Source organism: Myodes glareolus, chromosome 1 (assembly GCF_982192425.1).
Source record: "Myodes glareolus chromosome 1, mMyoGla1.1, whole genome shotgun sequence".
Classification (NCBI taxonomy): Eukaryota; Metazoa; Chordata; class Mammalia; order Rodentia; family Cricetidae; genus Myodes; species Myodes glareolus.
The window spans coordinates 55,956,684-56,025,926 of record NC_142026.1 but is presented as its reverse complement, the minus strand read 5'-3'; the positions used below and the strand labels follow the sequence as shown (position 1 = coordinate 56,025,926).

General features: G+C 50.2%; 4 protein-coding genes, 1 long non-coding RNA gene, 2 other non-coding genes and 1 pseudogene across 8 annotated transcripts in view; 3 read left to right on the top strand and 5 right to left on the bottom strand.

The window, feature by feature from the left end:
• Positions 1-1,457, top strand: part of Alkbh6 (alkB homolog 6, nucleotide demethylase) — a 5,495-nt gene extending 4,038 nt beyond the window's left edge. Inside the window, exon 7 of the mRNA XM_048438559.3 lies at positions 1,064-1,457. Coding sequence (XP_048294516.3) covers positions 1,064-1,327 — 264 coding nt within the window. The 3' untranslated portion in view covers positions 1,328-1,457. The remainder of the gene's footprint in view (positions 1-1,063) is intronic.
• LOC125403289 (uncharacterized) lies at positions 1,454-5,116 on the bottom strand. The gene is made up of 2 exons (XR_007232895.3): positions 4,978-5,116; positions 1,454-2,218 (listed from the first exon to the last, which is right to left on the bottom strand). It is a non-coding gene; the product is annotated as an uncharacterized LOC125403289 (long non-coding RNA).
• Positions 2,106-6,090, top strand: Syne4 (spectrin repeat containing nuclear envelope family member 4). Of its 2 annotated transcripts, none has more exons than XM_087906733.1 (8): positions 2,106-2,237; positions 2,411-2,549; positions 3,399-3,542; positions 3,744-3,929; positions 4,004-4,252; positions 5,062-5,136; positions 5,732-5,790; positions 5,870-6,090. In XM_087906733.1, exons 1-8 carry the CDS (start codon positions 2,116-2,118, stop codon positions 6,045-6,047), a joined length of 1,152 nt encoding a protein of 383 aa, XP_087762859.1. In that variant the 5' UTR covers positions 2,106-2,115; the 3' UTR covers positions 6,048-6,090. The 2 variants fall into 2 exon arrangements, with proteins under 2 accessions (XP_087762859.1, XP_087762857.1); XM_087906731.1 differs by having other exon boundaries at positions 3,735-3,929.
• A 2,833-nt stretch (positions 6,091-8,923) lies between these two features.
• Sdhaf1 (succinate dehydrogenase complex assembly factor 1) lies at positions 8,924-9,937 on the bottom strand. The gene has a single exon (XM_048438524.3). It carries the CDS (start codon positions 9,870-9,872, stop codon positions 9,516-9,518), a length of 357 nt encoding a protein of 118 aa, XP_048294481.1. The 5' UTR covers positions 9,873-9,937; the 3' UTR covers positions 8,924-9,515.
• Positions 9,938-24,426: 14,489 nt separating this feature from the next.
• On the top strand, positions 24,427-24,825 carry LOC125404885 (ubiquitin-conjugating enzyme E2 C pseudogene; annotated as a pseudogene).
• A 10,718-nt stretch (positions 24,826-35,543) lies between these two features.
• LOC125405226 (U1 spliceosomal RNA) lies at positions 35,544-35,707 on the bottom strand. The gene has a single exon (XR_007233507.3). It is a non-coding gene; the product is annotated as a U1 spliceosomal RNA (small nuclear RNA).
• A 9,934-nt stretch (positions 35,708-45,641) lies between these two features.
• On the bottom strand, positions 45,642-53,364 carry Lrfn3 (leucine rich repeat and fibronectin type III domain containing 3). Its single transcript, XM_048438510.3, has 3 exons — positions 52,293-53,364; positions 49,764-51,194; positions 45,642-46,267 (listed from the first exon to the last, which is right to left on the bottom strand). The coding sequence occupies exons 2-3, from the start codon at positions 51,176-51,178 to the stop codon at positions 45,802-45,804; spliced, it is 1,881 nt and encodes a 626-aa protein (XP_048294467.2). The 5' UTR covers positions 51,179-51,194; positions 52,293-53,364; the 3' UTR covers positions 45,642-45,801.
• LOC125405230 (U2 spliceosomal RNA) lies at positions 46,973-47,161 on the bottom strand. Its single transcript, XR_007233508.2, has one exon. It is a non-coding gene; the product is annotated as a U2 spliceosomal RNA (small nuclear RNA).
• Positions 53,365-69,243: the final 15,879 nt, after the last annotated feature.

Sequence of the window (69,243 nt, the reverse complement as noted above, 5' to 3'; positions counted from 1 at the left end):
GTATCCCTACTTTCTGGGTATCTCCCAGAGAGCCAGCCCACCCATACCCAACCAGTTGACCTGTGTGACGCTCTAGCTGCCACAATGATCACAGATCCCTACTACTTCTCTGAGGTGTTACATGACTGGTGATATTGACGACTGAGACACACCCACAAACCGTTTGATCTCAACAGAGTGTTCCAACAAACTCTTTAAAAATTATTACTATTTATTTTTGAGGCAAGGTTTATGTAGTCCAGGATGGCCTCACAATTGCCAACTTCCTGCCCCCACCCTCCCAAGTGCTGGGGTTACAGGCCTGTGCCCCCATGCTTGGCTCCAGTATGCTGTATAGTACGTGCAAGGCACCTCAACACTGGTGTCTTGCTACTCTGGTCATATGCTCTGTGACTCCCAGACTCTCCTCAATTCTTTATCACATGGCTGTGTTGGGCACACCTAACAACCCAATCTGACTTGTAGCCCTTAAATCAAGCATTCTTGATACCCCAGTGTTCGTAGAATCCTCGCCTGAACACCTGGGACTGATATTTCTCAGCCCCCCTCCCTGCATTTCCCTCTTTTCACCCCTCCCACTCAGACAGGCCTCCTGCAATGCCATTCCTGACTAAAACCTCTCCTAGCTCAAAATGCTTCCCCATGCTCCAGTACACCTCGGGCTACCAGGTCTTTAACATCCCAGTCCTGACCACGCCCTTTAACCTCTACCAGAGCCTGGCCCCAGCAGTGCACTCCCAGCTAACCTCTGCATGGATCCCTGGGAGTGCCCATTTCTGTCCCAGTCTCTGCGATGCCCGCTGAAGTTCTCAAGGTGTAGTGACCCTTGATGTCTTCATCAGCAGCGTAGGCCCCGCCTCCTCCCCAAGGACTAGACACACATAAATACAGGGCTTCCTTCCCCCATAGCCTTGTCCCCAGAACCTGTAGATTGCCACTCCTCAGCCACCAAAGCTTTCACCCACCCTGGGGCCTTGCTGGCCCTTTGTCCCCTGACCAACTGTTGACTCCTGCTGACTTTTTAAACTCGGGATATCTACTGACCATCAACCGGCTTCCGCAGCCCCGGCCGCCTCCACAGCCCATCACCTCGCTGCTGGTGGAACCGCGCAGCCTGCTGGTGCTCCGGGGCACTGCTTACACTCACCTGCTCCACGGCATCGCAGCCACCCTTGTGGATGAGCTGGATGCTGCCTCGCTGCCGCCAAATGCAGCCGCGTGCCAATCCGCGCTGCCCGGAGCCCACTTGGTACGCGGCACCCGCGTCTCCCTGACCATTCGCCGTGTGCCCCGCGTGTTGCGCGCCAGCCTCTTGCTGAGCAAGTGACTGCTCAAGTCCTGCCCGTTCTGTTACTTTGGAACCCTAGGGTAGAGGTGGCCGTCCAGGGTTATTTATTTCCCAGTAACTGTGGAAACCGTGGAGAGGACGCCGTTCCAAATAAACCGAAAATACTTTTCTTGTTTTGGATTTTTTTACTAGGTGGGAACAGATGCTGTGGTTTCCTTCCTCCCCGCCCCCTCTCCAATACGGGGATAGAACCCAGAGCTTCTTGGATGCTAGACAAATGTTGTTTATATATAGTGTATATATAGTTTAGTGCTGCACAGCTAATCTATAACCCTAGCAACAATTTCCTTTTTTAGTTTTGAGACAGGGTTTCCACAAGTTGCCCAGGCTGGCTTTGAACATGAGACTCTCTAGCCTGAAATGACAGACAGGCTTGAGTTACCAGGTGCTTAGACAAAGGGATGGGCCCCAGTGGTCAGATACATGGGTCCCTGAAGGTGACAAGATGCTGGGATAGAGGGGATGGGTGGAGTTTTCTGTGTCAAAGGGATGGCGGCAGTGTGTGTGTGTGTGTGTGTGTGTGTGTGTGTGTGTGTGTGGTTATTTGGGAAGGTTAGGTTCTCCTGATGGGGAGGAAGGAGTTAAGTATCTCTGTACCTCAGCAGGGCATCAGGTTTCTTGGGTCCAGGTTCCTGCTGGAAGGGGTGGAGCCAGGCCGGCCCCTGGGCCTCTCAGTAGCCTCCGGCTTGGAAATCTCCTGCTGAGGAAGAAGCATGGGGGCCTGGCCGAGAAAGAGACGCTGACTGACTGGCCCCGAGTCCACAGCGATGGCTCTGTCCCCAACTCTTGGTCATGGACTCTCCTCAGAGCCCCTCAGTCATCCCCTGGGTGCTCCTAGGGAGCTGGACGTTGCTGTATGTACCATCATACCTGCAGAGGAGACAAACAGGTGGGGATTGGGGCTTGCTATCTGGCTCCAAGGGAGGGGGCAGTGGAAAGGGCCACGTGCGACCATGTGTAAGGACATGTGTAAGGACATGGTGGAAACTGGGAATGGGGTTTGGGTGGAAGATAAGGTACAGTGGCTCATACGGGGGCCACATCAGCATTCCTTATCTTTAGGTCAGACCAGGCCCAGGTCTCCTTGGGTCCTCCTGAACACGTCATAGGTGAACTGAAGGACACTGAGCCTGCCAGCAGCGCCCGAAGACTATCCCTGGCCTCTTCCCGTGAGCATCAAGATGGGGGCAAGAGCCGTGAGGTGAGCTGGCCACAGCCTTTGGGCCGGTCCCACTTCCTCCGGTCCCTAGAATATGCCTCTTGCTCTAGGAACAAATGATTCTGAGGAGGTGTTGGGTGTCAGTGGGGGAAGGGACGCTGTAAGGATATTTGTTTGCCAATCAGCACAGAAGTACTGCAAATATTTTTAAATTTTTGTGTATTTATTGTGTGTGCATAAATGTGGACAGGTGCACATGCCTGTGGAGCCCAGAGGGGCAATGCCGCTTGTCACTCTCCACCATGTTTCTGAGACAGGGTCTTCCACTGAACCTGGAGCTCACTGATTTGGCCAGGTTGGCTGGCCAGTGAGCCACAGGGACCTGCCGGCCTCCACCTCTCCAGCACTGGTGGTGAACGGTGCCACATGCTCGGTTCTTTGTGTTCTGGGAATCCAAACTCGAGTCACCACAGACAACACTATTCACTGAGCCAGCTTCCCCCACCTCCTGATTTGAGACAGGCTTTCACTGTGTAGCTCAGGCTGGCCTTGAACCTTCAGTTCTCTTGCCTGAGAGAGTTGGGATTTTAAATATGTATCTCCATTTCCAAACTGGACATCATAATTTCATTAATGGCCTTAGCATAGCCTCATTCTGCTCCATTACCCCTCCCAGTTTAGACCCATATGAAGAGGTTTCTAAAAGGCTCGAGAGCCTGAAGATCTTGACTTAGTTGTCTCCAACCTTGGGGTGAAAGGCTGCCCAGTGGGAGCAGTCCCCGGGGTTGCTCTGGAGATGGGCAGTGCTCCAGAAAAGCGCCTACAGAGCAGCAGCCTGGATGGGAGAGGGTAGTGTCGCGCTGGCCCTGACTTGGCCCCTGAAATCCCCAGCATGCTGTCTCTGGCCTGGAAGTACTAGAAACTGAGCAGGACAGCCTCCATCTTTGTCTGTTGGGATTGAGCTTCCAGCTACAGGACCTGGAACAAGGCCTGGGATCTTGGACACTGGCCCACAGCAGGATTGTCCAGCTACAGGTGGGCAGGGGAAGGCCAGGATATGGGAGAGCAGGCAGAGTCCTAGGCATGGGTGCAAGCTTCCCGGGGTGGAACGTGGGGTTAGTACATATTCTGCCTTCTGCATAGGGCATGGAGGGGGAGATAACTCTAGGTTTGGGGGGGGCCTGGTATCACTGTCAACGTGTGAGAGTGTCTAACGGTCTGTCTCAGGCCCTACAGGCAGAGCTACGAGGGGCAGCCGAGCGTGTGGATGCATTACTGGCATTTGGTGAGGGGTTGGCAGAGAGGAGTGAGCCCAGGGCCTGGGCATCTCTGGAGCGGGTCCTGAGGGCCCTGGGAACCCACCGAGATACCATCTTTCAACGACTCTGGCAGCTACAGGCCCAGCTGATCAGCTACAGCCTGGTAGGGTCTGCCCTGGTAGCCCCCAGCCCAGGCCCTAATTCCCCAACTCCCATGACATCTATCCTCTGCTCCAGGTGCTTGAGAAGGCCAACCTCCTGGACCAGGACTTGGAAGTTGAGGGAGACTCTGACGGGCCAACACCTGGTGGAATCTGGGGGCCCTGGGCACCTAGTACCTACCCGACTCCTGCAGAGTTGGAATGGGACCCAGCAGGGGATGTTGGGGGTCTTGGGCCCTCAGGGAAAAAGATATCTCGGATACCAGGAGTTCCCTGTGAGCTGTGTGGTTACAGGGGACCCCAGGGCAGCGGACAGGGCCTTGAGGTGAGATCTGCCCCCACAAAGGCCCCCCTACTTGGCTGGCCACCATAGGGCACCTCTGCACTTTTTAGTGTGGCCGTCTCTTTCAAGGAAGACTTGGTTCTGTCTCCCCCTCTAAGCCTCTCTGTCTCTCTTCTTTTAGACAATTCACGTTAGGTAGCACAGGCTGGCTTTGAACTCACAATCCTCATGTCTTAGTCTGTTAAGTGCTGGGATTATAGGCATGCACTGGCATGCCCACCTATCTATGTCCACCATAAACATCACCATGATTCTCGTGCTCTGTTTCTCCTTCCTCTTAACCTTTGTCCTGTTGTTCTGCTCTTCCCTGTGCCGCAGACACAATCCTGCCTCTCCGAACACATCAGCCTCACTCCCACCTAAGCCCTGGATGCATGCCCAGATCACCTCTCCCCTCTCAGTCCAGCCTCCTCATGTGTCACCTCTCCAGAGAGCTGATGTGACCCAACTTAGCATTTCCAGTCATTATTTCCTGATACTCCTTACCGCAGCTTGATATGATACTTCACTTGTTAATTTGGGTAGAATGTTCATCTCCCCAGGGACCAGGATGTTGCCCATTTCCATCCTTACCATGTCTCCTAGAACTGTGCCTAGTGTGTAACAGACACTCATTAAATATTTGTTGACTGAATAAACAAGTAGTTTCTCTCTTCTTGGTTTCCTGGGCTCCGCCCCTCTGATTTCCCCATGAGAGCTGTGTGTACCTGCATAATTTCGTCTCCTTCCAGACCCTTCTGTAAACCATGCTTCCAGTCTTCCAAGATCCACGAGCCTTTCTCTTCCCACAGGACCTGCTCACGTTGGGGCTCGGCCACCGGAAACATTTAGCAGCTCACCACCGAAGGCGTCTTCGGAAGCCTCAGGTGAGCCAGGAGCGGTAGAGGATGTTGATGGCAAGTAAAAGAGATCCAACCCGTCTTGACTGCTACACACGTCACCAATTCAGGACCTAGAATGTTATCAGGGCTCAATCTCTGTCTTTTGGCCTCCTCTCCAGCCCCAGTCGCTACAGTCCCTTCTCTCTGCTTTACTAACCTACCCTTATGACCCCTGACCTACTAGCAGTGGCCAAAGTCCCAGGCCTGACTTCACCTGGCCAGCTTGGGTCACAGGCTGCACCCTGGAACTATTCAGAGTGCTCTGATTGGCCAGGTCTGAGTCACATGCCCCATCATGGATGAGGGGAGAGTGGAAGTCAGTTTAACATGACTCTGAAGGCCTGAGTGTAGAGGCACCCACACACCCACACACCATCCCAGCAATGTTATCAGGAAAAGAGCAGTGGATACACGAAGGACAGGTATGGACAGACACTCACCACACTTTAAATTCATGTGCAGTTCAAGAGTACCAGGAAAGGAAAATAAAGCTAGCCCTGTAGGTCTAGAGTAAAGAGAAGATGTCCCCACGTTAAGTGTTACTGCCATTCATTCTGCTGCTGGCTCCTGTCTACCTCAGGACAAGAAGAGACAAGCATCTCCCAGTCCACCGGATGTGATGCTGGAGGTTGATCCTGGGTGAGAATGGGGCAGGGATGTGGGCAAGAGGGGTCATGATGGCAGCCCACCCTTCTCAATAATCTGTATCTCTTCTCAGGGTCCCTGCTTCTGCTTCCAGGCGACCCCTGACGCTCTTCTTTCTCCTTCTCTTCTTCCTTCTGGTGGGTGTCACGTTGTTGCTGCCCTTGTCAGGGGTCCCCTGCTGTTCTCATGCCCGACTGGCCAGGACACCCTACCTGGTGCTCAGCTATGTCAATGGTCTCCCTCCAATCTGAGTCCATGGCCCAGACATGTGTATTAAATGGTTACTTTTCCAAAGATGTCTGAAAACATTGAGTGCTTTGAGAACTTGGAAACAGACAAGACAACCTGGATATGTTTCGATGGCCTCTTCTACACTCCTGTATCTGAGAGTAGAACACAGAACTGAAGGATCGTACCTTAATTGAGGTTTCCCAGGTTGTAATGCAATATTAAAGCCCAAGTTGTTGGTTCCAGAGCTGAGAAGAGGAAGAGTGGGTGGAGAAGGAGGATGCGGTCCAGGAAAGGGAAGAAGCTGGCGGCTGCTATTGGTACCCAGAGTACCGAATGGCTGGGGACCCTGGGAAACCGTGGGGAGCACACTCGAACTTGTTCCAGGCTTCCACACCTCCCTGGAGAGGTCTCTTCCTGGGGAGGCAGACTCCCTAATATGTCCTGTCTGCCTATCCTTCCTGTGAACACCCGTCTCTGGGGGCTGGGAGAAAAAGAATAACGCAGATGGCACCTGCCATCGGAAGTTAGAGGCAGGTGCGAGGCTGAGGCAGGTGCTGTGGGTGAGCAGCCAACACCCGTGTGGTCTCACATTCATTCTGGGGATGTGCCCATATTCTACAGGGAGGGGTGCAGGCTGAGTTATCACTTGCTCAAAATTGTGAGACACCCTCTTTTCTGGGAGATATTTTTCCCTGGTAGGGTCTTACCGCACAGGCCAGGGCAGTTTTGAACCCCCAGTTTTCCTCAACCGCCAGAGGACTGAGATTATAGATGTACGCCATCAGGCCTAGTTAATATTTCTGTTCTGTATTGCTGGGAATGAAACCCAGGGCCTGGCACATGCCGGGCAAGTACTCCACCATTGAGCCACACCTTTAGTACAGATTCCTGAGGTCTTGAGGCTAGTATAGTCTCAAGCCTAAGGTACAGGGGAAGAGTTGGGAACAGACGGAAACACAAGAACGAGGCAGAGTCCTGTGCTGGCCCCAGATGTACACTGAGCACAGCCCCTCCTCCCTGTGCTGGCCCCAGATGTGCACTGAGCACAGTCCCTCCTCCCTGTGCTGCCCCAGATGTGCACTGAGCACAGCCCCTCCTCCCTGTGCTGGCCCCAGATGTGCACTGAGCACAGCCCCTCCTCCCTGACTGCCCCAGATGTACAAGGCTCCTCTCTGTGTGGGTTTCCAAGCTGCACACAGAACATAGACCTTGAATTCCCACAACCCTGACAAGGCCCACTGTAGCTAGGGGCAAACAGAAATCAGGGCTGAGGCCACACAGGAGCAAATGACTAAAGCCAAGTCTGCCCTGACTTTAATGGAACTGGGAATTTAGTTGTGTGGATAACTGAGAAATTCATGACTTCTGGCATAACCAAATCCCAAATGATGTCTCCATCTCTGCACCCGCCCCCATCTCTGCACCCGCCCCCACTTCGTTCATAACCTAGTAGCCATATTGTCCCATCAATTTAGCAGCCAATAGCGTCCCTCTCCCTTTAAACTTCCACACAAAGTCCCAAGCAGGGCTCCTCTGGCTTATACCTCATGTTCCACCTTCACCGGGGGTCACAGTCAGTTCTTCTGGGACCATGGAGGCTAAAAAGGAAGTTTGTCTTTAAAGAAAATTGAAATGAATACTGGAAATACACAAAAGGGTATTTTGTGTAACGGTCTGGGAAGCGGTGGCTTCTAGGAGACTCTAAGCGTGAGAGTGTAAACCAGTAGCTAAGGAATGCATCAGCGTATCTGTCCTTATGGGCTGTCTTTCTGAATACATTATCTATTGATTTATGTGTATGCACACATGCATGTGGACATCAAAGGGCAGATTGCCATAGTTAGTCCTCACCTTTTACTGTGTGGTCCCTTGGATTTGAACTCAGTTCGTCAGGCTTGGCACCAAACTCCTTTATCCACTGAACTATCTCTCTGGCCCTGTTTTCTTTTCCTTCCTTCCTTCCTTTTTGGTTTATTGAGACAGGGTTTCTCTGTGTAACAGTCCTGGCTGTCCTGGAACTTGCTTGTAGACCAAGTTGGTCTCGAACTCACTAAGACCTACCTGCCTCCCAAGTGCTGGGATTAAAGGCGTGCACCACCACCGCCTAGTTCTCTCTCTCTCTCTCTCTCTTTATTTTGAGACAAGGTGTCTCTATGTAGCTCATGGCACCAAGGGCAGATGAAGCTCAGTGGTTAGAGCACTTATTTAGCAAGCATAAGTCCCCAGCTAGGTTCATGCTTAAAACCACAAAGCAAACACACCAGCCTGTGTTGTGGCAGAACATGCCTGTGGTCCTAGCGTTCTGGGGGTACATCATCGCTTACATGGCCAGACTGAGATATGTCAATCTATGTCTCAAAAACTAAACCAATCAAGATCATCTTGATAAACAAAACTGAGGCTGAGAGACGAACAGGTAACTAAAACCTCATGGTGAGGGGTAGCAAAATTGAGGTAGCAGCCATATGTAAATAGAGTAATAGTCTCTTTTTCTAACACACAGCAAGTCTCAGCTGGGGCTCCATATTCCTCCCTTTTGTTCCCACTTGCCTCACGACCCTTGGCATGGCAGTACAGGCTTGTTCTTCCAGAGTTTAGAGGCAGAGGCAGAAGGAACTCAATGCTGATACCAGTCTAGGCTACGTCATAGCAAGACCGTGTCTCAAAAGAAACAGCAGCAACAACAAAACCCAAAAACCTCTAAGGATAGAATATTTTTTCCCGGTTTTTCAAGACAGGGTTTCTCTATGTAGCTTTAGAGTGAGCCTGTCCTGGAACTCGTTCTGTAGACCAGGCTAGCCTCGAACTCACAGAGATCTGCCTGCCTCTGCCTCCCATTAATCCCACTAAAGGCGTGCACCACCACCGCTCAGCAGGACAGAAAATCTTAAGAAAATTGTCAAGAAAGTAAGCACACCTCACATTTATTTTCTTTCTACAAGAATCCTGAGGAAGACAAACAGGAGTAGAGATTGCCTCTTAGAACCGCCCAGGAGGGATTCTCCAGGAGCCTTTGGCTGATCAGCTGTGATGAGCTACTGTCAACCCTCTCTTACAATTCTGGGTTGGCACAATGAATGGGACAACGGTTTCCACGACGGTCTGCCAGTTTCTCACGGTTCATGAGGGTATTTATTAAACTTGCTCAGTTAAAAGTCTGCTTTTCTCCGTGAGCAAAGAGCAAAGGGCAGGCCCTCAAGAGTGCCTGGTGGGTGTGTTCTCAGAAGTCAAGAGAGGTGTCTAGGCTCCTATTCGTCCGTGGGGAAGAGGAAGTGCGTTTGTGCTCTCTTTGACTTTGGGTTAGTGCATCACAGCATACATGGTGCAGCCTACCGGCGCCACAGCATGCCTGGAACCTTCTTGGTGAGGGAAATGTCGAATCTTTCACCATGCATCAAGAAAGTTCGGCTGTCTCTCAAGACATACTTTCCATCAGATGAGGTCTCGGTCTTCCCTAAACTATCCGGAGGGACCTTTCTCTGGATCGGTCACCGTCCATCGGATCTCGTCTCCTGTGCCCCTGCGCCTTCACAAGGACTCTTTGGGCCATCGCTATCCTTCCGCGTGGTCCCTGGGGTTGCCGTGTCGCCGGGTTCCTCTGTCGGGCCCCGCGGGCGCACGAAGGTACCCATGGCCGTGGCGTGGCCGGAACGCAGCAGCTGTAGCTGGCGCCGTCCCCGGCGGTACAGATACTCGATACGCAGCACGTCGGAGCGCGGAAGGCTGGCGTGCTGCCGGAACTCGGCTCGCACCCGTGCCTCGGCGCCCGGTTTCCCCCGCCCGGCGCGCAGCAGCTCTCGGTACAGGCTCAGAACTTGCCTCTGCAGCCGGCTGGGCCGGCTCATGACCGCTGGGTCGCAGGCAACTGCAGCAAGCCCGCCCGAAGCACCGCCCCGACACTAACGGGCAAGGCAACAAACCGCCAGAGGTCCTGCCTCCTGTGTTCCGGTGTTGCCGCATCCGATTGGTTGGTGCAGCACTACGTCGCGGCGGCTTTAGTTGAGAGGAGGGTGTGCTGAGTCGCTGCTGCGCTGGTCCGCTCTTAAAGGAATTGGTGTCATTGAGAATTCTGGAGAATTGAGGGACAGGGAAGAGGAAGGCTCCAAACTATTAGACTCTGGCTGAGGGTTGGAGGAGACAGTCAGTCCTGAGTCCAGGCGGGGGGGAAATGGAGAGCGAAGGGTTGGAATCTATGGGTCACCAAAGGCCTAAAGGACAAGCTGGGTTTTGTTGTTGTTGTTGTTATTGTTTTAAGATTTATTATTATTGGGACTGGAGAGATGGCTTAGTGGTTAAGAGCATTGACTGCTCTTCCAGTAGTCCCTGAGTTCAATTCCCAACAACCACATGGTGGCTCACAGCCATCTATAATGTAGACCTGGCGCCCCCTTCTGGCATGTGGGCACACAAGGAAGGAATGATGTACACATACTAAATAAATAAATAAATCTTAAAAAAAAAAGATTTATTATTATTTTAGGAGCTGGAAAATGTATTTGCTGACGACATGACCGCTCCATGGTATGGCTAAGGGGAAGATTTTTGTCGTATATATGAAAGAGAGGACAGTCAGAGGCATCTAGTAGAGTCCAGAGCAGAGAGAGAAAGTAGCCTGGACCTGGCCAGGCTGTCTGGGAGAGATGGGGATAGAGAATAGAGAAAACACGGTGAGAGAAGCAGGAGCAGAGCAGAGAGAACACTGAAAATAGCTGGGTTATAAGGAGAATGTGTAGCTGAAGCTGGGGGAGTTTGGGGTAGGGGAGAAGGGGAGAAGGGCTGGGATGCTAGGATGGGCTTTGAAATGGGTCACAGGTGCTTGTGACACTGAGGAAGCCAGCATGGACTTTGATTTGCTGGGAAGTGCCACAGGTAGCCATAGTCCCTTCTGCCAGATCTAAGGGAAGTGGCTCTTTGGTAGATGACAACAAGTTTCATACGTTCTTGAGGAACTTAGTGGCTTTTGTCTAACTGGCAGAATTTGGGGAAAGGAATTTCTTTATACCTGACAGACTGGAACTGGGTATGGAGACTAGACTGCCCTGGAACTCCAAAGATCTGTGTGCCTCTGCCTTTCCAGTGCTGGGATTAAAGGTGTGCACAGCCACAAGAGCCTTGTAGGTGTGTGTTTGTGTTCCTCTGGAAATGGGGTTACAGATGGTAGTGAACCAACATGTAGGTGTTGGGAATGGAACCCACCCAAGCCCTGTGAAAGAGCTGCCAGTGCTCTTAACTACTTAGCCATGTCTCCCTCATGTGTGTATGTGAACCCAAGGACAGGCTGGTGTCTTGGAGGCCAAAGGATAGGGTCAGAGCCCATGAAACTGGGGCTACAGGCCATTGTGAATCTTGTGGGTGTTGAGTGTAAGAAAAATTAGGCAGAGAGGCAGACAGACTTCATTTCAACAGGCTGAGACTGCTTTATTGGGACAGCAAGGGGCCCCAACATTTCCATGGGATGAAGGCTGAGTGCATTTAGTGGGGCTGGAGGACACGTGTATACATACATACATACATACATACATACATACATACATACATAGGGAGTTACAGTGTTTTTTTAATAGGGGCTGGGGGACACGTGTATATATACATACACACATACATAGGAAGATTCAATTCTTAATGACCTGAAGCTATTACCCAATGCTGAGACTTGAACTCAGGTCTTCTGGAAAAGCAGCAAGTCCTTTTTACCTGCTAAGCCATCTCTCCATTTTCCTTCCTTTGTTCAAAGGCATGGTCTTGCTGTGTAGCAACAATGGGGAAGACCTTATTAGCTGCTGGGCTGACCTGACAGCCTTCAGGCTCCCAGGCTGTGAGGGGTCCACCTAATTACACTGGGATGGGGGAGGATAGTGGACCCTGTCCCCTTGGGAGTAAATGAGGGACCCTAGACAAGCCCAAAGCCCTCTGCCCAGTGCACTGCTGTGTCTCTGCTCATGTAGGTGAGCAAAGTCACTGGGCCCTAGTCCTCATTTCCATTTTATATGTTCCTAAAAGAAGCTTTGGAGTGTGTGTGTGTGTGTGTGTGTGTGTGTGTGTGTACGCAATAATCTGCCACACCTCTCTTTTATATGTCTTAATAATAACCTGTTTTGCTGGGCAGTGGTAGCACACACCTTTAATTCCAGCACTTGGGAGGCAGAGGCAGGCAAATCTCTGTGAGTTCGAGGCCAGCCTGGTCTACAAGAGCTAAGTCCAGGATGGCTAGGGCTACACAGAGAAACCCTGTCTCGAGAAATAAAAAAAAAATCCTGTTTTATATTTTTCTATCTATCTTGTTTACTGAACACTTACTTTATGCCAGCACAACTCTATATACTTTAATAGCTTTTGTTTTAAGCTTTTTTCCTTTTTTTTTTTTGAGACAGGGTGTCTCTATGTAACAGTCCTAGCTGTCCTGAAATTTGCTTTGTAGACCAGGCTGACCTGAACTCACAGAGATCCACCTGCCTCTGCCTTCCTAGTGCTGGGACTGAAGGCACACCTTCACCCTGGCTATACTTTAATGTCTAATTTTGTGTTTTCTATTATTCATACTGTAAATGGCCAGAGAGGAATCTTGGGTGGTAGAGTTCTTGTCTCGTGTGTATGAAGCCCTGGGCTTGATCCTCTACATTAAATAAAACCAGTTGTGGTGGTATACAACTGTTATTTCAGTTTGGATACATAGCAAGATTCTACTTAAAACCAACAGAAAGCTTCTGAGGTTGCCAGCGTGTCAACTTTGTGGCAGAGTGGCTCTGCCAGTGCAGACAGGTCTGTCTTCTGACGCTCCTCTTGCTGGGGCCATAGCTTTATTTTCAGGATCCTCTGGGTTTTAAACTCCTTTGCTTTTATTTTCCTGTGAACTCAAGGCCATAAAACCGGAAACAAACTATTCCCCCTGCCACAGCTCCATCCTTTCTGACCCTGCTCTCTGGGGTTTCCTCAGTGATACAGGTAATTACAAAGACAGACAAAGACAGATTCAAGGAGATACTTTTTTGAGGCTGGAGAGATGGCCCAGTGGTTAAGAGTATAGGGAATTCAAAGCCCATGGTTGCTGGGATTATAACCATGGGGGGGGGGTGGGTAGGGGTGGGACTGGAGGGATAGATCAGAAGTTAAGAGCACTGGGTGTTCTTCCAGAGGTCCTGAGTTCAATTCCCAGCAACTACAAGGTGACTCACAACCCTCTGTAATGAGATCTGGTACTCCCTTCTGGCCTGCAGGCTACATGCAAGCAGAACATTGTATACATGATAAATTAAAAGAAATAAAAAAGAGATAATTTCTCTCTGCTTATAGATGTGGACACATTCCCCAAGACCTGTCCCATCGGTCAACCAATGTGATTGATTTAGAGATAAGAAAATGGCTTTGGATCAGCCCTGAGACTTTTGCTCAAACTAACGAGAAATAAGTGCTGGCTCCCCACCAGGACAGCCAAGCTCTAGGAACTTGGAGTGGTGCCTCCACCTCTGCCCACAGACCCAACAATGGTGTGAGAATTAAGATATAGTTTTCAAATATCCACCATTCATTTCTTCACTCAAATTACGATATTTGGGGGCTGGAGAGATGGCTCAGTGGTTAAGAGCATTGCCTGCTCTTCCAAAGGTCCTGAGTTCAATTCTCGGCAACCACAGGGTGGCTCACAACCATCTGTAATAAGGTCTGGTGCCCTCTTCTGGCCTGCAGACATACACACAGACAGAATATTGTATACATAATAAATAAATATTTAAAAAAAGAGAGAAGAAAAAAACTACAATATCTGGCTGTCCACCTGATTGCTCAGCTAAGGATTTATCTTCTATCTTCTTCATAGCCAGATGATAGAGTTCTACAGTGTTGGCATCTGAGAAATACAAGGAAACAGTATGTGCCATTTCAGGGTTGTGTGCTTGAAAGAGGCCCAATCCCGTTGTCTGTCTCCCTGCCCCTTTCACAGTGCACAAATGTGGAAGTGGTGAGGATCCGGTTATGACCCTGCCACTTGGGTGGCAGAGCCAAACACACATTAGGATGTTCTCAGCTGTTTTGCTCCTGACCCCAAGCAGAAGTGGGTAGCAGATCAGGCGGGTCGGCCTCACGTTGGACGCCAGATACAGCTAGATGTTTTTTCCATCCTGCTGGTCCCCCGGACCAATTTTTTTCTGCCTGCCTATTCCCAAAGCTGCTTAGAAATAACCACCCTGAGGGTTATTATCAGTTATAATTGTTTGGTCAATGTCATAGGCTTCTTATTGGCTAGCTCTAACTATTAAATTAATCCATTTCTATTAATCTGTGTATTGCCACGAGGCTATGACTTACCAGCATGACATGTTGCTCCTTCAACAGCTGCATGGCGTCTCCTTGACACCACCTACTATCTATCTGTGTTCAAATTTTCTACCTGGCTTTACTCTCCTAGGCCATTGCCCAAAATAGCTTTATTCATCAACCAATAAAAGCAACACCTATGCAGAAGGATGTGAGATACCACATCATTAGAAAGCTCATTCGGGCATGGTGGTACATGCCTGTGATCCCACCACTTGAGAGGTGAAGACAGGAAGATATAGCGAGTTCAAAGCCAGCCAGGGCTGTCCAAGACCCTGTCTTGAGAGAAGGAAGACTGGAGAGATGACTTAGTCGTTATGAGCACTTTGAATAGGAATGACCCCCATAGGCACACAGATTTGAATGCTTGATCATCCAGAGTGGCACTGGTAGGAGATGTGGCCTTGTTGGAGGAAGTATGTCACTGGGGATGGGATTTGAGATCTCAAATGCTTACGCCAGGCCCAGGGGCTCACTCTCGCTTCCTGCTGCCTGCCAATCCAGATGTAGAACTCTCAGCTCCTTCTCCAGCACCATGTCTGCCTGTATGCTTCTATCGTGACAATAATGGACTATAAGCCAGCCTCAATGAAATGTTTTCCTTTATAAAAGGAAGCTTGCTGTGGTGATGGTGTCTCTTCACAGCAAGAAAACCTGAACAAAGACAGAAGTTCCTAGTGCCCATGTAGGGTGACTCACAACTGTTGTAGCTCAAGATCCAGAGGATATGATGCCACCTTCTAGCCTCGGTGGGCACTGTCACACGTCACACACATATGGATGTTTTGCCTGCATGTGTATCCACACTAAATGTGTGTGCAATGCCAGTGGAGGCCAGAAGAGGATATCAGGTCCCCTTGGAAGAGTTATGGCTGGTTGTGAACCAGGATGTGGGGCAGGAAACCAAAATCCAGTTCCTTTGCAAGAGCATCAAAAGTATTAACTACTGAGCCATTGTTCCAGCCCACCTAGAGTTAATGAGTGGATTTTTTTTTACATTTATTTAGCTGGTGATACATGCATACCGTGGTGCCAGTGTGAAGGTTGAGTTAAGGACAACTGGGGGAGTCTGTTCTCTCTACACATGGGTCCTATGGATTGAGCTCAGGCTGTAAGGCTTGTCTTTACCCCTGAGCTAACTTACCTGTCTCCAAATGAGTCTTGAATGACACATTTCCTTCCACAGTATATGCCGGGTGATAATACAAATACCAACCACTCTGTTTTTCCTTTTTCAGTGCTGGGGATGAAATCTAGGACTTCGTTAGGATTACTAACAAAGGAATCCTAGGACTGGTTAGGATTACTATTGCCGAGATGAAGCACCATGACCAAAAGTAACTTGGGGAGGAAAGAGTTTACTTGACTTATGTATCCTGAATCACAATCCATGGAGGGAAGTCAAGGCAGTAGCTCAAACAGGGCAGGAACCTGCAGGCAGAAGTTGATGCAGAGGCCATGGAGGGTGCTGCTTACTGGCTTGTTCTCCATAGCTTGCTCAGCCTGCTCTCTTTTTCTTTCTTTCTTCCTTTATTTGTTTGTTTGTTTGTTTTTTGAGATTGTGTTTCACTACGCAGCCTTGGCTGTCCTGGAACTCATTCTGTAGATCAGGCTGACCTTGAACTCAGAGATCTGCCTGCCACTGCCTCCCTGAGTGCTGGGATTAAAGGCTTGCAACACTATGCCTGACTTCAGCCTGCTTTCTTGCAGCACCCAGGACCACCAGCCCAGGGGTGGCACCACCCACAAAGAGCTGGGCGCTCCTCCATCAGCCACTATTGAGAAAATGCCCTACAAAGCTGGAGATAGCGGCACATGCCTTTAATTCCAGCACTGGAGAGACAGAGGCAAGCAGATTGAGGGAGCAGGCCAAAGTACCTTGGCCTAAGTACTGCCATTTTACCTGTAGGGTGAAATAAAGTGCAGGTTCCCAAACTTGGAGGTGCTGAGAACTTTCCAATGTTTGACCAACCTCCTCCCCAAACCATAGCATCTTTAGTTCTTTAAAAACATCATGGTTGCTCCTAACCACAAAAAGAAGAAATGAATCTGATTGGTTAAACTGATCGTTGACAATGATGGAACATTCAAGGAAGCCCCCAGTCTCTAAATTCTGATTGGTGAAAATTGTAACTTAACTTGGCAACAAATGTTTGAGGATTTTTATGCTCATAAACCCCACTTCTGCCCCTGCTTGGGGTCGTCAGGAGAAACAAGGTCCCTGAGCCCTTGTCCTGCAGCTCTGATGGATCAGTGATCTGCTTATGTGGTCAATTATTAAAGTCTTTGGAACCCATAAGTGTTGTCTCTGTTCTTCCTCGTGGCGCATAATGGGCTAGGTGTAATGTAACACACAGATCTCTGAGTTCGAGGACAGCCTGACTTACATGGTGAGTTCCAGGATAGTTAGACCTACATAGTGAGACCCTGTCTTGAACCACCCTCCCGAAAGAAAGAAAGGAAGGAAGGAAGGAAGGAAGGAAGGAAGGAAGGAAGGAAAAGAAAGGAGAAAGAAAGAAAGAAAACAAAATTCCCTACACGTTTGTCTACAGTCTAATCCATTTGTTTATTTATTTATTTATTTGTTTGTTTGTTTATTGTTTTTTGAGGCAGGGTTTCCCATCCCTAGCTGTCCTAGGACTTACTCTGCAGACCAGGCTGGCCTCAGATTCACAGAGATCCTCCTGCCCCTGCCTCCTGATTGCTGGGGTTAAAGACACATGCCACCATGCCTGGCCTACAGCCCAATCTTGTGAAGGCAGTTTCCCAGTCCAGGTTCCCTCCTCTCAGATGACTTCAGCTTGTGTCAAACTGACATAAAGTTGACTAGCCTAGCCAGCACATAGCCCTACTGTGGAGCACTCTGGGACTGGGGCAACCCGGCAGCTGTAGCCGGGTTCAGGATACCAGACTGCACCCAGCAGTACATCCACCCACACAACAGTAGCCACACTTAGTCGCAGTCGCAGACACAGGCGGCACCATTCAGAGCCAAGCCCTTGTCACACACACATTTGTGACACTCATAGCAGTAACTGCCGCCTGCACCGTGCCCAGCGCAGCAGCTTTTGCTGTGCACTCCCATGGTCTCGGGAGAACAAACTGCAGGTCTTTACTGGCAGAACCAATGCAGCAGCCATTTCAAGGCGGGGATGGGCTGAGGTGACACTAGTGTCACCGAATCCAGACTGAGGTGGAGAGAAGCGGGAGACAGAGACGGCATGGGGAGAGAACAGAGTCCCCAGGAAGGGTACCTACAGGTGGATAAGGAAGTGGAGACAGGCTGTGGGAGAGAGCAGCCCAGAGTAACAGGGAAAAGCTAGAACACAGGAAAGAGAGTCCCTCAAACCTAGTCACCCCACACATGCCGTATTGCTCCTAGGTCAGCAAGAAGTTGAAGTCTGTGTCTGCACAGAGCTGGCAGGACCGTAGTTCCAGAATCATGCTCACCCATGCAGAGGGCATAGAGTTGGGGAAAGATTATCAAGCTGTCGGGGGAGTCACCCGGCAGAATCAGAGAGGCCAATGAAGGAGGCATTAGAAACCAGGGCTCTGGAGTCTGCCAAAGTCATGCTATGCCGTGTTCTCTGGTGCTTCATTTCTGTGACTGGTAAAGAAGAATCTCACAGGTTTATGTCAGCCTGGTTGGGAAACTACTTCTAAAACTGAGATGGGAAGGTCAAAAATTCTATGCTGTCCTGGGCTACACAGCTAGATCAAGACCAGCCTGGACTGCATAATGAATTCTGGGTCAGTGAGTCCTTGTCTCAAAACAGCAACTCCAAAATGGGTGGTGGCATAATTTGGTGGTAGAACACTTAGCTAGCATGTGCATGGCCTGGGTTCAGTCTCCAGCATCATGGGAGAGAGGAAGAGGGAGAGGAGAGGAGAGGAGAGGGAGAGGGAGAGGGAGAGGGAGAGAGAGAGAGAGAGAGAGAGAGAGAGAGAGAGACTGAAATTAAAGCTGGGTGCAGTGAGGTGTGCAGTAATTGCTCCTGAGCCCAAGGCAGGAGATTGGAGTTTGAGGACAGCCTGGACAACACAGTGAGAACCAATATTAATTGGAAAAAGAAAAAAAAAAACAAACCTAGGAGACATTAGAGGTTGGTAAATGGAGACAGTCATTAGGGATCATAAAATGATTCAGTGGGAAGTTGGCCAGAGGCACCGTGGAAGTCATAAAGGATTCCGTTGGGGGATCAGTAGCGGACTAATTGGATGGTCTGACCTAATGAGAGGTCAGTGGAAGTTAAATGAGGAGTAACAACAGAACAGTGTGTGTGTGGGCGGGGGGTAAGTAGGGGAGCAATGGGAGGTCCAAGAAGATGTCAGGAACTGGTGAACCAGTTCACGGATCACTGAGGAGCAAGCTAAGTGAGTGGCTTTGGTTAGGAATCGGATGATGGGGTCTGAAGGCCAGCAAGTGAACAATTGCAGTGTGCAGAAAAGATGGATCACAGACAGGTCTAGACTTAAAATAGTTAGGTCTCCCTAATGCAGTAGGCAGAAAAGATGGGTCACAGACCATTCTAGACTTATAGTAGCTAGGCTCCCCAAATGCAGTGGGCAGGAAAGATGGGGCACAGAAGAGTTCTAGACCTGCAGTAGCTAGGGCCCACCTGTGGGGGCATGAGTATGTCATCAGGAAATTCAAAGCCAAATACAGTGATGCCTGCCTGTACTCTGCACGTGGGAGGTGGAGGCAGGAGGATCATGAGTTCAAGATAATCCTCAGCTACACATGAGTTCAAGTCCAGCTTGAAATGCAGAAGAATGTTTGAGAAAATGAAAGAAAAGCTGTTAAGTGGAGAGCCAGTGGGGGGGGGGATCCACAAACAAGCCTACGGGAAGGAGTCAGCAGCCATTGTAGGAGATACCTTTAGTTACTGGAGTCCTAAGATGGACCCAGGTTTCTAGAAAACCAAGAAATCTTATCTATGGCAAGTATGGTGGCTCACACGCAAAAGGAGGTCGAGGCCAGCGTGGGCTACACTGTGAGTCTACTCTAGCGTGACGATATGAGTCACTGTTCTATTGCCATGAGGAGACACCACAATCAAGGCAACTTTAAGAAGAAAGCATTTAATTGGGAGCTTCCTTACAGTTTCAGAGAGGGGTTAGTCCATAATAATCATGACGGGGAGCTTGGCGGCAGGAAGGCCCCGAACTGGGCCTGGTGTGGGCTTTTGAAACCTCAAAGCCCATCCCTAGTCCTCCCCCAAATCAGGACTGACTGTCTCCTCCAACTCCCAGCCAGAGTCTAATAGCTTAGGCCCTTCCCCTTCCCTCAATTCAAGTTCACAGGTCTCCAGAACTGTAGTCAGCTCATAGGAGGCACCTCCTCCAACAAGGCCAAACCTCCTAATCCTTCCCAAACAGTTCCATTAACTGGTGACCAAGCACTCAAACATGTGAGCCTATGAGGGTCCAGTCTCATCCAAACTGTCACTCTTGGCTATCAAGCCTGACCCCAAACAAGAAAACAGCAAAAACAAAAGCAGGTCCAGCCACACATCCCCAAACCCCAGTTAAAAAAAAAAAAAAAAGTGGAGCAACACCTCAAAGCGACTTTTTTTTTCTTTTCTTTTTTAAATATTTATTTATTTATACAGTGTTCTGCCTGCATGTATGCCTGCATGTCAGCAGATGGCACCAGACCTCATTATAGATGGCATGTGGTTGCTGGGAATTGAACTCAGGACCTCTGAAAAAGCAGCCAATGCTCTAAGCCTCCCTCTGAGCCATCTCTACAGCCCTTCTTTTCTTTCTTAAGACAAGGTCTTATTACGCGATCTCGGCTGGCTAGGAGTTCACTGTGTAGAACAGGTTACCTTGAATGCCCGGAGCCTAAGAAGGCCAGAACAGGGCGTTGGATCCCACAAAACTGGAGTCACAGGCAGTTGTGAGCTGACTCGTGGTTGCCGGGCACCGACCCTGGGCCCCTGGAAGTGTAGGGTTAAAACTAAGTCCACATTGTCAAACACCATCTTACAGAAAGCCAGTGACTGGAGAGTCACCTTTCCCCCAGTTCAGCTCAGCTCCTGGAAAACCCACAAACTGTGCCTGGATAGAGGCTGGAGCTGTACCTTGGGCATGGACCAGCTTGCTTAGGCAACCTGATTGTTCCCGACCAGCTTTTAGATGTCTTATCCTGCCGGTAGTGCTTCCCTTTATAAACCCTGCTCCCTGGATACCCGGAGCCACTCTCTGACTCCCACTGTGTCTGTAGCCCAGGCTTTCCTCAAGCTTGCTATGTATCTGAGTCTAAGGCTGGTCTTGAACTCCTTGATCCTCTTAGCACCACTTCCAAGGGGAGGGATTGCAGACACGCACTATCACGTCTGCCTTTGGCTTACGTGGTGTCTGTGTAGACCAGGCTGGCCTCAAATTGTGGCAGTTTGCCTGCTCTGCCTCTTGAGGCATATGCTGCCACAGCAGTCCACAGTCCTCGCTACGCTTGAGGTTCAGCAGGAAAGTGAACAAGGGCTATATCAGAGGAAAAGAGGTCTGTGGAGACCTGTCGGCAAGTCTGTGCTATAGTGATGCTTTATTGTTATTTTTGGAAGAAAAGTGAGGCAGAGAAGCAGACAGACTTGATCTCAATGGACTGAGACTGCATTATTGGGACAGCGCGGGACCCCAACCCTCCGTGGATGAAGTTGGGTGCATTTAGAGAGACTGGGGGACAGGTATATATGCCTAGGTAGCTACCAGGAAGTTACAGGATCTTTTTTTTTGTGGTTTGGGAGCAGAGTGGGTTGTTTTCAATACCCCGACAGTTTCTGCACATAGAGCAGAAGGTCAGACGAGGGCCAAGCAATTCTTTACAGCTCGGGGCTATTGCGCAGTACAGCCTGATTCAATTCTTCATGACCAGAGGCCAACACCCACCAGTTTTCCTGCGTAGTACCCCCCTTCCATTCTCCAGTCGTCTGATAAAACTCTGCGCCTCAAATCCAAGGCCCAGCCTTTTATAAGATAAACTACTGAGCCACACCTGCAATCCTGATCATTTCATTTTATTTATTTAAAAAAAATGGTATCCTGGGCATTAAACACAGGACCTTCCCCGTGCTAGGCAAGAGCCCTTGAATTCTTTTTTCGACATGATCTTGCTATAGAGCCCAAGCTGGCCTGGAGTTTCTGATCCTGCTGTCTCCGTTTCCGGAGTGATGGAGATAACCGTGCACCATCACGCATCAGGGTTCTATTTTCAGCTTGTGGACCAAGGTAACGCCAGACAACCAGATTCTAGGCAGGGATGCCCAAAGGCTCCACGGTTGGCCAAACAGATTAGGCCTTTCCGGGGCCACCATAAATCAAGCGTTTGGGAGGAGCCAATGGGAAGAGGATTATCGAGCTCTGAAGCTGGGAGGATGGTCTAAGAAGTTGTTGAAGCCTTTGCTGCTACCACTAGGGGGAGACTCTCCTCCGAGGTGAAGCTAACAGCCAGGAAAGGAAGGAGAGAGAGGTGTCTGAGACACCAAGGGAAGTGAGTTTCTCCTAGAAGTAGTGGAGAGTTCTAGTTCTACAGAAGCCGGAAGAAAAGAATACGCCCCGGACTCCAGTCGTTGAAGTTATGTCTGCTTCCAGAGCCTTTTGACTTCGTAGTTTCTGTTGGAACCATGATGCTGCCATGAATAGCTTGCTCAGAGGGCTGAGGCGCTGGCCTGGCCGTGCATGGGGTGAAGGCTGCCTCACATTTTGGGCATGTCATGTCCCCACGACTCCACCTCTCACAATGATGGTTGATTGGGGCAGGGTTGGACAGAAAATGTGTGTGGAGGTCATCACTCTGTATACAAGGACAAATCAGGATTTGTTTAGATTCATTTGAACTTAGCCGTAGAACAGGCCTGGAGAGGGAGCAGAAAACATTACCCACCCCTCCAATAAAGAGAAGTGGGGATGGCTAGATGGCTCGGTTGGCTGTTCTTTGACCCTCATGTTCATTCACGCTGTGGTGTTTATGCCTGTACACACACACACACACACACACACACACACACACACACACACACACAAACACCCTGGGATGTGAGCCTGAAGTTTCTGACTCAGGAGTCCTAAGGCAGGACACAAGCTTGCTTCTGCCACCCTTCGCGATGTATGGTCTCATGCTCTGCTATGGAGCTGCAAACTCACCCCAAAGACTCCGATATTTCTGGTTTGGTTTGGTTTTGAGACACAATCTTGGGTTTATTACGTAACCTAGGTTGGCTTCAAACTCACAGTCCCTCTGCCTCTACTTAAGTGCTGAGATAACAGGCGTGTATGACCAAGTCCTGCAATTGTCATGAGTGTGTGCGCGTGTGTATGTGTGTGTGCGCGTGCACGTCCATTTGAACGTGCTTGCGTGCTTGCTGGGGAAAGAGAACCACAGCTTTGTGAGCATCATGCAGCACACTCCGCTGCTAAACTGTAGTCTTGCTCTTTGAGTTTCCTTTTTTTTTTTTTTTAAACGAGTCCCAGGTGTTGCTGATGCTCCTGGGGCATTTTGAAAACGACTGCCTTAAAATAGCATATGAAGCCGAGTGCGCTCTTTGTAAGCGTTCACTAGAAATGAAATCCAGTTCCTTCCCTAGGAGGCTGTGCGGGGAACTCCATCTTGGTCTATGCTCTCTCCAGTGTGGGCCCAGCACTGAGGAGGTCCTCACTCGGCACCTAGGATAACTAAGCAGTAGAGAGGTTTCCTGCCCCAGGCCCCACTGACTCTGGACACTTTTGAGGGGAGGACTCACAGTACAGCTGGGTGTCTGCCAAGGAGCTGCACTGGCTCCCCACTGTTTGGCTGACAGCCACAGGCTTCCTGGCAGATACAGAGCACTTTGCAGTCTAGAAAGTGAGGCCCACTTTGGCCAGGCAGTTCCGGACGGAGTTTCAGCACTGAGTGTATCTGAAGCGGTGTCAGTGCCCCTCCCATTGGTTCTCTCAAGAGTCTAAAGACGCTGTGCTACGCTGTGTTGGCACCTGTGCTCTGGGTGGCCACAGGCAAGGTCTAACCTTGGGCAAGGATACCAGGTAGCTCAGGACTTAGGCCTCTGCGGCTGGGAGTCAAGGTCCGTGTGGCTCCTGTTGGTGCCGCAGATGTCACACGGAGGGTTGTAGCAGGTCACAGGCAGTGCAGTGCTTGGTGGCTGTCCCTAGTAAATGGCAACCACAGGCCTCCAATGAGCAGAGATGCCCTGCTTCTGGTCAGCTGGAAGAGCACACGATGTCATACAAATTCTGCCTGCATTAGGGGCGAGGGGATCTCAGAATTAGAGAGAGTGTACAGGTCTGGGAGGATGAGGGTGTCCTGGCTGGTTTTATGTCAGCTTGACGCAAGCTGAAGTCATCAGAGAGGAGGGAGCCTCTGTTGAGAAAATGCCTCCATAAGATCAGGCCGGAGGTGAGCCTGTGCGGCATTTTCTTAATTAGCAATTGATATGGGTGAGCTCAGCCCACTGTGGGTGTTGCCATCCCTGGGCAGAAAGTCCTGGGTTCTATAAGAAAGCAGACTGAGCAAGCCATGAGGAGTGAGCCAGTACGCAACATCCCTCCATGGCCTCTGCCTCAGCTCCTGCCTCCAGCTCCCTGCCCTGCTTGAGTTCCTGTCCTGGCTTCCTTCAGTGATGAACAGCAATGCTGAAGTGTAAACCTTATAAACCCTGCCCTCCCCCAACCTGCTTTGGGTCATGGTGTTTCATTGCAGCAGTAAAACTAGGAGAGTGCAAGGGTTCCTGATGCATGTGCAAAGGGGACCTGATGTGTGTGAGATGAGTTAGAAGGGAGGTGTGAGGAATGAGGTGTATGTTGGAGGGTTTGCAGGACTGGGCAAGGAGAAAGCCAAGGCCAGGAGGTGCAGGGCAAGGGATGGAGAGCTCCGCGTGGGCAGCACCAACGTCGGCACCCTCAGCAGGTAAAGAGTAGGTGGCTGCCAGTTGCCCTTCCGTGCCCACACTCCTGTCTCAGCGCCAGCACTCTGGGGACGGCCTCACAAAACTGCGACCCAGATGCCACCATCGTTGCTGCCAGTTCGCAAGGGAGCTGAGCCCAGCAGGGGCAACCAGCTGGGGCCCTGTGGGCAAGAGACTACAGCAGGACCTGATGACCCCCCTGATGTCTGGCAACAGAGGAATTCCCACCTTCCCTGAATCAGACAACATGTTCTAGCGGGAAGGGACCATCCACAGAGCAGCTGGCACCGTGCACGGAAATCTGAGGTGTAAACTCTCCCCTACAGCACCCCCACAGTGATGTCCCTCTCACCCTGCTACCACCCCAGCGTGGACACCAAGGGCAACATCTGCCTGGACATCGTCAAGGATAAGTGGTCCCCACTATATGATGTCAGGACCATCTTGCTCTATACCCAGAGCTTGCTAGGAGAATCCACCATCGATAGCCCTGGGCACACATATGCTGCTGAGCCCTGTCAAGCCCCTGGCACTTCAGAAGTGCCTACAAGGAACCTCTTCAAAGCGGGACTCCAGTCAGGAGCCGTGAAACAAGCTGTCCAGCCTCTTTTTCATGTCATCCTTTTTCTTAGATGATCTGTCTTTTCCTTGATTTCTAAACAGTGGCGTTATTTTTGTTCTGTTTTTAAAATTAAGTCTACTTGAGCCCTCCAATGTACCCCAAATAAATACACATTGATTACTTTTGTATATATAAAAAGAACAGGTGGCTGGCCACGCACCAGTGATCATGCACCAGCACACGGATAGGTCCCTGGGACGGCTAAGGACTGGAGGCCGAGTCTCTAGAGTGGCAAAGGGGTGGGAACTGAGAGAGCAAGCCCTGGAAGATTTATTTTGTATTTAATCGTTTTGTTTTGTTTTGAAACAAGGTCTTGCTATGTATGCAGTTCAGGCTGGGCGAACTCACAGCCCTTCTGTCTTCGGTACATAACAAAGGCAGGTACGGTGATAGATCTGAACTGGGGGCTGGATTTCAGGATGGAGCGAGCACTTCAGGTTGGGTCCGTATGGGGTCTAGACCATAATAGAGTCAGCGGGTTTGTGGCTGGTGCCAGGGGGAAGCATAAGGTCTTGGGGACTAATTGGTGCATGGCACACAGATGAACTATGAGCTGAGCCCAGGCAGGTGTGGAGCCAGCTTCTCCAGATGAGCAACCAAGTGGTTGGATGGAGGCCCTAGGCACTTACGCCAAAGGCTTCTACCCGGGAAAGCCTTGCCCACTCAGTAACCGGCCAGTTTCACAATAGATATTGAGCATGGAGCAGCAATGAGTGCCCAGAGAGGGCACATATCAGCCACGAAACCTTGGAAATAGGAGCTCAATGCCAGCAACTCATGGAATATATGCAAGGACGATAAGAGGGCCAAAAGGATGTCATAGATGTGGGCAAGGCAGACCGGGACGCTGGTGATTGGCAGGGTGGTACAAAATGATGGTAGCAATGGACTCTTTCTCTCCTCCCGTTTCCATGCAGGAGTGTGGTGTGCATGTGCACATCTGCATGTTGGATGTGTGGGAGAGTGTCCCTGTACCTGTGTGCGTATGCAGGGGAGAGCCTGAGGTTGATGTTGGGAATATCCTCTTCCGCTTAGCTGGGCTCTCAGTCAAAGCCAGAGCTTGTCGCCAGGGCTAGTCTCACTAACTAGCCTTCTCTGGAGAGCCCCTGTCCTGCTCATCTGGGTCTGGAATTCCAGGTAGGCCGACACACCCATCTGGTGTTTTCCAGTGTATCTAAACCCTGGTCCTCACATTGGGAAGCAAACATTTTAACTACTGAACAATCTCTCTCTGATTCCCAGGGGTGGCATCTGGTCAGCAGTCTCTGGACACCCTGAAGGTGAACTGGCCAAGCAGCCATTGTCAACACCCAGTACTGTGTCTGCACCTAGTCAAGTGTTTAGTCTCTGGGCAGCCAGAGGGGGCATCTCTGGAATCCCCCATTGAGTTAGCACACAGTCCCACCAGGGGGCGTCAGTGTGCTGCTAGGAAAGCCGGCACCCTGAAGGTACCAGGGCTGTGGGAGGTAGGTCTCTTCACAGCATCCAAGTTCTGTGGATTCTCCTGGTCACAGCACATTGTTGGGAAGATGGATGAGGTATGGGATGGGGGGTGAAAATGCAGGGGAAGATGGGGAGATGGGTAGGGGGAGAGTGTGGAGAGGTGGGGAGGTGAAGTTTGTCAATTTTGAGCTCTGGGGAATCAGTGTTATCACATTTACTTGAACCCCCAGGTTAGTTCAGTGACTGAGGGAGGCCCTGCTGAGCCTCCAGGAGTCTGTCTACAATGCCTGTAAGTACTTGGGGCAGCCATTTGTGGTCTTTGGAAGTTCTCAGAGAGTAAGAATGTTATATCCCGAGAAACCAAGATTCCAAGGCTTGGGAGATGGCTCAGACGCTGTGCAAGTGTGAGGACCTTAGTTCAAATCCTGGAACCCACAGGTAAGGCACGTGTGGTAGCACACATCTATAATCCACATCTGTAATCCCAGTATTCTTACAACAGGATGGGACACAGAGACAGGAGGAGCCCTGGAAGTCGCAGCCAGCTAACCTGTGTGCAATGGCAAACATCTAAAGGAGAGACTGTGTAAAAATATTTGAGTCGAGGTCTCACTATGTAGCCTTGGCTGGCCTAGAGTTCACTTTGTAGACCAGGCTGACTTCAGACCTACTCGGCATCTGTATTCTGAGTGCTGGGACTAAAGGTGTATGGCACCATAACCAGCACATGGGGTGGCGGCCTGTATGTGGGGTGGTGGCGGCCTGTATGTGTCGCGGCACAGTGTCAAGGTCAGAGGGCAACTTTTGGTAGTCATTTCTCTCCTTCCACCACATGGGATCCAAACTCAAATCATTAGGCTTTGGTGGCATCTCACTGGTCCTGGATTTGGAAATTTTGTCCCAGAATTCTCACCTGCTAGAATGGACAGTCCGCCAAGCCAGAAACCCACACCTTTTTCTTTTTCTTTTTAATTAATTTTTATTGAGCTCTACATTTTTCTCTGCTCCCCTCCCTGCCCCTCCCCCCTCCCCCCCTCCAACCCTCCCCCAAGGTCCTAGAATCAACAAGTCTTTAGTCACAAGGCCTGAGCATCCTCACCCTAGTTTCTAGGAACTGAACCCGGACCCTAGATATCTCTTGTACAATTTGAATGTGAAATGACCCCCAGAAGCTGACACATGTTAGAACAAGCTGTCTCCAGCTGGTATTATTTTGCAACTATGACCTACCTAGCAGAAGGGAGTGACTGGGGATAAATGTGTTTTTAAAAACTTTTATTAGACGTATTCATTTTATTTTATATGAGTGTTTTGCCTACATGCATTATTGCATCCCACGTGTGTATGGTGCCTGCAGAAGTCAGAGAGGGGAAACAGATCTGGAACTGGAGTTAGGGATGGTTGTGAACCACCATGTGGGTGCTGGGATCTGAACCCCAGTCCTCTGCAAGAGTAGCCAGTGCTCTTAACTACTGACTCATCTCTCCAGTCCTGGCTGGTGGTGAACCTTGAAGGTGATCCCCACTTCTGTTTCCTGCCAGAGTTTTCTGCTTCCTGATTCACGAAGATGTGAACAAGCCGCTTCACTCATCCCCGATGCCACAGGCCAAGATACACCAGCTTCCATGCCTTTACCGGCCTAAGGGCCTATGTTCCCATGTTGTGAGTTCACAGGAACCTTGCTGTCTGAAGTTGTTTTTGTCCGGACTTTTGGTACGGTAACAAGAAAAGTACATACACCCTAAACTGCCCTTCTCAATGACTCAGCCATCCTTCCCCATACACACAATACAGTCTGTCCCACCCCAGGTAGAGTGATAGGAAATAGGCCTTTGGAGTTAAGGAATGTGGCTCCTAGGTCCTCAGAAACTTCTAGCCCTTCCCTGGAAGGGTGGGTGCTGACACTGAGGTTCTGGAACACAGAGGTGTAGATGTGTAGGTTTGTGTAAAATGCAGCGTGGCAAATTCAGGACTGTGTCTGTCCCAAAGTGTGTAGGCTATGGAACTTGGGGACTGCAGCTGAGGGGCCAGGACAGTCCCTGGTGTGGTACACATGCCTGTAATCCCAGTCTTTGGGGGGCTGAGGCAGGAGGACCTCACATTTGAGACCAGCCTTGGGGCATATAATGAGTTCAAGTTTAAAGTGGGGCTTGGTGAGGAGGCCTGTCTAAGGGAATGACTCAGGTCGTTAGAGTCTGACAGGGCTGCACCGGGGAGGGACACTGGTCAGCACAGATCATATCACCGGTCTCTGTTTGAACTGATCACACAAGCTGTCATGTGTGAGGGAGGCCTTCAGTCATTGCAGTGACAGTGTATCAGTGCCTGCCGCCAGTGTGGGCAGTTACAACTGCATCCTACGGTCACCCAGCTGCAGCCGATAGCGTGTTCAAGGAGGGGTAGGGAATGGGTGTTGTGGGGGCTGGGATACTGAGGCAGTTAGGTCTTTGGAGATCTTGGTGACTCTCCGTGTTAGCTATTTAATCTTAACTACAGCCCTAGAGTTATGTCTTCTTATCTTTTTCTTCACTCAGGAAAGGATTTTTCTGTGTAGCCCAGGTTATCCTGAAACTCACTCTGTAGACCAGGCTGGCTTTGAGCTCAGAGATCCACCTGCCTCCGCCTCCCGAGTGCTGGGATTAAAGGCGTGCACCACCACCGCCCGGCTTCTTACCATTTTGATTCCACAATAAAGACACCGAGGTCTTTATGGCTCAGTAGGGACAGTGTTTGCCTAGTGTCACGAGTGTGTTCTATTAGAAACATAGGTGATGGCTGGCCAGATGGCTCAGCAGGTAAGGTGCTTGCTGCCAAGTTTGCAACCTGCATTTGATGCCCAGACCCTGCATGGTGGAGAGAAAGAACCTTCTCCTTGAATTTGTCTTCTAACCTCCACATGCTCGTCATGAGATGTGCCACCTCCTCTCTCATCTTGCAGAAACACACACACAAGACACACACACACACATAGAGACACATACACACAAAATACACATGCACACAGAGACACACACACAAGATATACACACAGAGACACATACACACAAGATACACATGAACACAGAAACTCACACACAGATGCACACACACAGAGATACATACACACAAGATGCACACACACAGACACACACAAGATGCCCACACACAAAGACATGTACACACAAGATACACACACACACAAGATGCACACACACAGAGACACATACACACAAGATGCACACACACACACACACAAGATGCACACACACAGAGACACACACACAAGATACACATGCACATAGAGACACACACAAGATGTACACACAGAGACACATACACACAAGATGCACATACATACAGAGACACACAGACACACAAGATGCATATGCAGAGAGACACACAGACACACACAAGATGCACACATACACACGAGATGCACACATACACACACACAGACACACGCAGATCCTCACACACAGACACACATATATGAAAGCATAAAAACTAAAGAAAAAAAGAAACATAGATAGACAGGTTTGCATCTTCCCACAATGTCAGGATTTATTGACTAAACAATAAATTCACACGCCCCATTGATTTGTTTGGGTTGCAATTTGTCAAATAGTCCTGATTCCATTGATATCTGGACATTAGCCACGAATGACCTTGAACTTGTGATCCTCCTGCCTTTACCTCCTTGTGCTGGGATTACAGGTGTGTACCCCGACATCCATTTCACACAGTAACGGGGACTGAACCCAGCCAGGGCTCTACACATGCTAGGCAAGCATTCTGCCAGCTGAGCTATACCCCACAGCCCCCAACACAGGCTTTTATTCCAGTCTTAATGACTAATATTAACTCTCAGACCACACATCAATACTTCATCTCATAACTGTCAAATATGCAGGTTGCTGAATGACTAAGAGAGAGTTCAAGAGACTGTGGAGTCCGGAGAGGATGCTCAGAGGTGGCCGACCTAGAGCTGACACAGGTGCAGAGGAAGTTTCTGAACGAACCAGACATCTTCAGAGCCACACGTGCAGGCTCCGAGGTGTCAGATGCGGGTCTGGTGACAGCTGGTCAGGGCTAGTTTGAAATGACTGAATGTCACGTCAAGAGGAACAGTACTCAAACTGGAGACAGAGGCATGTGTCCTTCGCTGTGGCAGTTTTCCTGAGGGTGGCCTGTGACAAGTGGCCTGGTGACTAATCAGTGAACCTGATACATTTTGATCTTGGGGTGCACCTCTTCTAGTCCCAGGTAAGGGTGCTCCATCTGGTCTGGTCTGGGTTGATAAACTCACACGGCTGCTTTTTGTTTGTTTGTTTGTTTGAGTAATTTGGTATCTTTTCAAGAGTCATTATTTATCAATGTAGATAAATTATCTGCCATTGTGTGCCTCCTACTGTTGCTTTAGGAATGGAGTCGTTCTAGGTGTGGCACAGAGTCTGCTAGCCGGTACTTAGCTGAACGCGAGTAGCCTAGATCAGGCCCAGCCTGTTTCCATTCTTAGAACCACAAAATAAAAAATAAGAAGAGAAAGAAAGAAGCAAGCTAAGGTCCAGAGAGGTTACCCAAGGCCTCAGAGTAGTGAGTGACAGCCAGGTCACCTGCTCTAGGGTACTTATCTAGAGAGGTTACCCAAGGCTTCACAGTAGTGAGTGACACCCAGGTCATCTGCTCCAGGGTCCTTGTCTTTCTTCTTTCGTTTGTGTTTGTTCATTTTTACTGTTTCTTCTCTTGAGATAGGGTCTCTTGTAACCCGTGCTAGCCTGGAACTCACTATGCCAACAGGCTGACCTTGAACTCCCGATCATCTTGCCTTTGCCTCCCAAATGCTGAGATTACAGATGTGCACACCATGCCTGGCTTTCTTTCCTCTCTAGTTCTCCCCATTTAGAATAGCCTAATTAAGTGTGCTCTAGCCTAAGTGGTTATTCACTGCCAAGTGGTCAGCCCTAAACACACACGCGTATGAGCAACGCTAAATGCACTCAGCAGGCTGCACTTATGCATTTTTATGTGCATGTACATGTCATGATAATATTTTAACAATGAAAACAACAGAGATGATGCATCAAAGAAGAAGGGGGGCTTGGGGACTTGAGGTCAAGGAGGGGGGCAGTGGGTTGAAGCAAGGTTGAAGATGATCAAAATATAATACATACATGTATGAAATGTCATGATGAAGCCCAATAGTTTGTTCAATTAATAGGTGCTTAAAATGACTATATACAAAGATATATATGTAAGGTAAAGACCTTACAACCACAGCAACACTCCTAAATCTTCCCCGAGGAGAAATTAGGGACATTCCAGCAGCCACATTCAAGGCTCAGAGAATTTGGAGACTTCTGGAGTCCGTGTTAGGGACAGTGAGCACTCTTCATAGGGCACTTTGCATGAGCTGGGGTCTGCTCGAAGTATGTGCCATGTGCTGAACTCATCCCCTCCTCAGAGGGACCTGATGAGATAGGAGTTTAAGACCTTCTATCCTGGGGTCTGGAGAGGTGGCTCAGTGATTAAGAAGTCCTTAGTTCAATTCCCAGCACCACATGGTGGCTCACAACCATCTGTAATGAGATCTTTTATCCCAGTGGGGCATGTATTACACTGTAATTCCGCACTGGGAGGCTGAGGTAGGACTACCATGAGCTTGATTCTGGGTTACATAGTGAATTCCAGAGTTCTGGGCTAGCCTGGGCTAGCATGAGACACAAAACCACCCAGTACAATGTTAAAACCCAAGTGCAGGGCCCGAGAGATGGTTCAGCAGTTAAGCACTGGCTGTTCTTCTAGAGGACCAGGATTTGTTTCTCAGCATCCACATGGTCGCCTCCATGAGCAGTGTATGACTGTGGTACAGCACTATACATGCGAACAAAACACCCATGTACATAAAAGAAAACATATGAATTAGCCAGTGTAGTGGTGCCCACCTTTAATCCCAGCACTCGGGAGGCAGAGGCAAGAAGATCCCTGTGAGTTCAAGACCAGCTTCGTCTGCAGAGTGGATTTTAGGCCAGCCGGGGCTACAGTGAGCCCCTGCCTCAAAAAACAAAACAAAAGAAAAGCAAACACATCCATCATAGACCTGGGAAAGCGACTCAGTCAGCAAAGCGATTGCTGTGAAGACTTGAGAAGCTACGCTCGGTTCCACCGTCCATGTCAGGCCCAGGAAGGGGGCAGGCACTTGTAGCCCCAGTGCCGCAGGTGAGAGACAGGGGAAGATCCCTGGGGCTCACTGGCCAGACAGTCTAGCTAATTGGTGAACTTCAGGTTCAGGGAAGACTCTGTCTCAAGAAAAAAAAAAAGGTGGAAACTGATTGAGAAAGACATCTATGTTCTTCTGTGGCCTACACATACATGTATGTAAACATGGGCATACACATATACACAAATAAAACCTTCAACTGGTGGCACAAGCTGACCAGAACTCATATGTAGCTTCTTCTCCTTTTGGAGGGCTTGTTTGTTCCTTTTGAGACAGGGCTTCTCTGTGTAGCCCTGACTGTCCTGGAACTCATTCTGTAGACCAGTCTGGCCTCGAACTCAGAGATCCACCTGCCTCTGCTCCTAACATAGAAGACTTCCTATAGCCTGACTTTATCGCTCCTAATGGGACTATCCAGGCTATTTGGCTTGGTTTTGGCCGTGGTTGTTGATACCAGATCAGCCAGAGTTCCCAGTCACATACACAAACTTTGGATGAGTCATGGCCATGATTTCAGGTGCAGATCCAGCTGTGGTCACAGCTGTAAGCCCTGGCTCGGCTTCAGGTGTCTTTCACCATGGTCTCGGACTGTTTGGAGTCCTTCAGACATGTCATCTTGAAATCTGGGTGGATTTTACAGGATGCAAGCCTGTAATCCCAGTTCTTTGAATGCTGAGGCAGGAGGATTTCAAGTTCAAGACCAGACTGAGCTTCATCGTGAGCTCAAAGACTCAACATACATGGACACACACACACACACACACACACATACACACACACACACACCATCTTGACACTGGTTGTGTGCCCAGATGGTCTGGGTTATGGGCACACACTTAGGTTTGTGCTTTACAAAGTGATGGGCAGTCCCATCTGAACATGAACAGGCACTGCAGGGGACTGGGAATTGGGGTGGTATCACTAGGAAAGAATGGGATTTCAGGGAAGAGCTCAATTTCCCCTCAGTCAGAACCCATGGAGCTTGGATGGAGAGAACACAGCAGAACTGGATCCTGGTACCTGGCCTCATCTCTGACCTGCCTCCATATCTGGGCTCCCAGGCTTCCTGGCACTGGATCCTCAGCATTCAGAAGCCAGCAGGGTTGTCGGCTATGAATGAAGCAGCTCTGTGTGCATCAGCAGAAAGAGAAAGCCAGGGCTGAGGAACAATACAGCTGCGGTCAGCACAGCCTGGCTAGGGAAAAGGGCAACAGTCAGCTGGAGAGCGCCAGCTTCACGTGAAGACAGCTGGGTTCAATTATTTAAAAATCGGGGGAGGGGCAACAAGATCGCTCACTGGGGTAAAGGCACTGCTGCCAAGCCTGACCCTTGAGTTTGAGCCCTGGGGACCTACAATGACTCCTGCAAGTTGTACTTTGACTCCCATGTGAGCACTGATGCACATGCACCTACCTGCCCAAGTCCCAGGGCCAAGCAGCTCAAAACACAACATATTCTCCGAGGACTTAGTTTATCACATCAAGTATCCTTGAGAGTGCAGGTGTGTGTGTGCGTGTGCATATGTGTGTGTACGTGTGTGTGTGAGTGTGCCTGTGAGGGTGTGAGTGCTTTCCAGCAAAAGGCATTCATTTTTCATAGCTTTTGGTACCTGAAGCCAATATGAGTGGATAATTGTGTTTGTCCTATAAACTGGTCTCCATCCCTTTCTCCATCTCCCTCTTTATGATGGCAGTGCCCAGGGCCTCACACAGCAGGCCAGGCAGAATAATTTACCACTGAGCTGCAGCCCCAGCCCCTCCTCATAAGTGACTTCTAGGTCGCTTCTTTATTGCTGAACCATATCCTAGTTCTAGCTCTTTTGAGACGGGGTCTTCCCGGGATCTCAGGCATGTGGCACCAGGCCTGGATAGCTCTGTGTATTTTGTATCTAGTTGGAACACAGCATTTTGACCTGAATCAGCATTTGAGCAGAGGGTCAGTCCCTGAGCCTTTCCAATACTTCGGATGGGTCTCACTTGAGCCAAATGCAAAGAACAAACAAATAAACAATCCAATGTGGACCTGGGCATGGTGGCACACACCTTTAATCCCACCACTCAGGAAGCAAAAGCAGGCAAATTTCTGTGAGTTCAAGGCTAGCCTGTTCTACACAGAAAATCACAGGCCAGACAGGGTTACATGGTGAGACCTTGTCTTAAAAAAATTCTGAGGTATAAATCTTGCTTTATAAGAGCTATTTATCTCTTCAAAGAAATCACAGTTTTAGTATAATCTACACATAACTTTATGGTGCTTAGCATCAAAACTGACATTTCATTTTTCCAGAATTGATATTATTCATTATGATGTATCACCTTATAAGGCAAGAAGGCTTTATGTGTGTGTTGGGGGTAAGAATCAGAATCAGGGCTTGTATGCCAGGACCTTTGGATTTGCAGGATTTTGTTGTTGTTGTTGTTGTTTGCTTCAGACAAGGTCTGCAGCCCAGGTTGGTTTGGAATTCACAATGGCCCAGACTGATTTCACGCCCAGCCATCCTGCTGCCTCAGCCTTCCAAGTGCTGTAAAGGTATGAGCTTTGTGGTCAGACTCTCAAGGTACAAATTCCAGCTCTAATCATTTCCTGTTTATTTGTTTGGTTGCCCCCCTCCCATCTTGGGTGTTTCGAGACAGGATTTCTCTGCGTAGCCCTGACTGTCCTAGAATTCACTCTGTAGATCAGACGGGCCTTGAACTCACAGAGATCCGCCTGCCCCTGCTTTCTGAGTGCTGGGACAAAGGCGTGCGCCACCACTGCCCAGCTAATTGTTATTTTTTTTCAGGTTATTATTCATTACACATATGTGACATGAATACAGCGAACTGCAACTCTGAGCCACTATGTACGTGCTGGGGCAGCATGTGCTCCTAACTGCTGAGCCATCTCTCCAGCTCTGAGAGTTCAGCTGTGACTAAGACATGTTTCTTTCAAGTCTTAGTTTCCCTCCATATAAAATGGTGACTGGGGACAATTTGGGGGGAGACAGGGTAGCAGAAACTGCCATCAGAATGGAATTTTCTTTATTTTTGTTTTTGTATTTTTTTTAAAGGGGAGAGCAAAAACACAGTTCCCATTACCACACATTATGCTGTCAAGTTTCCTGAATTTGGGGAAATTGCAGTGGTCAGCATGCTCTGCTTAAAGTGAATGAGCCTTGTCCTGGGAAAAACCACCTCTGTGATCATGGTTTCTCCCCTGCCAGGTAAGTATAGAATAGGAATTCTCTTTATTTTTTTCCTTCTTTCTTTCTTTTCTTTTCTTTTTTTTTTCCGAGACAGGGTTTCTCTGTGTAGCCTTGGCCATCCTGGAACTTGGTCTGTAGACTAGGTTGGCCTCAAACTCAAATATTTGCCTGTCTCTACCTCTCAAATGCAGGGCATAAAGGCGTGCATCACCACCATTAGAGAATATGAATTTTCAATTTAAAAGCTGTATGAATTTTCACTTAAAAATGGTGATAATCCAGGCATAATGGTACATGTCTTCAGTCCAACACTGAAGAGCCAGAGGCAGGCAGACCTCTGTGGGTTCAAGGCCCATGTGGTCCGCATAGCAAATTCCAGAGCTACATAGTGAGATGCTGTATCAAAAAAATAATAGTAATAAGATCAAATATTTACTACATGTGAGGCATTGTTATTGTGGCCCGGAACTCAGTATGTAGCCCCAGCTGGTATAAACTTATAACAATCTTCCTGCCTTGGCCTCTAGTACTAGGAGACACCACACTGAGTTCTCATTTAAAAAATGTCACAAATGTGTGGTGTGTTGGTGATGTTCTCCACTTTTACAGTGGAGAAAGTGAAATGTCAGGGAAGCCAAGTGACTTATGGAGATCACATAGATTGGGTCAGGGCTCCCAGCTCCAGAGTACAGCTCAAAGCTGCTGCTGCTGCTGCTGCTGATGATGATGATGATGATGGTGATGATGATGATGATGGTGGTGGTGGTGGTGATGATGGTGATGATGGTGATGACGATGATGATGATGATGATGATGGTGGTGGTGGTGGTGGTGACGATGGTGGTGCTGATGGTGATGATGGTGGTGGTGGTGATGATGATACTTTCATCCCAGAATTTGGGAGAAAGAGGCAGGAGGATCTCTGTGAGTTTAAGGCCACATACCAAGTTCCAAGTCAGATGGTGTTAAATATTAAATTATAATGATAATGATGAGAAACACCAGACTCTCTCCAAACACACTTCTACTTTTCTCATTCTGAGATTCCTGGAGGCAGGATCGTCATTTTCAGACTGAGGCAAGAGCCAGTGGATGGTTGTTTTACTATTCTGTTCTCCAGGCTGTACCCCAATATCTGTCTCTGGGCTGTTATTAATCGTGCTACAGTTATCTGAAAATCTCCAATGTAGAAGCTTGGGCGATTCTATTCAGTACCACGGCCAGCGCCTGAGCACCGCTGAGTCTGCGCAAAGCTCCACTCTGCTTGGACCGTGGCTCCCTTCCAAGAACCCCAGTGAATTTTGGGTACAAGCTGCCACCTGCTCTGAGTGTGGCCTTGGGCAGTGATTTAACGCCTTCGACCTTCAGTAGGCTTCTCTATAAAATTGGGATAATAAAAAGACCTGCCTCCAGGGTGACGGTGAGGAGTATATTACACAATGTGCATACATTATATGTAAAAGCACTTACCATTTAACCCATAAAGCCTGGCCAATTTGTAAGTCTGAGCAGTACCAAGGCGTGCACACACGACCAACACCATCACTGTCTCCAGAGAGGTGATTCAAAGCTTGTGGACCGGCCCATTGGAGGACAACTTGTAGTAACCCATTCGCTCATATTCTGCGGGTCCTGGGGAATCGAACTCAGGTTGTCATACTTAGCAATGGGTGCTTTAACACTGAGTCATTTCACCTGTCTTAATTTTAAAATTTACTTACTTAACTTTGTGACAGTGTTTTATGCCTCCCTTGTATATCGCTACGAACTGCTTGATACTCCTGCCTCCACTTCCGGGGTGCTGGGACTGTAGGCAAGTACTGGGAATCAAATACAGGGCTTTTTACATCCTTGGCAAGACTCTGCCAAAGGAGTGAGCTACACCTCCAGTCTCTCATGTAAGGCCTTATAAATCACTGCCAGGGCTCTGCTGTTGCTGGCAGGTGGGGCGATTGCACTGGAGGATATTGAGTGGAGCAGGGACATGACTTGAATTTTAAAAAACAGTCTCGGGGGCGGCCTGATCCTCGACAGCTCTGCTCATTGCTCCAGGCCCTGGTGGCCCTTGTGAACCTTGAGCAGCAATTGTTGGTACATATGGTCACAGGCCTTGTGTTTTGCTTGCAGACAGTGATGGCCAGCCAACAGCGCCACCGAATGAGTGGCATGTCGTGGGAACTTGGTAGGTCGTCTGTGTTCTGCACCTGTTGGTCCTGGAAGGAAGGGCTGAAGATGAAGGAATACTGTCGAGCGGGCTGGTCGCCTGGGAGGCCACCCAACCTTAGAAAGCTCTGAGTGCGAGTCGCCGGGCTACATTCACGTCAGCACCAGGAGCACCCAGCAGGTGGCGCAGCGGCGCCGGGTCCAGGCAGGCGCGCCCACATGGATCCCTCACTAGCCCTCCGGCTCCGGCGCTGTCACTAACTAACATCACCATCCGGGGCCCCTTGGGCGGTGGCAACACACACACAGCCGGAAGTCGGGTTTCTCAGCGCCCCCGTTTTCCAAGAAAGCTGTGATTAAGCGGCGGCCCTAGAAACCCACAAACGCAGCTGTTGAGTCTGAGTGAACCGGGAGCGCAGAGGAGGGGACAAGAATAGCTGAGGGGATTGGGAGGCCATTGGGAGGTTTGGATCCTCATGTGGCTTTCAAGCCATGTGAACTTGAACCGTAAACGTAATTTCTGTGGGCTTCGAGTCCCTCTTCTGAATAAGCTGTTCTATACATACGTCACAGAGCTGGGGGAGATGGTTTACTTTCTTTAGGTCGTCTGCCCTATTCTGTTTTCGGAACCGGTTTGCGCTATCTACCGGCACAGTCTACCCAAACAGATCTTGTTCTAACTGGTTAGGGTTCTATCCAGAGAAATTCCACAGAGGCCAGTCCACGATCACAGAGACATGGCAGACTGTAAGGCCACCAACCACCTGCTTTCTACATCACCAAGGGGTCAGTCAGCCTGTGGGAAATCCAGAGCATCAAGGTTTGAGGGCGGGTATGAAGGCAGCTATGACTGGGTCTTCTGTGCCGCTTGCCACTCTTTCCCAAGGGCACACTCCAGGAACGGATGGGACCGCCGAACCCCGTGGGATCTAGGTAGCCTGGGACTCCTGCCTGTCAGGAGCCAGGAGAAAACTGGGTGCACATCCCCTGGCCCTCATCATCCTCCCCCGAGCCAGCATGTGTGGAGGACTGGTGGCTCCGGCCTGACCTGGCTTATCATCGTGGTGAAATTGTGGGGGCAGGGATTAGAGACAGATGGTGTAATGGAGGAGCAGGGCTTGATGCGAGGAGGTGAGTTACAGGTAGAGATGAACACAGCACACGCAGAGGAAGAATGACAGGAGAATTACAATGAGGAGGAGGAAGGTGTGCGGAAAGGAGAGAGAGGGAGTGTGGGAAGGGAGTGAGCAAGGAAGAGGACAGTGGGTGGGGAAGGCAGAGAAGGAGGGAGCCTATTTGAGCAACCTTAGGACCAGAAGAGGGCCTGTGATTATGGAGAAGTAGCCTGATTGTGCTTAGAAAACCAAAGGGGCAAGGTGTGGAAGCTGACACCCAAAGAACATTCTGGAAAGGAGGAGCAGGTCCATAGCCACCGAGGAGGAAAAAGCTTCTGGCTAGAACTTCTGGGGCCCTGGGAAGGGGTGATTTGTGAGTCTGGGTTCTGAGGAAGGGAGTGGAGACTGCTGTGGTGACTCAAGGAGGGGAAGGAGACCCGGAAGTGTAACAACCTGGCCTACAGGAGTGTGAGGGAACACAGTGATGGCTGGATGTGAAGGTCTGGGGACCGGGGGAGCTGAACTCTCCAAGGGATGACATCTGCCTCTCTCCCAGCCCCTCAGGACTCCTACGGAGTCACTGGGAGGTCTAGGAGGGTGAGGCAAGGCTGGATTTTTCCAGACAGGGAAAGGCAAGGGTTGGGGAGAATCTCAGCATCTGCTCCCCCACATCCTAATCGTCTGCACCCACACCCTCTTCTCCTCCAGAGCTTCTGTTGTCGGTGAGCATTAAAGGGAAGGGGACTAGTTTTCCTTCTATAGCTTCCGTTAGCATTCCCTTGCTGGCCATCCAAAGCAGGGAAAATGAGGGTATTTGACAGGCCTTGGCTTCCTGGGAGTGGCTAGTATTCCTTCCAAGCCAGTGGTTCTCAACCTGTGGGTGCAATCCCTCCGTGACTGACCAACCCTTTCCACAGAAGTCACATATCAGATACCCTGCATGTCGGGGATTTACATTATGATTCATAACAGTAGCAAAATTACAGTTATGAAGTAGTGATGAAAATAATCTTATAGCTGAGGGGAGGTCACCATTGCATGAGGAACTGTGTTAAATGGCTGCAGCATTAGGAAGGTTGAGAATCACAGCTCTAAGGAACATTATTTTGGAAATGGTGCTTGAGAAAGGCAGATGATATAGATGCCCTAAAGTGAAGCATTTTGTTTGCTCCTTTTGAGACAGGGTCTTGCTCCGTATCCCAGGCTGGCTTTGAACTCATGGAAGTTCAGCAACCCTCCTGTCTCAGTCTCCCAAATGCTAGGATTGTAGGCCTCTGTTGCCATACCTGGCAAAACTAAGATGTTTGGCTCTGACTCTGAACCAGAAACCTGGGGGCCAGGGAGGCTTTCATGCAGCCAACAGACAGATTTAACTTTAGAAATGTTTTGGACTTCTGGACCAGGATCCCAGAGGGAGGCTTACAGAGGATCCAGGTGGCTAAAGTCAGCATTAGACCAGAACTGAAGTTGGAGAAGGGGGGCGGGGAGGTGGATGGATACTCAGGAGTTGCCCGAACATGAACTGGGCAGAGGGGCTGGTTCGCTTAGGAGCTGAGGCAGGTTGGATGTGAGTCACTAGGGTTTATGTAGGGAAAGGGGCCCAGGAAATCATGGAAAGTCAGGACTGGAATTAGGATGCCAGACACAGGCTCAAAGGTTGGTATCTGAGAAGAACAGGAAAGAAAGGAGGGGGTCCATCCCCAGCCCTGGGGCAGAAACAGCATTTAGAGGGAAGTGGAAGTTCCCAGTTGCTGATGGACCCATGGGGCTCAGGAGAGTGCATTGTGCCCCAGGGTTCCAGGAACTTGGGGCCAGAATACATCCAGACTAAAAACCTTTGAAGTCTCATGTTCTCAAATTCTTGCCAGCTTTGCGTTCTCCACTGTCAGTGTACCCGTGCGTTCTTATGTGCTAAGATTTTCCAGTACTTAGTATGGACATTGTGTAAGCGGCCTTTCTGTGTTCCCTCCCCACGCCCACAGTGTGAACATTCGCAATTGAGAACGAAGCTCTGGGTTGATCCTGGGACCGTCCCAGGTCCTTCGGCTCATGAACGCTCTCTGGTCCCTTTACAGGCAGCAGAGTCACCCCCTTCAAAACACGTTGTTCTTGGTCACATGCCTCAATTCCCTTCCCACCGGGGTCAGACTTTCTGAGACACAGACAGAATGCCACCCCTCCTTGCTCAGCCCCCTCCTTGCAGCAGCAGGCAGTCAAGTGGCTGATAAGGTCGCCTGTTGCCCCGCCCATGCTCCCACTTGCTGCTCCAGCTACACCTTCCTCCAGCTTGTCCTTCAAGTGGATGTGCCTTGTCTTTCTTTTCTTTTCTTTTCTTTTCTTTTCTTTTCTTTTCTTCTCTCAAGACATGGTTTTTCAGTAACCCTGGCTATCCTGGAACTTGATCTGTAGACCAGCCTGGCCTCGAATTTGGAGATCCGCCTGCTTCTGCCTCCTGAGTGCTGATCAAAGACATGCACTGTGGCCACCACCATCTGGTCCCTCTTCCTTTCTTTTAGGTCTTTTTGGGAGAGCCTCTATGCCCTGGCTCTTGTCCATCCTTCAACATCTTCTTCAGGCGGTACTGGCTACACAATTTGAAGAACTGGGTGCAAAAAAGGAAACCAGTGGTGAGCTTGTTTAAAATGTATTAAGAATTTCAAGATGAGAGCTGGGGTGGCTGTTGTGCCTGTAATCCCAGCCCCTGAGGTAGCTGAGGCAGGACGATTGAGTTCAAGGTCATCCTAGGCTATGCTGACAAGACCTTGTCTTAAAAAAGAAAAAGAAAGAAAAAGAAAGGAAGGAAGGGAAGGAGAAGAGAGGGAGGAAGGAAGGAGAGAGAGAGAGAGAGAGAGAGAGAGAGAGAGAGAGAGAGAGAGAGAGAAACAGCAGGACATTAAATCATTGTAAGCATGTGGGCTTCCCCACAGGTCACAGTGCCATAGGGTCTTGTCTTCGGCACTTGAGGCTCCCATTGGTCTCTGTTAGGAGTCCCCATAGGCTCTCAAGTTCCCCAGGGACCACCATCAGGGTGTAGTGGTGCCGAAAAGTCTACCACTTGAGAGGTAGACGCAAAGAATCAGGAGTTCCACAGCACTCTGGCTTCCATGAGACCCTGCTTAGAACACAGAAAATGAAATAGGCCACCATTCTTTCTGCCTGTACCTTCTCAGCCCAGACTACCCTGGCCACCACTTGTATCTACTTGTTCTATAAGAACTGGGGCCCTGAGAGGGTAGAGACCTGGGCTATTGGTCCCCACGTTCCCAACATTCTAACCTCACCAAGGCCAAGACAATGCCAAGCACTGACGCCCCTCTAGGCATGTGAGGGCCCAGACTTTGCTAAGAAACCTCAGGAAGGACCACTGGATCCCACTACCCAGAGGAGACTTGCTCTCTTTGGGGAATTCCCCCAACCCCATCAGGTTCTCCCACCTAGGAGTCCAAGGAGAGGGCTCAACCCCAAGGAGGTAGGTCTCCTAGGGAATCATGGCTCTGTCCTAATGTGGACACACACCAGCTTCAGTCACCCCGAGATCTGTGGCTAGGCGAGGCAGCGTGCTTCTGGGAAAGTGTAAGAGATCAAGACAGCAGTCACCTGGGGACGGTGACTCAGCAGCCTGGGTTTGATCCCCAGACTGTGCTGGGCACTTGTTTTGACCAGAGGGGCGATGGGCAGCAGACGCCATGCTCCCTGACTTCAGGAAGTTGGTGGCTTCGGCTGGCAAGCCCGCATAGAATCACTTAACTTAAAGTCCTCGATGGTGGTGTCGTTTGCTTTTGCATAGGGCTGAGGGGTGGTCTGAGTGTCCTGTGAAGTTCCAGGGAGACTGCCCCAGACACTTGAAGGAGGCTAGCACGGGTATGTGCCTCCATTCTAGCCCCATTTACTGGGCCTGATTCCACCTGATCAGCCTTTTTTGACCTCTATCTACTGGCTGCCTTGCACTGGGGCTTGGTGAAGCTCCCTTCTTCCTATATTACAGACACCTGTGGGGTGGATCCTGGGACTGGAGACCTGGGTCTGTCCCCTCTTCCCCTAGTTTCTACAGTCTCCCTCTGTTCTGGGTCAGTTGCTAGTAGTCCACACTGTCTCTTCTGAGTAGGGAAGGGAGAGCCTACTGACACCTCCCATCTCGCCCCACGTTCAGCCCGGCCTAGGCCAGCCTTCTGCCAGGACTGCTGCAGCATCTTCCTCCTCAGTTAGCCTGCTCCGTTTGTCCCTCCACACCCAGGATCTCCCACGGGAGCTTCCTTGAGATCCCGGAAGACTACAGTCCTCATAGCTCAAAATCCTCCAGTGGCCAGGTGTGATGGTGCAAGCTTGTAATCCCAGCACTCAGAAGGCCGAGGCAGGAGGATCGTGGATGAGGTCAAGGAGTCTGAGCTACACAATGAGTTCAAACCTGGGCTAACATTGTGAGTCCCTGTCTCAAAGAAACAAAAGAAAACCTCCAGGGGAACTCCTCCATCCACTTAGAAGAAAATCCATCGTTTTCCCATGGACTCACCGGGGTTTTAGCTCCTGCTTCCTGCGTTAATATTATGCCTTCTCCACCCATTTTGTCTCTGGCTCCCCTGGCTCCCCTTTTCTCACAAGCATCCCTAACCTGCATGGGATGCTGTTTTGGCTTCTTGCTAGCTGTCTCCTGCTGGAGTAACCTTTGGGCCTCAGCTGGAGTCAAGCCCTAAGCTTCTCAATTCCGTCACTCCCACATGTATACCCGGCTTCACACTCAACCCTGTTTGACATTTACGTCTGTCGCAAATGGAGTCCGGGCAAGGGGAGGACTTGTACCGGAATCTATCCCACGGCCCAGCAATCAGGAAGGTTTAGGAACGGTGCATTCTGGCTCCCCCTCCAGGCGAGAATGAGTATTTCCAGCTGGCACTGAGCCAGTCCTCTCAACTGTTGGCATCCATCGCCCAACACCTATGCCCTCACTTTGGCCCATAACCTCACATGATCTTAGTCACTCAAGAGTAACAAAACGATAAAGGATTTCTGAATGTTGCAGTACTGGGGAGCCAGCTTGGGTGCCATGTTTCTGTGGCTAACAGTGGACATTGTCAAGGTCTCAAGTCCCGCCATGAAAATGGCGTCTCATCTCACCAGAACGTTCTTTGCAGCAAACCATGAGATTTCCAGCTTAGTCTCTGCCTGTCTTTGCCCTGAGCCTCACATCACCTTACCCCAGATGACTGACGGGCACCATGCCTCCTCCATGTTCCCACCTGGACCTGCCACCTGAGAAGCTACTCGCTTCGGGGATGCTATCCTTGCTATCGACCCCATTCTTGGATCTCTAATGAGGCCTGGTCTTTTCCAGGCCCCGTGTTTGACCCTATACACTTCCAGGACCACTGTGTGAGGGGGTCCGGGGCAATGACCCAGTGGGGATCCGCTCAGGAAAGACACAAGGCCAGTGTAGCGGGGTCACTCCCTGTCCACGTTCACTCCCGTCTATGTGGCACCTGCCTTGCCCACTGCCCGAGGCTGCTTTTGCTGGAACCTCTGCACCCTTTATATTAGTAAACCCAAAGGCTGTCTGGGACATACTTCACCTTTCCCTCTGCCTGAAGCTGTGCAAAGGTTTCTGTCTCTTCCTTAAATTCAGCAACCTCAATGGTTCAATCTTAGGACCCCTCCCAGTGTCTTTGGGGTGTGCAGCAGGGTCTCCTGCTGTAGCTTCAGTCGCCTTTGAACTTGTGGTCAATTCTCTTGCTTCAGTTTCCTGGGTGCAGGGATTATAGGTGTGAGCCACTATATCCGCAAAGCCCTGGTTTCTATGCCTGGCTCCACCTCTAGTCACCTCCTGTCCCCACATCTGCAGAGTCCCACACGGACTACAGAGTCCTTCTCAGCTGTGCACTGACCCCTGGTCTTCCTGGGCAGCCAAGTCTGGGGTTTCCTGCAGGAATCCTCCCCCCGCCCCACCAAGGTCCTTGAGCTCTGTAGTCCATGTAGTGTTTCCTGAATGACTCAGCCACCCGCTCCTTTCTCCCAGCCGTTCCCTGGTCCATGCTGGTCCTGACCCACTCTGACCCCTGCATTGCCTCCCCACCCGAGCCCTAGCTTCTGACCCACCTCCCTCAAGCAGCATTAGAAAGATCTTCCTAAAGTCCAAGCCTAACCGACACCCCCTGCACAGAGTCCTCCATGGATACCCATCACCATCACCGACCCCTCCCACCTCACCTCTGCCATAGCAACCCAATGCTTGTTAACACTCAACCTTTGTTTACACCAGGTCCTCCATCTGGAACCTTTCCTCCTGCTCTTCACCCAGGGATCCCCTTCAGATATGCTACTTAGATCACATCCCTCCTCTCCCAGGATGCCTTCCCGGAGCCACACTTCAGGTTGAGCCAGGCACCTCTTTCGGGTTACACGCTCACTTGGGCTTCCCTCATCCCCATCTTCTGAAGGCGTGTTTCCCACAGCTGAGGGCAGGGCAGTTTGGGTCCCTGCGCCCCCACCATAGGGCACAGCACAACAGTCCCCAGAATGTCTGTTGCCTGCGTGGATGATGAATCTAGACGACTATCCTGGCCCCCTCTGCAGAGACCCCGGCTGAACTACAGGAAGTATCTTTCCTCAGACACCGGAAGTATACCTCAGTCCCTGCCCCCATGCCCTCAGTCCCCACAGACAGAGACAAGGGCAAGGGCACAGCCCAAGCTTAGAAAAATAGGACTTTCTTGTTGTGCCCCAGTGCCCCCAATACCCTCCCCATCAGTTTTAAAAACGGTGAAGAATTTGGTGAGTCTGAGGCCAGGTCCCGAGAGGTGTCTGGATCCTGCTGTCCCGGGGCCAGAGGAGCCACAGTGGTGGGCCCCTGGCTAGGGTCCCGCAGGTTCGTGGCTGGGCCCCCAGGGCTCACAGTCCAGTTGGACCACAGTATGGGCCCTGGGTGCAGCAGGCTCAGGGGCAGGTGCACTGGGCACTGGGCCGAGGGCTCCGTTGGTCTGGGAGCAAACACTGCTGACAGGTGCTGTGGCCTTGGCCTTGCCGGGCGGCTGGCCACCGTGCACCTTGTAGCGTAGAAGCAACACGAAGATGAAGACCAGAACTGACGCCACAATGACGCCTCCCAGTGCGATAATCATGGTGCCGCCCAGGAAGGGTGCGTGGGGTGCAGCGCACGGTCGTAGTGCCGGCTCTGTGGAGAACCGAGCGCAGCCCACTGGCCGTGTGGCGGTCAACCCGGTGGCACTGTCCTCATAAACGGCAAGCACACACAGATCATAGGTGCGGCCTGATGCCAGGTCGGTCAACAGAAACGAGCGACTGTCCGCCGGGATCATCCTGCAAGAGGGCAACAGGTGGTGTCAGGACGTGGTTGCCCAGTACCCATGCCCCCCCCCCGCTCCCCACCCCCACCCTCCCCCTGCCTCCTCCACCTAAGTTCCCCGTGGTCCTGCTGCCTCATTTCCCCCTAGTTCCCTCTAGCCAGCACCCTGGTTTCTTCTGCTCAGCTGACACCTAACATACCCGTCTAATGGGCTAGCCAATTCATTGGAACTCTTCCCTCAGCACCCAAGTTACCTATTTTGCTCACCTGTGGATCTCACACCATATTTCTATGCCGCCTGAGATCTTCCATTCCTCTCTCGGAGATTCTCCCCCTAACTGTTCTTTTTCAGGAGCCCCTACCATTTCTCAAGCCCTCAGCCCTGTTAGCACCCAGTCTCCCAGGCCTCATCTGCCAAGCCCTCAGTCTCACAAGCAAAGTTCTCTCCCATCCACCGCCAGACACCTCTCTGGTTCACTGCCCCCCCCCCAACCCTGTCTAATTTCTACCCCCTCCCAGAATCTTGCTATGTAGCCAAGGCTGGCTCATATCTTGTGAAAGTTCTGCCTCAGCCTCCAGAGTGCTGGAAATAGAACCATTTGAAAGCTACACCTGACCAATACCCCCTCTTTTTACTAGCCTCCCAGACATCTTTCCTTCAGATTCTCTTCCGATTTCTTTCTGGCCCCTGTTTGACTTTTGTTTGTTTTAGACCCTCGAGGTGGTGCGCCATCCCTGGAGTGTGGGAAGACCATGTCAGTGTGTGGAGTGGACACAGTAAGCTGCTACTCCATCTCCTGGCTCCAAAACCCATTTAACAAATTGTCCTCACATAGAGGACGTATTAGATATTAGCTCGGTAAGAGCAGACACTACATTTGATCTTATTCAAAAGGCTTAGAAGCAATTGCTTGTTTGTTTCAAGACAGGGTCTCACGTAGCTTAGCTGAGGCTTGCCATGTAGCCAAGGCTAGCCCTGAACTAGTGCTCCTCCCTCCAATGCTGAGTGCTGGAGTGACAGACATGCGCCCCACACCTGGCTGCCTGACTTCTTTCCGGCTATTAATTCCCCTTGTCCAGCTGCTTTAAGTCTCCCAAGCGTGTAGCTGAGCCCCTATCCTAACTACTTGATTCCCCTGCACCCCTGTTGCCTCGTTTCCTTCTAGCTTGCCAATGAATTTCCCCCAGTCCCATTGCCTTCTTATGACTACCATCATCTCTACAGTGTTTTCCAGGGAGCCCCCGAGAGAGTCGCCATCCCAGATTCCGTTTTCTGCCAATCGCTTTATTTCTTTCTAGGTCCATCTCTTCATTCTCTTTTATCTTGGTTTCCTGGTTTCTATTTAGCCTTACCTTTGTGTATGTGGCACCTGTCTGAGCATGTGTGCGTATGCACGCATGCCTGTGTGCATGTCTCTGTGTGTACGCATGCATGTCTATGCACATGCGTGTATGCAAGGCTCTCTGTGTGTGTGTGCATGCATGTCTGTGTGCATATGCATGTCTGAGTGTGTGTATGTATGCACGTCTGTATGCATGTGTATATGAATGTCCCTGTGTGTATGTGTGCGCATGTGCATGTGTGAGTGTGGTGTGAGTGCCGAGTCAAGCTTTAGCTATGTAGCTCCCAGGCTGACCAGAACTCTCAGTGCCCTTGCCTCAGCCCCTCTGAGGCTGAAATTAAGGTGTGAACCACCAGGTCTGCTCTCACTTCTTCTGTCCTTCCCACCCAATTCTACTGTGACCATGACCTGTGGCAGGGTGGCTCTCTCTAGACTGACCCACTGACCATGACCTGTGGCAGGGTGGCTCTCTCTAGACTGACCCACTGCTCACCAGGCAAGGTGGCTGACCCTCCATATAATCTCCTGAATATTGCCTCGAAAAAAGAGTGGAGAAGCCATGTGTGTGGCCATCAGTCAGTTGGGGAAATGAAGGCAGGAGGGCTGAGTGTAATGCCATCCTTGGCTTACATGACCAGTGCCAGGGCTACATGAGAGAGAGAGAGAGAGAGAGAGAGAGAGAGAGAGAGAGAGAGAGAGAGGACATAGGGAGGGAGGGGGAGAGGAAGATTGAGACAGAAAGAGAGTGAGTGGGAAGTAGGATTGAGAAGATGAGATCCTGAAGAATGGCCAGGAGAGGGGAGGGATCCAGGCAATGGGTTTACAAGATGCTAACCAGTCCTGGGAAGGGCCAGTTCTTACAGTCAGTTTGGGGCTGTCTGTACTCTTGACCCAGAGTCCATCAAGGACAGAGAGGCATCCACAGCTGCCCACACACGGTCAGTCTCTGGTGAGGACTGTCAGCCACCACCACTGCCATCCACTTGTGGTCACAGCAGATGGACCAAGTGCTATTGGCTTGGGGACAGACGCTACAGCGACTGGCCTTTGGGAGTGTGTAAACTTCAGGCTTTGTGTTTGCAGTTACGGAACACAGACAGAAGCCCTCATATAGCAAGGCTTTTGCTTGTTTGGTTTTTAAGGCAAGGTCTCACCCTTGAACATGCTATCCTCCTGCCTCAATCTCTTGAGAGCTGGGAAGACAGACGGGCATGCACTGACACATCTGACCTAGCTTAGATTTGATTTAGCAAACCAAAAATTAGGATGTTACTGTTACAAGAACTTTGACACACAGGGCTCTCATACTTCATGCACCCAAGGCCTTGTCTCTATTTAACCTCCTACCCCCAATTTTCCACTTAACCTCTGCTCTCATTTCCTCTGGTTACCCCACTTTGCTTTTTCAGCCATCTGCGCATTTCTGCCATTCTCGCCTCTGGCTCCAGCCCCTCCTCTCTCGTCTCCTCTCCTCCTCTCGCCCACCCCTCTCCCACCCCTCTCCCACCCCTCTCTGGGATGCTGTTTGCTAGGCATCCCTGGCCAGCCTCAAGCTCACTATGTTGACCAGACTGGCTTTGGATTTGTCACAATCCCGCCTCAAACTCTCGCTGATCACATTTCCCCTGTGGTAGCCTCCCTTGAAAAACCAAACTTCCTGCTAAAATTTGTTTTTAGCCTCCCATTCCTCCCACAACCTCATTAACTTTTTCTTTTTTCAGTGCTGGGCCAAGACCTCAGGGCCGCATGCAAGCGCTCTATCTGAGCTACGCTCGAACCCCCATCAGCCGTTAACGTTTCATTCTTCAGGCCGGATTTTTTTTTCCCTCGCTGCCTGATTTTGTTGTTTTTGCTTTTTATTTTGTTTTCACTGCCTTCTTTCTTTCTACCTCTGCAGTCCTATTTTTTTTTTTAATTATTGACATTGATTGAGAGTGTCAGCCTGCTGTCTGGTCAATTCTGTCTCGCTTCCCTTCACCACATCTGTCCTATTTCTCTTGCCCTTTCTGCCCGGCTCTGGTTATCGCTTCTGCCTGATTTTGCTTGTCTTCACTTTCTGATTTCCTTTGCATCCTGCCGCATTGTTTCTCTAGTGGTTCACTACGGGTGTTCTTGGGTGGACCCACAACACACGACCCCCCTCACCCCCACTGCCAGGCCCCTGCACCTGTAGACAAGGATGTCGTCTGCCGAGCTGTTGTATTGGATCTGGTACATGCGGATGCCTGGGACGGGCCTCTGGTCTGGCCACTGGACAAGAGCAGCCGTGGCCCCGTGCTCAGTCACTTGGACGCCACGTTCGGTAGGGGCCACGGTGTCCGCCACTTTGGCGGAAGCTGAGGCAGCAGAGGGCGGGGTGAGGGCATCAGGATCCCCGTCCCGCGGGGGGTCACAGCTGGTGCTATTGGCTAGCTGAGGAGGTGGAGGGGGGCCCACGGTCAGCTCAACAGCAGCAGTGGCCTCACCAGCGGCATTGGCTGCAATGCAAGTGAAGATGCCACCGTCTCCCGGCTCAGTGACCAGTAACTCCAGAGTCCCATTAGGGAAGGCACGAGCACGGCTGGAGTTGCCCAGCAGTCGACCCTGGGGTGACACCCAACGCACTCGTGGCTCCGGGTCCCCTACCGCCCGACATCGCAGGGCAGCTGGCCGACCAGCAGGCACTGCCAGGGGCGGCGAGCGGTGGGTCACCACTGGCGGCTCACACACAAACTCCTCCTCACCCACAGCCCAGAAGTAGCGGCCCCCTAGAGCAGGAGGCGAGGCGCACGCCTCAAGGTCATCCTCCCGAGCCAGGCGTCGCAGCCACACCAGCTCGCAGTTGCAATGGAGGGGGTTTCCCCCAAAGGCCAGCACCAGGGCAGAGGCTGGTGAGCCTCGGGGCCGGGCAAGCAGTGGCAAACGGGAGAAGAGCGGGTCAGGTGGGATGGTAGTCAGGCGATTGGAGGTCATGTCCAGCCGTGCCAGCTTGTGTAGGCGGGAAAAGGCTCCAGCAGGCACTGAAGCCAGCAGGTTGTGGTCAAGGCCCAACGTGTTCACGTTGCCCAGGCGACCCAAAGCCTCCCAGGGCAGCTGCTCAAGGTTATTATAAGAGAGGTCAAGGTCCTCCAGGGTCTCGGCACAGTCGTCCAGGGCGCCAGCTGCCAGGGCCGCCAACTGGTTGTTGCTCAAGATGAGGTGGCGCAAGTTGACCAGGCCACGCAGCTGACCCTCGCCCAGCGAGGTCAGTCTATTGCCATCTAGGTGCAGGGCACGCAGGGCACGCAGGTCGGCGAAGGCACCAGCCGCCACGTGGCGGATGGTGTTTCTAGACAGGCTCAGATGCAGCAGGCCTGTCATGTTGGCCAGGTCACGGCGACGCACGGCCGCGATGAAGTTGTCTGCCAGGCGCAGCTCTGCCGCACGGCGATCCAGTGAGGGTGGCACAAACAGGAGGCCCGCCCCTGGGCACAACACACTTAGGGGCAGCGACTGGGTCTGGCAGCGGCAGCGACGGGGACAAGGGCTGGATGTGGCCGGCTGGGGTGGAGATGAGGCAGGGGCCAGCGGTAGCAGGCAGAGGAGCAGTGGGAGGACGGCCATCGCGGGTAGGGGTGACCTGTGGAAAAGAAGGGAGGTATTAGGACTGGCTGGGGCTGGAGGGGGAACTGTAGAGGGGGTGGGGTGCTCTAAAACCAGGAGAGATGGTCCTAACATGAGAGGTAAAGACATCAGAGAAAGGATGGGTCAGAGATGTGTCACGAAGGCACAGAGTCAAACATGAGCAACGATGGTCAGGAAGCTGGTTAGAGATGGGCACAGGTGGGCAGAGAATAGAACAGTTGGGCAAGGTGGAGAGAAGGTAAGCCACAGAGAAGAGGTGGGCGGGTGGCAAGGCTCATCGGAAGAGGTGTGACCAAAGAGGAGAGGTGAGCAAGTGGGGAAGCAGATCAGAGGCGGTCCATCTAGGGCTGGACAAAGAGAGAAAGGATGGTTTTGACCTGGTCAAAAGCCAGTAAGATAACCAGAGAGAAGAGAAAGGGCAGATACAGCCGAATCAGTAGGGAAGCAGGATAACTGGTCAGAGAAATGCATACGGAGAGAGGTCGTGAAAGGGAAGAAAGACAGCCAAGGTACAAATGGTCAGAGATGGCCAGATGTGGGTGGACCGGGAGTTGGGTCCAGGTAGGGGGAAGAGGAGAGAGAAGGTGGAAGAGGGACAGACGAAGCTGGCAGAGAGAAGGAAGGGTAGCCGGGAGAAGACTCAGATATGGTTAGTGATGGCCACAGACCCAGCCTAAGAGCCATAGTGGGCAAAGGGTGAGAAAGCTAGGGGACCAGAGAGACAAACGGTGACAGAAGTGTCAATGAGAAGCTGTGGACAGGTGTGTCAAAGCTGAGCAGAGAGGTGAAGAAGGGGGACCAGAAAGGGCAGGTGTGGGCCAGAGGACGCTAGATGGTCAGCTGTTGAGAAGCTAGAGGGTGGTGATATCAGAGATCTGGAATGTCATCGGCTGAACCAAGGAGGTCAGAGAGGGGCAGAGCTGGCCATGTGTCCAGAGTGTTGGAGACACACTCATGGGACAGACTTTTCCCAAGGAAAACCCCTAAAAATGCCACAAGGCACCCAGACCTCACCTACTTCCACCTGTAGCCCAAGCAACTCCACCCCCACCCCATGTCCCTTCCCACCCTGGATGCCCCTCAAAGGCCTTACCTGAGCTGGAAGCCACCCCAGGGAGCAGAGTCCTCAGGCTCCAAGGGGGTGAGAGGTCAGAACTCGGAAGGGGGCATCTGACTAAGCCTCTCTCCCCAGGGCCTCTGTGGAGAAACCGAAGCGTCTCAGCTCAAATCCGTGGTTATGGAGTCTCCAAACTTGATGCTAGGGGTCCCATGCCATTAAAATTGGGCCCCAGCGGTTGTTTAGGACTGGGCACTCTCAGTGCCAGGCTTGAGATGCCGACCAGCCAGATGGGGAAGTTTAGGGTCCAAGTCCCAAGTCCAGTCTGGAATCCGATATTGGGATCCTATTCGGATACTAGGGTGCTGAGTCAAGATTTGGAGGTCTCTAGCCCCAGATTTCAGCACTCAGGTCTGCAGCAAGGACTTCAGCCCCCTCGGAATTCCATGGTTTAGATCTTGGAATTGAAGGCCTAAATCCCAGGGTTTAGTTCCTAAAATAGTGGGGTCCCAGGTATAGATTTGAGAATTCGCTCCCAGATGTCAGAGTTCAGCTCCAAATTTGGGGGCTTAGATGCCAAATCTTGGGGTCCCAGCTCCAAATCTTGGGATCCATGTTCCAAAACCATGGGGTTCAGTTTCCAAATCTTGGGGTCCCAGGGACAGATGTCAGGATTCCAGCCCCAGATATTGAGGTTCAAGGTCCAGATCTTAAGGTTCCATGGCAGGATCTCAGGGTGCTGATCCCAAATCAGGGTCCCACGCTTGGGGGTTTCAGAATCTCTGGATCCGATCGCCGGCTGCAAGCGCCCCCGATGTCGGGGTGCCGGCCCAGGGTCTGGGACAGCAACGGCGCGGCTGGATTCGTGGCCTGCGGAGGGAACTGACCCAGAAAAAAAGGGGTCTGCTGCGGAGGGTAGGGGGGCAGCCGGGCAGCTCTAGGGCTGGGGTGGGGCGAGGCCTGGGCGCGGACAGACGGACAGACAGACAGGGCCACGCGGGGACCCGGGCACCGCAACGCAGACGGGGGCGCAGGGGGGAGGGGCCGCGCTCAGAGACCCCTCCCCCGCCGGGGCCGGGGCGGGGGCCGGGCGGGGGCCGGGCAGGCGGGCCGGGTCCGGGTGCTCCCGCGGCCTCCTCGCCGGGAACCCAGGGCCGTGCGCGTGCCCGCACTTAAAGGCGCAGGCCCCGTGCGCGCCCGCGCTTAAAGGCGTAGGCAGCCCCCCTCCTCCCTCCTCTCAGAGGCGCGCCCCTAGCACCACCTACCATGGAGTCGCCCAGGAGCTGCTGGGAATAAGAATATCCCTGAAAAAAGACAGACAGAGACACTGAGGCAAAGAGATGAGCTAGAACAGCTAGGGAGAGACTTAAAAAATATGGATAGGCTTAGAGTGAGAGCCTAGAGTAGAATGGGAATATACTAAAGGAGAGAGGTGGATAGAGAGTGACAGGGAGAGACTCAGAAACAGACACAAGAGGCAAGGACAAGTCAGAGACATGCTATCTGTCTGTCTGTCTGTCTATCTAATCTAATCTCTTTTATCCCCCCCCATATGCAGCACCCTAGCAACTCAGTGTCCAGTACCCGTTCATATCCTTGTACTTAGCCCTCGTTCTTAGATGCCCACACATCTGCCTCCTGGCCCTCTAGTTCAGCACCACCTTCCCAGGAAGCCACCTTCTTATCCAGGTTCTGTCTAGGAACAGGTTTGTTCTTTTAGGCAAGAGGGGTTCATTTCACTGGTTGGAAGTAAGGAAGCTGGCACTAAGAACCTTGTCAACTCCTGGCACTAGGGAGAGAGTTGACTGGAGATCCTGTAAAGGGTCACAGTCAGGAGGCTTGACAGGTGGACACAAAGAAACATGTCTGCCGTCTTCTGCCACAGAAGACCCTGGCAGATCTGTGCCAATGCAAAACTCAAGGGGCAAGGTGCTGGGGGGACAGGGGAAGCAGAGGTGGGTGGTCCCATACTCTTCTGGCAGATGGTGTTTAAGGAGGAGGGTTGTGGGTGATGGCCCACGAGCCTGGTCTGGGAACTTGGTGTAAGCATGCAGGGAGCATGGTCTCCCAGAAGCCTTGTTGCAAAGGAGACACACACAACCAGGGTGACCTGAGGTGGGTGTGGACCTAAGAAGCCATCTGAGCAGAGTGACCTTGGAGGTGGCAAGTGGATGTCCATCCATGCTGGCGTTTCCCAACTCCACTGAAGGTTTCAGAATACACTTTTGGCTCCTTCCACTGGTGTCTATTGAAAAATTGCAGCTAAAATTAACTCAGCCCTGGGGCCCGCCATTCCAGATCATTAGCAAAGTTCATCAGTGCTCCTGGCCCAACACAGTAGGTAGTGGACACTGGACAGCCCAGGAAAGAGCCGAGCTTCAGAGACACTGCTGAGATACTGGGATTGGTGAAGACACGGAGGCCATCCTGAGAGTAGGCAAATTCAGTGGTACTGGTAGATTTGGGGGGTGCTGATGGGAAACGGAGGCAGGACAAAGAGTTCAGTAGGAAAGAGAAACAGCACAGAAGAGCTTTGGTAGGCACGAGGTTACCTCCCTGGCCAGCTGTTGTAGAACTTTACAGAACCCCCAGAACACGTCAGGATTGCAAAGCTGGTGCCACTGATCTGGGGACCACATTTGAAGGCTCGCAGGAATAAGCCAGGGACACAGGCAATGTGCACAGAACTGTCCCACCACAGCATTGCCAAAGCCTGGTGGGTGAAGGGGATGCGGCTGCCCACATCTGCTGGAAATAGGGAGGCATGGGCAAGGGTGCTGCCGCTAGACCAGCAGTTGCTGCCATTGTCTGGCCGTGATCATAGTTAACACCTGCAGTGGTCAGTTTCGCCTGTCAGTCTGATGGATTTAGACATGCTCACGAAAGGCCAGAGAGATGGTTCAGTGGTTAAGAGCACTTGCTGCCTTTGCAGCAGACTGTGGTTGGGTTCCCAGCACCCACATGGTGACTTGCAACTGTTTGCAACTCCAGCCCCAGTCATCGGGTGTCCTCTTCTGCCCTCTGCAGGCACCAGACATGCACATGGCACACATCCATGCAAACCTGGAGGTGAAACACTCACATAAAAATAAAAGATAAGGGCCTGGGGAGATGGCTCAGCAGTTAAGAGCATTGGCTGCTCTTCTAGAGGACCCAGGTTTGAATTCCCACACCCACGTGGCAGCTCACAGACCTCTGTAACTGCAGTTCCAAGAGATCTGATGCCTTCATCCTGTCTCTGCAGACACTACATGCACATGGTGCCCAGATATACATACATATAGGCAAAACTCATAAAGACATGATATTTGTAAAAAAAAATAAATCTTTAAAAGAAAATTTCCTAAGAGCCAGGTGTAAGGGCACAGACCTGCAATCCCAGCACTCAGGAAACCAAGGCAGGAAGATGACTGAACCTCATAAATCCTGACTCAAAAAAAGTAAATAAGCCAGGCAGTGGTGGCACACACCTTCAATCCCAGTACTGGGATCCCAGGAGGATCCCTTTGAGTTCAAGTCCAAACTGGTCTACTTGTCAAGTTCTAAGACAGACAGAGCTAGAGGAAGAAGAGGAGGAAAAGGAAGAAGAGGACAAAACATAGGATAAAATAAAGAAATATAGCTAGTTATGGTGGCTAGCATCTCTAATTCCATCCTGAGAGCCTGAGGCAGGAGGATTGCTGAAAGTTCAAGGTAAGCCTGAGCAACCCAATGACCCCCCCCAGGCCACCCTGGAGGTCCTATCTTAAAGAGAGCCACTAAGAGATTAGGTTAGGAGGGCTGGAGAGACGGCTCAGAGGTTAAGAATACTGACTACTCTTCCAGAGGTCTTGAGTTCAATTCCGAGCAACCACATGGTGGCTCACAAATCTCTGTAATGAGATCTGGTGTATACATAATAAACAAGCAAATAAAGAGATTAGGTTAACTCGTTGGTGATGGTCTGGATTAATGAGTGGGCCAGTCCACTAATGGATTCAACATTTGAGCAGATGATTAGAGTGTGTCAGAGCTGTGAGAGGCGGGGCCTGACAGGAGGAGGTACATCCCTGGGAACCTGTCATGGGGGCTGTGTCTCACCTTCTTCCATCTTGTGTTTCCTGTCTACCGTCATGCGAGCTGTCTCTCTCTTTCATTCCTGTCAGTATTCCTTTCACCGTGATCTTCTGCTGAAGCCCGTGGAGCCAGAATGCTGTGCTCTTCAAGACCACGAGCCCAGTGAAGTCTTTCCTCTGAGTTTATCTCATTTTAAAAGATGCGTTTATTTTTATTTTGTGAGTACAAGTCTTTCCTCTGGGTGTTCGTGTGCGTACATACCATTTGTTTGCTTTAGAGCGCCTGGAACTAGTTCAAGATGGCTGTACGCCATCACCTGGGTGCTGGGAACAGAACCCAGGTCCTCTGCAAGAGCAGCCAGTGCCTGTAAGGGCAGAGCCATCTCTGTCACATGTTGATTTTATTATTTATTTATTCATGGAGCGGGGAGGGGTGCGCACGCATGTGCTGGTGCACACATAAATTTGCAAGTGTGTATGCATGTGTGTGACCTGTAGAGGCCAGAAAAGGGTGCTGAATCTCCTAGAGCTGGAGTTTCGGGCATTTAGGAGCTGCCTAACAGTTAGGAACACCAAACAGTTGAGTTCACAATTGGAAGGTAGTGAAGCTGGGATTGGGGACCTAAGCAGAGCAAGTAGGTCATTGGGGTCTATTACTGTTGATGGTGTCTTGTCTTCTTCCTTCTAGCACTTGGCAGTCTGAACTGCTGAGCCATCTCTCTAGGCCATGATATTTCCACTCTTAAGTTGCCTTTTTCAAATGCTGGGTCACTAGAGAGAAAGCTAACTAACACCATACTGCAATAAAGCAGTGACCTGGACAGCCCAGGTCCTGCCTTTAATGAACTAATACCCCCAAAGGAAGAAGCTGCATTTTCAGACAGCCCAGAGTGGCCAGGAACGGGAATCGCCTGGCTTAGGAAGGACTGAGCCTACGATGAGGAAGCCCACGTAGGTCACAGTGGACAGGGCTGTGCCAGGGAAAGCAAGGGCAACATAACGAGACCTGTGGTGACAAAGCCCAGGTCAGAGGAGCCCAGACTGTGACTAGGAAGCAGGGGACCCAGAGCAAAGCCCAGGACCTTTGAAGGACCCCGAACTTGGGGCCGATCTGGAATCAGGGGTCAGTGTGCTGAGACCCAGAAAAGTCCGAGCCAGCAGGGCACTCTTCTGCTGTGTTTGTGCAGCGTGCCCGAGTCTCCGTGCCATCACAGCCGGGGGGGGGGGGGGGTCCCCGAGAGCCTGCATCAGACCACGTGGGTCTGCACGTGCTGTAACCCCTCATTAGCTCCTGGAGGGGGATCCTGGTGGGATGGCTGTTTGGGGGACTCTGCTTAATTGCTGCATTTGCTTAATTGCAACATCTGGAGAGGAGGCCAGAAGCAGCGAAACAGCAGAAAGAATGAGGTTAAACTGCAGAGAGCTGAGGAGACCTTGGGGGAAAGGAGACTGCTCAGATCCAAGCACAGTCCAATGCACACAGAAATTGCCCCAGTATGCACAGGCATGCCCAGGGTACATACCAGAATACATGCCCGTACAATGTGGCTGTTGGAACATACATGCGCTAGCATACATACATTCAGACATGGGGACACCCATAGGTGCACCTTCAGACATGAACCCCTGAAACTCACATCCACATCTAAAGTCCGTGAGAGGTCATGTGTGTAGGAACAACATTCCATGTGAAGACTCTTCCCTCACCCATCCCCATCTACTCCAGAAGAAACAGTAAACACAAGGGGCAGCGGTGGTAGCACACTCTGGTAACCTCAGAACTTGGGAGGCAGAGGCAGAAGGATCAAGAGTTCAAGGTCATCCAGGCTTGAACAGTAAGTTCAAAGCCAGTCTGACTGCAGGAGCTCTTGTCTCAGAAAACAAAACACAAGGGCTGGAGATGTAGCTCAGTTGGTAGGGAGAGGGCTTGCCTAGCACACGTGAAATCCTGGGGTTCCATTTCTAGTACTACATATGACTGGATATGGTGGTTCATGTCTTAATCTCAGTCCTGGGGAAGTAGAGGCAGGAAGATCAGGCTCAAGGTCCTCTATGAAATAACCAGTTCAAGACCAGTCTAGGCTACATGAGCCCTTGTCTTAAAAAACAAAAAGTGGGTTGGAGAGGTGGTGGTGCAATGATTAAAAATGCTTGCTGCACTTTTAGAGGACTGGGGTTCAGTTACCAGCACTCATAATGAATGACTTACAGACACCTGTAACTGCAAGTTGAAGAGAGCTAACTCCCTCTTCTGGCCTCCTCAGGCACTGCACCCATGTAGTATACACACACATACACACACACACACCACCACCACCACCACCATCACCAACACCACCACCACCACCAACAACAACAACTAAATCTTAACAGCAACAATAACAGACCCTAAGTACTCACACGGATGAGTACACATGTGCATATGTTCATCATGTTCATTCACACACACATGCTCATGCTTGCACACACGTGCATACATGTGCATATGTAATAAACAAACGATGTCAATCTGTCAAAAAAAAAAAAACAGGGGAAAGAGGATGTAGTGAGCATCCTCTACCCCTCAACTGGTACCTGCCCACCCAAGACCAAGACCAGCGGGTGGGCCCCATTGGAATTAACTCAACTTGGTAATCAGCACACGAGTCTGGAATGAGGATGCTGAAGATGCTACTTCACAGTGGGGTCAAAAGAGAAAGGAGGAAGGTACGCTTTCCTCACCCCAATATTGACTATCCTAAATCAGACCGAGGGGTTCCAGGCGAGTGCCCATCTCCTTCAAGGAGGCAACAACCCAGTGCTTGAGGTTTCGCTTCACAAGGGCAGAAGTCTTTGGGTTCTGCTTAAGTGGCCTCCAGCTGGTAAGAGGGACGGAGCCCAAGCATGTGGCGGAGGGAAGTACCCAGTCGCCTTTTACCTAGCAAGCACACACTCTTGGACAGAGACTTATTATATACCAGCATGAAAAGCTGGATATCACCTCAGGGGGATCTGAGCCTCATTTCACACAATGACTGCTACTCAAGCTTTCTAGATATCAGAGGCCCAAAGGGAAGGGTCAGTGTATTAGTGTAATGCTAGCTTCTGTAACACACGGTTTCCTGTATTTCAGTGATGTCATACAATAGTATGTTAATTTCTTTCTTTCTCTCTCTCTCTTTCTTTTGGTTTTTCAAGACAGGGTTTCTCTGTAGCTTTGGAACCTATCCTGGAACAAGCTCTTGTAGACTAGGCTGGTCTCAAACTCACAGAGATCCACCTGCCTCTGCCTTCCAAGTACTGGGATTAAAGGTGTGCGACACCACTGCCTGGCTCTTTTATTGTTTTTAAAACTTTATTGCGTGTGTGAGCACATGGCGGGGGGCACACAAGCTGTGGTGCCTGTGTAGAGGTCAGAGAACAACGCTGTGGAAGTTGTGTCTTCTACCTTCAGGGTCTCATTATGTATCTCTGGCTGCTCTAGAACTCACAGACAGACTAGGCTGGTCTCAAACTCACAGAGATCCGCCTGCCTCTGCCTCCCGAGTGCTGGGATTAAAGGCCTGTGCCACCACCTGGCTTACATTTCACTTTTCTTTTGGTGGTATTGGAGATGGAACCCAGGATCTTGTTCAAGCTAGGCATTTTCTTTGCCAACCGTGAACATCCTTGGCTGCTCTGTCTACTATGCAGATTCCAGGGTTTGAACTCAGGTCGTCAGGCTTGCTCAGCCTGTGGTATCTCACAAGACCAATGTTTTGTTCCATACAGGTGTTCGAGGCATCCTCCATTTGGTGACTCACACACCACCCCGTTATTTCTGGGGGTTAAGAATCATTGTCTGCCACCTGGCAAGTATGAGGGGACAGGATGGAGATTTGCCGGTTTCTGCAGGTTGTCCAGAAGGGATCTTCTGTCCTCTGACCCGTATTTATTTGTAGAGAACTGGTCACATAGCCATCTGAGATACAAAGGGAGCCGAGACTGCTCTACAGGTAGAGTGTGAGCGATCACTAACCATCCTCTGACCCCAGGCCCCAGTGGGCTGGGAGCTCTCTTTACATCTGCTATATCAAGTTCAGTTCCAGGGAGAAGTATTCGCTTCCACCCTGACTATCTCCCTGCCTTTGGAGCGCATGACCACAAACTCGAGGACAAAGTGAACCAGACTTGATTTCTACGTGTGTTAGTTACAGGTTTTCTAGTATTATGACAAAATACGGGACAGAGAGAGTTTGAGGAGAGGATTGCTTATTTTGGCTCTTGGTTTCAGAGGGTCCAGTTCACTATGACCGAGGATGCCACAGAGCAGAATAGCTCATGTTGAAGGTGGCCGGGAAGCAGGGGAGTGATGGAACCCTGGCTTCTCCTTCACACCCTTTAATTCCCTTTGAGCTCCCACTTCAGAATAGGTCTTCACCCTCAGTTACTCCTCTCTGGAAACACTCAGAAGTGTGCTTCACCAATCTCCTAAGGGCTTCCAAACCCAGTCAAGTTGGTGATGGAGACTAACTATTCATGTCTTTAGGGCAACGCTGAGTCATGATAGTAAGTGTGTACCACACTCCCCACACATTCCACCAGGAATAATAAGGTAGAGGTGAAGGGAAGGGCCCTCCTGGTGATGGTGGTGACGGGCTTCAGGCATGTGATGCAAGGAGAAAACCACCCAGACCGAAAGGGAATTGGCTTCTAGGTAAGAACCCTTCTGCCCGCAGGTCCGTGTGTTTATGAAATCCCGACTCCACTTCTGACCCAAACCACTGCTGACTGAACGCTAATCAGACATCCAATCTGTGTGAATAGAACCTGTGGGGATTCCAATGATAATTAAAACCTAGGCTGGTTGTAAACTTTGTCTTTGGGATGGGGCTAAGTCCCAAATTTAGAAAGAAACAGCATTGATAATCCGTAAGCTAATGACCATCTTGAACCAGCTCTTGTTAAGGACAACCTCAAGATAATTTTAAGAGGGTCTGGCTCGAGGTTGTGTACTTGCTGTGTTTGGATCTCTACCACACTCGTGAAAGACAGGCCTATATTCCAATTCTAGCAAAGCAGATACAGGGGGACCCTGGACACATGCACATCGCATAACACACACAAATTTTATGTCTTTCTGTTTTTTTTTGAGACAGGGTTTCTCTGTGTATTAGTCCTGACTGTCCTGGAATTCATTCTGTAGACCAGGCTGGCCTCAAACTAGAGATCCACCTGCCTCTGCTTCCCCCAAGTACAGGGATTAAAGGCATGCACCCTACCAAGACACAATTCTATTTTTAAAGAGATAACTCACAAGGGTAGTAATATATTCATAGTCAAAAGGCTACAGACTTTGAAGCCTGACAGCCTGGGTTCAAATCCCAGCTCTGTCACAGACCAGCTGAGTGACTCTGGCCTCTTCTTAGGCCTCGGTTTCACTCCTATAAAAGGGTTTGATAACAGCTCAAACGGCCGTTGAGAGGATTAAATTAGCTAATACGTGTAAAGCTCCGAAGCAGTTCTTCGACACAAGAAAAGTGCTTATTCTGTAATACCCAACCATACAGCCAACAGTTGCTGTCCTGATTTCATTTAATCCTTATACCGGGCTGTCCTCCAATTTCATTACTACAACCCCTTCTTGGCTCAGGTTTCGCAGCCTCATCCTCTGGACCGGTTTCCCAGAGGTTCCAGGGCGACTCTCAGCATTCCCAACACTGCCCCCGCCCCGCCCGGTACTGCTCTTCGGGGAATTTTCGAACTCCGTCCTAACTGCTAGTTGCCACCTGGAGGCAGCAACGCACCACAGGGCTCCCGTGAGCGCGGCGCATTGTGGGACAGGTAGTCTTGTTTGTGAGTTAAGCGCTGACTCAGCTGTGGAAAGAGAACTACATTTCCCAGAAGGCATCGCAGCAACCTCTGCCTCACCTTGCTCTGGCTTCGCCCCTTAAGTGGTTGCCTCCCTAACCTCGTAAAGAAGCTGTTTCCTTGGAAGTACACACTGATCTCCTAGCCCCACCTAGCCCACTGGATCTTAGCTGTAGAATTAGGGACCCGAATTCTGGTTCAGATTAGTTCTGATTAGAGCTGCAGATTAGTTCGGAGAGGCATCCCTTACTGGAGCAAGCAAAGGAAACCAACACGTTGCACACTGTAAATACCAAATAGCCAGTTTAGCCTCACTTCACTGTCCTGGGTCCAGACTATCCCTTTTTAGTTCTGGAGTCTGCTCGTGACTCTCAGATCTCCCAAAAAACCAAAACCCCAAACCCTTCCTTCCTTTTCTTTTTCTTTCCAACCGTGCCTCCCCATTTAAAAACCCTATTATGGTAATGTTTAGCTATACACAAAAATAGAATTATATAACGATCCTCCAAGTACCCATCTCCCAGCTTCAATTATTATCAACATATGGCCAATCTTGTTTTATTTATTCCTCCTCCCCCACCCAATTAGTTTAAAGCCAGTCCCAGACAGCCTATAATTTCATCTATAAATACGTATCTCTAAAATATCAGCTTCTTTTAAAAAACCAGAGCACATCTAAAACCAACAAATTTTATTTCATAGTATGCAATATTAAAATTGTCTCTAAATTTCTCTGATTGTTTTATAAACCACCAATTCTCGGTTTGTTCTAGTCTGTACATCACATTTTTGGGAGTTTCTGTAAGTCTTTTACTCTATAACCCTGTCCCCTCCCTCTCATTCACCTGAGTCTGATTTGATTGGTCACATTTCTTAGTGGCCTTTTCCCTTCTGTCTTGTGTGTATGTGTTCACATGTTCATGGGCAGGTGTGTGTATGTGTGCATGTGGAGGCCCAAGACTGACTTGGGTCTCCCTTGATCACTGTCTACCTTATTCACTGAGGCAGGGTCTCTCAATAGAGCCCAGAGTTTGCTGACAAAGAAAGTCATTCTAGGCCTGGCAGTGGTGGCACAGGCCTTTAATCCCAGCACTTGGGAGGCAGAGGCAGATAGATCTCTGTGAGTTCGAGACCAGACTGGTGTACAGAGCAAGTTCTAGGAAGGCTCCAAAAAAGCTACAGAGAAACCCTGTCTCAAAAAACAGACAAACAAACAAAATGCCTTTCTATTCCTTGTCTGTACCTTCCGAGCTATGGAATTAAAGGAAGCTGCCATTTCTGCCTGTCATCTCACTAGGTTCTGGGATCTGAACTCTTCTCATACTTAGGAAACAAGTGCTTTGACCACTGAACCAGCTGTTGGTGTCTTTTAATATATTTGGTTGCCCCCTGTACTTGCAAATCGGTAGATCAAAAGACTGGATCAGAGTCATTGTCTCTGTTGGGTAAGTGTACTTTATAGATGAGAACTTCTATCATTTCAAATATGTTGTCTCACTGTCTTTTCTGTAACTTTTGTTTTTCGAGATAGGGTTTCTCTGTGTACCCTTGGCTGTCATGGAACTCAATCTGTAGACCAGGCTGGCCTTGAACTCACAGAGATTCGTCTGCCTCTGTGTCACGAATGCGGAGATTAAAGGAGTGTGCCACCACCACAGCCTGCCCCCTTTTCTGTAATGTTAATAGCCGATGTTGATTTTGAATCTTGTCAACCTGGTTGTTATAAAAACACAGCCGAACTTTAGACAGGGAATACTTCATGCTCCCTGTCCGTATTTTGCTTCTGTTTTACAGATGAACATGTGTGTTCATGCGTGTATGCACATGGGCCATGGTACAACATGTGGAGGCCAGAAGATAACCTTGGGAATCGGTGTTCACGTTCCACCTAGTCTGAGATGAGCTTCCTCCGGTTTGTTAGCTTGCTGATGAGAATGCCAGGCTAGATGGCCTAAGAGTTCACAGGGTTTTTTCCTGTGTCTGTCTGCCTGTTCTTCATAGGCTCATATGAGATTACAAACATACACTACCACACTCAGCTTTGTACAGGTTCTGGGGATTTGAACTCAGATCCTTGCCCTTGCATGGCAAACACTTTTCTCACTGGGCTGTCTTAACATACAGCATCCATCTTTGTGACTCTAGAAAGGACCGAGTTTCCATCTTCACACATTGGTCCTGTAATAATGGCTGACACTAGACCTACTGGATGTTTTCCACGCTGTGATGGGAGGTAGAGATGGAGACCCACATTGTCTCTCAAAGCAGCCTCAGGAGCTCCCTTAAACTTTTAGGGAGCTTGACTCAGGTAAATTGAATCCTTGACTTTGGCACTGAAAAGAATTTCAGGGGCTGGAGAGATGGCTCAGGGGTTAAGAGTACTGGCTGTTCTTCCAGAGGACCTGAGTTCAATTCCCAGCAACCACATGATGGCTCACAACCATCTGTAATGAGATCTGGTGCCCTCTTCTGGCCTGCAGGTATACCTGTATTGTATCCATAATAAATAAATAAATAAATAAATATCTAAAAGAAAGAATTTCAGGACAAGACAGTTTAAAGTAGAGCTTCAGTCTATTTAAACGTTTTAAAAAATATTTTAAAATAGAGGTTAAGAGAAAGAGAGGCTGGGCAGTGGTGGTGCACGCCTTTAATCCTAGCATTCTGGAGTCAGAGGCAGGTGGATCTCTGTGAATTCAAGGCCAGCCTGGTCTACAGAGTGAGTTCCAGGATAGCCAGGGCTACACAGAGAAATATTTCTCTGAAAAGTGTGTGTGTGTGTGTGTGTGTGTGTGTGTGTGTGAGAGAGAGAGAGAGAGAGAGAGAGAGAGAGAGAGAGAGAGGAAGAGAGAGATATTCAAGAAGGAAGTGAGACTAGCCGGCGGCACGAGTGTGGCCTTATCAAAGAAGACTCTCACTTCTCACTTTAAGACATCACATCCAGGACTTTGGTGACTGTTGAAGCTATTATCTTTAAGGAGTTCTTGGGGTGACTCTTCAGGGGCATCTGACAGGATTACCTGGTAAGGTAAACTCTCTACATCAGGGATGCAGGAAGTTAGGATATCTTCGCTGTAAACAAGTTGAATAGCACTGTTCAGGAGAATCCTACCCAAGGTCACACACATTCAGGCCTGAAGCCTGGGCCGCTGCTATTTTACCACAGAAAGGAATATTATCTTCAGTTGGCACTTTCACCGCAAATGGTGCCTGTGGTGAAGTTGTGCCCTTCAGTTGTGAAGCAAGAGGCTTCAACCACACTCCAGCGCGAGCCGCTCATATTTTTTCCCATGTTTCCACAGGTTTCCCTGTCTATCCTGCCTCCGTTTCCCTGTCTGTCTTTCCTGCCTCACATATCGATGACCATTGGCTGATTAGTCCTCGCTGAGATGTGCTGCCAGGACAAAATATGCCCAGGATCTTAAAGACTTTTTTAAAGTGATTAATGTGTTAATCACTTAAAATGTAGATAACACATTGAACCGATAGCATCTTGATATGTTAATAATAAAATACTAGGGACAGGGCTCTTGTAGCACAGACTGGCTTCAGATTCCTTGTGCAGCCAAAGAGAACCTTGAGCTCCTACCGCTCCTGCCTCTGTCTCCCAAGTGCTGTGATTATGGGTACAAGGCCCTGTGTGTGCCTTGGCTTGAGAATAATTAACTAAGCAATCAAATACAAGGGAAACATCTAACTTAAACTGATGTCATCTGTTTCTCTTATGCTTTAAAAAAGAGTGTGTGTGTACACGCGTTCGTGTGTATATGTGTGTGCGGTGTGTGCGTGTGTGTGATGTGTGTGTGCGTGCATGTGCACACGTGTGTGCATGTGTGTGATGTGTGTGCATGTGCACACGTGTGTGCATGTGTGTGATGTGTGCGTGCGTGTGTACACGTGTGTGTGTGCATGTGTGTGTGTGTGCAGTGTGTGTGCATGTGTAGCCGGGTACCACTGCAGGAGTCCATTCTCTTTTTCACCTTGTGTGTCCTGGGCATTGCCGTCAGGTGCCAGCCTTGGAAGTAAGACAGCTTTCACTTGCTCAGCGATCTCTCTGCCCCCTGTCTCTTCTACTCGTTTATACTTTTTCTTGTAACTTTTAGATATTAGATCAGAGACCCCCTGGTGTGTCCTTTCTCTCAGAAATCAGGCCAGGTAGCCCTTCAGATCTCTGGGAAGGAGTGGATAAAGCATGCTGAGGCCCTACAGTTTTGCTTCCTCCTGTGGCGGGGAGCAAGCTCCAGCCAATCTTGAGTTGCAACTGTTACCAGTGCCTTGCTACTTCCAGTATGTAAGCTAGGCCAGGCTGGGTGATGCCGTGTGGAGCTCGCCCACCCCTTCTGAAAACCTACACGAGTTGGAACTGAACTCTGGAACTGAAGGTTCTCTCTCTTCAGGACCCTTGTCATGTGCTACATGACTGTGATGTCTCTCAATGCTCTCCTACTTCCAGGCCCAGCCATGTCTGCGCTGGGCAGGAGACTCTTCCTTATAAAGTACATCTAAGGAGCCATTTAGTATAGGTTTTCCTTCTACAAACCTGCCATTATTTGCTTTTATCTGTCACCAGAAACTTTACGATCACATGAATCACTGGGCATAGTAGTTCAGCACTTCTATGGCAGAGACAGGAAGATAAGGAGTTTGAGGCTAGCCTGGGTTACAAAATAAGGCAATTTCACAATAAACCAATAATACATGTGCACATACATAATATAATGTGTGTAGCTCTCCTATTACAGTCAGAAGATGTTGTTCCAGGCCAGTGGTTTTCATGGGAAAGACTGCTGGACCAGCATCACCAGCATCACCAGAGACCTGGTTGGAAATGTACATCCTTAACCTATTGAGCCAGCATCTCTGGGGGTGGGACCCAGCAGTCTGCATTTTAATATGCTTCCCAGCACTGGAGAGAGGTCTCAGAGATTAAGAGCACTGATTGCTACTCCAGAGGTCCTGAGTTCAATTCCCAGCAACCAATGGTGACTTACAACCATCTATAACGAGATCTAGTGCCCAGAACACTGTATACATAATAAGTAAAAAATAAATAAATAAATAAATAAATAAAATCTTTTAAAAAAATATGCTTTCCAAACCATTCTTGTTCCAGTTCCACTCCCTGGCTTTGCTGAGGAGGTGCTCTTCAACCCCCATCATTGCCCTCCCCTTTGCTGTGAATAACTGGCCCTCTCCACCCTCACAGCAGCTCTCCTCTGCTTCTCTTGCTTTTGTCCTAGCTACACAACCTTCTCGGTGTTCTTCATACAACCACGGCTTGGGAACCTCAAGGCCTTGTGATGGACATTTACTATTCTGAGAACACCCCCCGCATACACACACATAAGTGTGTGTGTGTGCATGTGTGTGTTTGTATGTATGCTTACCTAGTATACAAGTGTGGAGGCCATGTGTCCATCAGGTGTTTTCCTCGGTCACTTCTTTACCTTATTCTTTACAAGTAGTTTTGAACATTTTCTGTATTTATTCATTGTACCTGTGTGGGTGTTTTCCCCAAATGTATGTGTGTTTACCACCGTTAAATCTCAAACCCTGGGACAAATGACTGGGGTGCCTATTTAACAAATCAAAGCAGACCTACGCAAGGTCCCAGCCACCCTCAGTCCTTACCTGTTAGGGTCTCTGTGTGGGGCATACCCCACCCTCTACCCTAAAGTTCTCCAGCTGGGAGTTGGGCTGCCCTTCCCCCAGCTGCCCTTCCCTATATAATCCAACCATTTTGGTTACCCTGTTCTCTTTTGGGCGTCCTGGTTGTTGCACCTGGCTCCCCTCCCCGCCTCCTTGCCTGACTCAGGGTCATGACCACTCTGGACTCTTCCTCTGGCTATGTGCTCCCTTTTTATCTACAATGAACGTTCTCCCCCACATCACGTCTTCTTCTTCTATTTCCTTTTTGCATTTATCTGGTGCTGAAACTGTCGGAGTTGGCATCAATGAGCTCCCTCCCAAGGTCCTTGGCTGCTCTGAACTGAGCTGCTGACCTGACTCTCCTAAGGTACATATGTAACATTTGCTTCTGCTGGCTTTTGGCACCTCCTCCCCCAAATTCGATTCCAGAGCCCACTCTTCATCTCCTCCATCTTATCTAACCACCCTTCTTTCCTTGTCCACTTGGTCAGTGTCCTCTCTCTCACTCCAGGTGGGTTTACACTCGTTGGGGCCCCAGCACGTGGGCAATCCTACTCACTGAGACATTTGCCCGTCTGTAGCTCTTTTCTCTTCTCTCTAACCACTCGTCTCTCCTCTTCTCCTGGGTAAGTGTCACTCCGGAGCTCCCTGCTTTGTCTATGTCTGCTGTGAAAGCCACACCAGTGTGCCAGGAAGGTCCCTTCTTGCCCTACGAAGCCCCTACACATGGAAAGAGACAGCTGTCTGTGGCAGAATATTTAACTATGTAAAGATGGGTTACATTTGTTTCACCTTGCTGGCCTGAGGCACCTGATTGATCCAATAAAAAGCTGAACAGCCAATTGCTAGGCAGAAGAAGGATAGGTGGGATTGGCGGGTAGAAAGAATAAATAGGAGGAGAAAGCTAGGCTTGAGAAGACTGAGAGGAAGAAGGAGTGGACAAGGGAAAGCGAACAACACCAACCAGCAGACACAGAGCAGGACACATACAAAAAGGTAAAAATCCCCATGGCAAAATGTAGATGAAGAGAAACAGGCTAATTTAAGTGAAAGGAAAAACTAGTCAGAAACAAGTGCAAGCTGAGATCGAGCATCATAAGTAATAATAAGTCCCATGTCATGATTTGGGGGGTGGTTGGTGGCCTAAAAGAAAAGACCTGCTACACCTCCCCACTGTGATTTGGGACATTTCTCTATGATAGCTCTCTCAGTCTGCTTGGGGACACTCAGATTGAAATTCTTATGAACATGATGTTTGTGACCACGACACCCCCTCTACTCCCTCATGGCTCATGTGACATTAGAACCCTCGCTCGTTCTTGCTGGTTTCTCCTTGTCTCTTATGGCCACACTGCTCTCCCTTAACTGCCTAAACCCCGTCCTGGCAGAGTTCTTCCCCCAACCCTTCTTCCTTTTCTGCTTGGATTCAATTCCTTTCTCAGAGATTTTCACAA

Excerpts from the sequence above, each read along its gene's own strand:
- Sdhaf1 (XM_048438524.3), bottom strand. The coding sequence starts at position 9,872 with ATGAGCCGGCCCAGCCGGCTGCAGAGGCAAGTTCTGAGCCTGTACCGA.
- Lrfn3 (XM_048438510.3), bottom strand. The coding sequence starts at position 51,178 with ATGGCCGTCCTCCCACTGCTCCTCTGCCTGCTACCGCTGGCCCCTGCC. Across the intron at positions 46,268-49,763 it reads GACGACATCCTTGTCTACAG|GATGATCCCGGCGGACAGTC; the intron begins GTGCAGGGGCCT and ends GCCCTCTTGCAG.
- Syne4 (XM_087906731.1), top strand. The coding sequence starts at position 2,116 with ATGGCTCTGTCCCCAACTCTTGGTCATGGACTCTCCTCAGAGCCCCTC. Across the intron at positions 2,238-2,410 it reads CCTGCAGAGGAGACAAACAG|GTCAGACCAGGCCCAGGTCT; the intron begins GTGGGGATTGGG and ends CCTTATCTTTAG. Across the intron at positions 3,543-3,734 it reads GCAGGATTGTCCAGCTACAG|GCCCTACAGGCAGAGCTACG; the intron begins GTGGGCAGGGGA and ends GGTCTGTCTCAG.